The sequence below is a fragment of the Rutidosis leptorrhynchoides genome, chromosome 1 (genome assembly GCF_046630445.1).
Source record: "Rutidosis leptorrhynchoides isolate AG116_Rl617_1_P2 chromosome 1, CSIRO_AGI_Rlap_v1, whole genome shotgun sequence".
In the NCBI taxonomy this organism is placed as follows: domain Eukaryota; kingdom Viridiplantae; phylum Streptophyta; class Magnoliopsida; order Asterales; family Asteraceae; genus Rutidosis; species Rutidosis leptorrhynchoides.
Genome location: NC_092333.1, coordinates 416314784 through 416386872, shown reverse-complemented (window position 1 = coordinate 416386872; position 72089 = coordinate 416314784). Strand labels below are relative to the sequence as shown.

General features: G+C 30.5%; 1 non-coding gene across 1 annotated transcript; it reads left to right on the top strand.

Moving 5' to 3' along the window:
- The first annotated feature begins 42190 nt into the window (after positions 1-42190).
- Positions 42191-42297, top strand: LOC139886929 (small nucleolar RNA R71). The gene has a single exon (XR_011772787.1). It is a non-coding gene; the product is annotated as a small nucleolar RNA R71 (small nucleolar RNA).
- The last annotated feature ends 29792 nt before the right edge of the window (positions 42298-72089 follow it).

Here is a 72089-nt window from a genome sequence, read left to right as displayed (position 1 = left end):
AGTTTAAATTCGGTTAGTACCAACCCGTTAAGTTCATACTTAGTAGCTAATATACAATTCAACTACTACAATTCTATATGAAAAACTGATTGTAATAATATTTCACGTTCAAACTTTTATACAATATTTTACAAACTTACAATACCGCTTATTTTACATAAAGCATGAAATATAGCACACAATAACTTTGATACAAGATAGTTGTGAAGATAATTCTAGCTAGTACACAAGTCGTTCAGCAAAGGCAATAAAGACACGTAATTCATACGTCCAGAAACAAGTCATGCATTCTGGTTTTACTAGGACTACTTCCCATCCTTGGTCTTGTGGAACATAACCGTTATGGCCGTTGATAAGACAGCGTGTTGTAACGTCGTCAAAGGGACGAGGGTTACGTAATGACCAACAGTCTCGTAATAACCTAAAAACCTCATTTCTTACCCCAATTACCGACTCCGTCACTTGTGGGAACGTTTTGTTTAATAGTTGTAGCCCGATGTTCTTGTTCTCACTTTGGTGAGAAGCGAACATTACTAACCCGTAAGCATAACATGCTTCTTTATGTTGCATGTTAGCCGCTTTTTCTAAATCACGAAGTCCTATATTCGGATATACTGAGTCAAAATAATTTCTTAACCCGTTGCGTAAAATAGCATTTGGGTTCCCCGCAATATATGCGTCAAAGTAAACACATCGTAACTTATGGATTTCCCAATGTGATATCCCCCATCTTTCGAACGAAAGCCTTTTATAAACCAAGGCATTCTTGGAACGTTCTTCGAATGTCTTACAAACTGATCTCGCCTTAAATAGTTGTGCCGAGGAATTTTGACCGACTCTAGACAAGATTTCATCAATCATGTCTCCGGGTAGGTCTCTTAAAATATTGGGTTGTCTATCCATTTTATGTTTTTATACTGTAAAATAGACAAGAATTAGATTCATAAAAAAAATACTTATTAATACAAGCAATTTTTACATATATCATAAAGCATAAGCACACTATATTACATATATTACACCACACGAATACAACTATCTTATTCCGACTCGCTCGTTTCTTCTTGTTCGGTTTTGGTTCGTTTTGCCAAGTTTCTAGGGATATATGATGTTCCCCTAATACGAGCCGTCGTTGTCCACATTGGTTTAGAAAAACCTGGTGGTTTAGAGGTTCCCGGGTCATTGTTACAACTTAAGGACTTCGGGGGTTGACGATACATATAAAGTTCATCTGGGTTGGAATTAGATTTCTCTATTTTTATGCCCTTTCCCTTATTATTTTCTTTTGCCTTTTTAAATTCAGTTGGGGTAATTTCTATAACATCATCGGAATTCTCGTCGGAATCCGATTCATCGGAGAATTGGTAATCCTCCCAATATTTTGCTTCCTTGGCGAAAACACCATTGACCATAATTAACCTTGGTCGGTTGGTTGAGGATTCTCTTTTACTTAACCGTTTTATTATTTCCCCCACCGGTTCTATTTCTTCTTCCGGTTCCGATTCTTCTTCCGGTTCCGATTCTTCTTCCGGTTCCGACTCTTCTTCCGGTTCCTCTTCGGGAACTTGTGAATCAGTCCACGAATCATTCCAATTTACATTTGACTCTTCATTATTATTAGGTGAGTCAATGGGACTTGTTCTAGAGGTAGACATCTATCACATAATATCAAACACGTTAAGAGATTAATATATCACATAATATTCATATGTTGAAAATATATAGTTTCCAACAAAAATGTTAAGCAATCATTTTTAAAGAAAACACGGTCGAAGTCCAGACTCACTAATGCATCCTAACAAACTCGATAAGACACACTAATGCAAATTTTCTGGTTCTCTAAGACCAACGCTCTGATACCAACTGAAATGTCCCGTTCTTATTGATTAAAAACGTTCCATATTAATTGATTTCGTTGCGAGGTTTTGACCTCTATATGAGACGTTTTTCAAATACTGCATTCATTTTTAAAACAAACCATAACCTTTATTTCATAAATAAAGGTTTAAAAAGCTTTACGTAGATTATTAAATAATGATAATCTAAAATATCCTGTTTACACACGACCATTACATAATGGTTTACAATACAAATATGTTACATCGAAATCAGTTTCTTGAATGCAGTTTTTACACAATATCATACAAAAATGGACTCCAACTCTTGTCCTTATTTTAGTATGCAACAGCGGAAGCTCTTAGTATTCACCTGAGAATAAACATGCTTTAAACGTCAACAAAAATGTTGGTGAGTTATAGGTTTAACCTATATATATCAAATCGTAACATAGAGATAAAAATCATTCATATGGTGAACACCTGGTAACCGACATTAACAAGATGCATATATATAAGAATATCCCCATCATTCCGGGACACCCTTCGGATATGATATAAATTTCGAAGTACTAAAGCATCCGGTACTTTGGATGGGGTTTGTTAGGCCCAATAGATCTATCTTTAGGATTCGCGTCAATTAGGGTGTCTGTTCCCTAATTCTTAGATTACCAGACTTAATAAAAAGGGGCATATTCGATTTCGATAATTCAACCATAGAATGTAGTTTCACGTACTTGTGTCTATTTTGTAAATCATTTATAAAACCTGCATGTATTCTCATCCCAAAAATATTAGATTTTAAAAGTGGGACTATAACTCACTTTCACAGATTTTTACTTCGTCGGGAAGTAAGACTTTGCCACTGGTTGATTCACGAACCTATAACAATATATTCATATATATCAAAGTATGTTTAAAATATATTTACAACACTTTTAATATATTTTGATGTTTTAAGTTTATTAAGTCAGCTGTCCTCGTTATTAACCAACAACTAGTTGTCCACAGTTAGATGTACAGAAATAAATTAATAAATATTATCTTGAATAAATCCACGACCCAGTGTATACGTATCTCAGTATTGATCACAACTCAAACTATATATATTTTGGAATCAACCTCAACCCTGTATAGCTAACTCCAACATTCACATATAGAGTGTCTATGGTTGTTCCGAAATATATATAGATGTGTCGACATGATAGGTCGAAACATTGTATACGTGTCTATGGTATCTCAAGATTACATAATATACAATACAAGTTGATTAAGTTATGGTTGGAATAGATTTGTTACCAATTTTCACGTAGCTAAAATGAGAAAAATTATCCAATCTTGTTTTACCCATAACTTCTTCATTTTAAATCCGTTTTGAGTGAATCAAATTGCTATGGTTTCATATTGAACTCTATTTTATGAATCTAAACAGAAAAACTATAGGTTTATAGTTGGAAAAATAAGTTACAAGTCGTTTTTGTAAAGGTAGTCATTTCAGTCGAAAGAACGACGTCTAGATGACCATTTTAGAAAACATACTTCCACTTTGAGTTTAACCATAATTTTTGGATATAATTTCATGTTCATAATAAAAATCATTTTCTCAGAATAACAACTTTTAAATCAAAGTTTATCATAGTTTTTAATTAACTAACCCAAAACAGCCCGCGGTGTTACTACGACGGCGTAAATCCGGTTTTACGGTGTTTTTCGTGTTTCCAGGTTTTAAATCATTAAGTTAGCATATCATATAGATATAGAACATGTGTGTAGTTAATTTTAAAATTCAAGTTAGAAGGATTAACTTTTGTTTGCGAACAAGTTTAGAATTAACTAAACTATGTTCTAGTGATTACGAGTTTAAACCTTCGAATAAGATAGTTTTATATATATGAATCGAATGATGTTATGAACATCATTACTACCTCAAGTTTAGTAGGTAAACCTACTGGAAGTGACAAGAAATGATCTAGCTTCAAAGGATCTTGGATGGCTTGAAAGTTCTTGAAGTAGGATCATGACACAAAAATAAGTTCAACTAAGATTTTTACTCGAATTAAGATAGTTTATAGTTATAGAAATTGAATCAAAGTTTGAATATGAATATTACCTTGAATAAGAAAGATAACCTACTATATATAACAAAGGTTTCTTGATCTTAGATGATTACTTGGAATGGATTAAAAAGCTTGGAAGTAAATTAGTAAACTTGAAGGGATTTTTGAAGTGTTCTTGAAGTGTTCTTCCTATGATGATTATAGTTTGATTCTTGAAGTGATTTTTGATGAAGATGATGATTAACTACTGGGAAAATACATTCATAATAGTGTGTGTGTGTTGAGAGAGAATTAGAAAGAGAATTGAAAGTGAAATGGAGTGAATGATGAGTGGTAATTGGTGAGTGGTGAGTGGGGTTAAAAGGAGTTCTAGTTAGTTGACTAGCTCATGGTAGAAGTTAAAATTGATTAGTCATACATGACATAATCAAGAGTGGAATCCCATGCTAGTTCCTATTGGTATATACTCATAGTAAGTACGTTTTGAAGCTGTGTATAATACGGGTAAGAATACGACTAGAATTCTTGATGAAAGAAAAGAATGGAAAAGTAACTGTAACCATTTTCATTAAGTATGAGTGTTTTGATATATGTCTTGAAGTCTTCCAAAAGTATTTTAATACATCTAAATACACTACATGTATATACATTTTAACTGAGTCGTTAAGTCATCGTTAGTCGTTACATGTAAGTGTTGTTTTGAAACCTTTAAGTTAACGATCTCAATTAATGTTGTTAACCCATTGTTTATTATATCTAATGAGATGTTAAATTATTATATTATCATGATATTATGATATATTAATATATCTTAATATGATATATATACATTTAAATGTCGTTACAACGATAATCGTTACATATATGTCTCGTTTCGAAATCCTTAAGTTAGTAGTCTTGTTTATATGTATATAACTCATTGTTAATATACTTATGGAGATACTTACTTATCATAATCTCATGTTAACCATATGTATATCCATATATATATCGTCATGTCATTTTTACAAGTTTTAACGTTCGTGAATCGCCGGTCAACTTGGGTGGTCAATTGTCTATATGAAACATATTTCAATTAATCAAGTCTTAACAAGTTTGATTGCTTAACATGTTGGAAACATTTAATCATGTAAATATCAATCTCAATTAATATATATAAACATAGAAAAGTTCGGGTCACTACAACCTTAAAGCAGATGCAGCGCACCGATGCTGAATCTACATTTTTGTGTTTTGACCCACTATAAAAGTTAGGGGATAAGAGGACCTAAAGGACCTGCTATAGGGGTCCAAAATGGAACCCTAAAAGGGTCCATTTCATGATTCCATCAAAATAAAAGCCTAATTCCATGTCCCAAGTCAAAGATTAGTGAAGCTAGAAGCTAGATCTCCATCATCCATTCTCCATTTTAGTATTTCTTCTCCATTTTGGTAGTTGTTTTTCTCCATTTTAGTTGTATGATGAATGATTGTTATTTCTTTGATTTATTTCTTATTTATGCAATGATTATAGCTTAGATTACTTGTATTCACTTGATTTGTATACCTGATGCTTGGATTTTTCCCTAATCTATGAATTGGGTGTTTGAATGAGTTGATGATTATTGTGCTTGATTGATGATCCATTTCTATGCATTTGTTTTAGACTTTACTTTGATTACATAGATTGTCTAGCTTTTCTAAGTGATTTGATTAGTGAAACAATTTGTGCTTCAACACCTTGTGTGATCTAGACAACCAAATTGGGGATTTCAAGTGATTGTGTTCTTGGTTTGGGTTAGTTTTTAATTGGTCTTTAGTCAACATAGTGGTGTTTGATTATCTTAAGTGATTTTGATAATTAAAGGATTTTAAGTGATTTTAATCCAAAATCGAGTCTCAATGATTTCACTCAAAACATAGTTTGATCTTTGAAATGAGTCTACGTGAGTTAACGAATTTCATTTGATTCAGGTTTTATGGAAGTTGACGAATAGAAATGAAACTATATGTTTAAACATTGTTGTGTAATGAATGAATTGGGTAAACCATGGCAAAAGGTGGTATAGTCAAGTGGACACGTTTTTATCTTATTTGTTAAACTCTCTTAGGTTAATATCAGCTTAATCAACACTTTACCAAAACCTCCCCAATCAACTTAGGATAATTACTAGTGTTTTGAGATTCATGTAAATTGCTCCCTGTGGAACGAACCTTAACTGAATACTTGCTAGTTGCTATAATCATCGGATTATTGTTGAAAGGACCCGTTCATATACATTATAAACGATTCTCAATAGTTGATTACATCGTGAGGTATTTGACCTCTATATGATACATTTTTCAGACATTGCATTCGTTTTTAAAAGATAAACTCTCTTTACATCGAAAATTGACAGGCATGCATACCATTTCATAATATCCTACTATAAATGACCTAATCTGTCATTTACTTAATAATAATCTCTATTGAACTCAATGACTTGAATGCAACGTCTTTTGAAATATGTCATGGATGACTCCAAGTAATATCTTTTAAATGAGCAAATGCACAGCAGAAGATTTCTTTCATACCTGAGAATAAACATACTTTAAGGTGTCAACCAAAAGGTTTGTGAGTTCATTAGTTTATCATAATCATTCATTTCCATCATTTTAATAGACCACAAGAATTTCATTTCCATTTCTCATAAATATACGTCCCATGCATAGAGACAAAAATCATTCATATGGTGAACACCTGGTAACCGACATTAACAAGATGCATATGAGAATATCCCCTATCATTCCGGGACATCCATCGGACATGATAAAACAACATCGAAGCACTAAAGCATCTGTAACCATGGATGGGGTTCGTTAGGCCCAATAGATCTATCTTTAGGATTCGCGTCAATTAGTAGATCGGTTTACTAATTCTTAGGTTACCAAGCAAAAAGGGGAATATTCGGCTTCGATCATTAAACCATATAATGTAGTTTCGATTACTTGTGTCTATTTCGTAAAACATTTATAAAAATTCGCATGTATTCTCAGCCCAAAAATATATAGGGTAAAAAGGCAAATGAAACTCATCATACTGTATTTCGTAGTAAAAATACATATAACGTCATTGAACAAGTGTAAGGTTGGCCTCGGATTCACGAACCTATATTAATTATATATATTTATATGTTGGTCAATATTTGTCTAACAATTTAGATTAAACCGTAGTGTATCACAATCCTAATGCTCGAGACTAATATGCAGAAGTTAACAAAAGTCAACTTAATCTTAAATGATTTCAAAAATCTATACATGATTATTATATAACATAAATATAGTCGTTTAATATATTTAAATATTTTTTAACAGGTTTTAATAGAGTAAATAATATAATTCATTTATTAATAAATAAAATTTTATATTAAAATTTATGTAATAAAAATATACTTTTATACATCTTAAATAATAAAATTTATAAAATTCAATTAATATCATAAAAATAATATGATAGGTATTATTAATGTAGTTATATTACACGTAGCAAAATATCTTTGTATCACATATTTATTTGATAAAATAATATCGATAATAACAATAGTAAGTAAAAGTTGTATTATTTTGTAATAATAATTATTATTATTCTATTAATAAAAATTTCAATATTTATATTTACTAAAAGTGATATTATGATAAAATGATAAATCTAATTATGATAACTTTAATATTTACGATACTTTTTATTATTAACCTTAAAATAATAATTTTATTTAAAATGATAATAATAATGATATTTTATATTAACAATGATATTCCTATTAAAAAAAATTGATAATTTTAATATTAATAACACTTTTGATAATAATAATGATAAAAATTATGAAAACGATATTTTTATCTAAATTAATACCTTTCAATATTTTAATTTCATCATGATACTTATACTCATTATTTCCTAATCAATTTATTAATAGCTTTTAATCGTCTTTTATATCGCGTTCATATTAATGATAATAATAGTAATCATAATAATTAGGTGTTACTAGTATTAGTTTTAATTATAATAATACTAATGATAATAAATATTATGATAATATTCATGATAATACTAATTATAACTTTAACGATAATAATAAAAATAACATTTTTAATGATAATACCTTTTATTGATAATGATAATAATAATAACAATAACAATAACAATAATAATAATAATAATAATAATAATAATAATAATAATAATAATAATAATAATAATAATAATAATAATAATAATAATAATAATAATAATAATAATAATAAAAATTAGATAAAAACTATAACGACGATAATAACGACGATAATAATAATCATGTTTAATAATAATACAATAATTTCGGTTGACTATAACTTCTAATCCATTCATCGAAATCATTCGATATCTAAATGAAAAGTTCTTAATTTTTCGCTAGTACAAGCATGCATAATCCTATATTCTCGAGCACTAGTCAGGGATACACTATTAGTATGTAAAAATTAAATTATGAGTACTCACGTATCAATATTGAGATTCAATATTGCAAGAAAGGTACGTAGACGTAACGGAGATGATAAACACTAAATTGACCTTACGAGCATACCCATGAACCATACCCATCACCTCCATAGCTATAACCCATTATTTCCTTAGCCCTATCCTACTCGAAAAAACTTGTTTGAAATAACGCGAGCAGAACCTCGTCGTAGTATTTTATGTATAACTAATAATGTTAATACTAACACTAATACTACTAATAATAATATTTAAGATTAATAATAATAATCTTAATAATAATTATTATTATAATTTATGTGTGTAGACAGAAAGAGATGCGAGGGAGTGAAATGAATTCAGAAACCAGAACGTATCGAGCTTTAAGGGACTAGGCCTCACTTTACAAGCCATGCGATCGCATGGTTTTAGTGTGGAGAGCCCATGCAATAGCATGGAGCTCGATTCCAGCTGGTCTCCAATCATTCTCCTTGCCGACACTCTTAATATATATAATTTATATTTATTTAATTAATTTATATAATTAATTATATATTATATTATATTTACGTGCGAGGTAGAACTGTAATTTTTACTCGAATGACTCGTACGTTGTCACTCGACTCATGTACCACTTTCAGTTTTTCAGACGACGTTTCATACGCTGCGAAAACTAGTACTTTACGTTTTGTGACGAGTATCTTTATAAATAATAATACTTAATTTAATGAAAAACTAACCCACTCAAAGTGTAATCTAATCATTCGAGTGTTGTGGTCATTTGCTTCTATAAATCAAAGTCTCGTTGTTTATTAAAGGGTTAAAGCCATAAATAGGCCATATACTTTCAGTTTTGTCCCAATGTAGGTTATATACCCCAAAAAATACCAATGTAGGTTATATACTCTTAAATGTTGTATCGATGTACACAAATTTAACAAGTTACCTGCTGAACCGGTAAACTTAATTATTTAACATTTTTTTGCATTTTATATGGCTGCAAATAGGTCATATACTTTTAGTTTTGTTCCGATGTGGGTTATATACTTTCAGTTTTGTTCCAATGTAGGCTATATACTTTCAGTTTTGTTCCGATGTATCACCAACGTCATTCTTCATGTAGCATGCCACGTCATCATTTAGTTGTTTATTCGGTAATAAGTTTTGTTCGTTCATATTAGTACACTTTATGAAAGTATATAGCCTACATTGGTATTTTTCAGAGTATATAGCCTACATTGGGACAAAAATGAAAGTATATGACCTATTTATGGCTTAAACCCTTTATTAAAATACATTTAATAATATCGAAACATTTTATATCTAATTTATACATTAACGCGTTTGTAAAACATATATATATTCTTACTTAAAATATAATTTTGTATATCTTATATATAATTGAAATATCTATCTACTTATATTTCAAAGTTCAAAATGTTTAAGTAATAGAAAATATTATGTCGTAACACGTTTACGTTATTAAAATATATATATATATATATATATATATATATATATATATATATATATATATATATATATATATGTATATGTGTGTGTGTGTGTGTGTGTGTGTGTGTGTGTGTGTGTGTGTGTAATTTATAATACAAAGCCTTAATTAAGTTCTTTAAAACTTATGAACAAATTATCTTATAAAACGTTTTAATGATAAAGCACTTTTTAAACCAAACTATTTTTGTACATTGAAACAATATTAAATAAATATGAAAACTTTGTTTTTCCAATATTAAATATATTTAAGAATCATTTTACTAAAGAGGTTATAATTGTTATATCGTAAAACATTTTAGAAAAGTAAGATTAAATATACTCTTAATAAGTTTCAATCTTTTGAATTAACGTTTGTTGGTGATACGTGCTATAAAGTCCAAAGGTTAGATGAACGTATGAAATCATCTTAATGTAAAATGTCGATATCCAATTGTCTAAGTTATTTATATTCCACTTTCCAACTTTAAGATGAAAGTTAAAATAGTTATCCTATTCAAATAGGAATCTCCACTAATTCTTGTCTAATTCCCGTTAATTGACACTTTTGTTCTTATCTGTAAATGACTTTACCATTTATTCCGAATATCGTTAAAATGGGCGATTTCTCAAATCAATGTAGACCTCTCAACAAAGACTCGTAATCATAATTCAATGTATCTAATAATTCAATCATTTGATATTATCTTTTACTTCCGTCGATAAACATATTGAAACAAATACATTCATGTAAAGTATTATACGTTTAATACTTTGTTAATATTCTCAAGTTATAATATATATATATATATATATATATATATATATATATATATATATATATATATATATATATATATAATCATATCCATTTATGTATTGGTTCGTGAATCGTCGAAACTTGGTCGAGGTTAATTGAATGTATGAACACAGTTTAAAGTTCTTAACAAACTTTGCTTATCGTGTCAGAATAATGTAAAGATTAAAGTTTAAATTTGGTCAAAAATTTCCGGGTCGTCACAGTACCTACCCGTTAAAAAAATTTCATCCAGAAATTTGATCGTGGTCAACATGACTAACCATAAAAATGTTTTCATGACGAATATAGGTCGATAAATAGAGTTTTATCTTTATTGAGTAATATGGATAAAATAATTTGATTACGCGAAGAGTATTAGTGAAACTATCGCAAAAGAGTGAAATGAGAAAGGTAAAGTTTCGTCATATCTTTTGACATAGACAGGTTGATTTCCGAAGTTCAAGAGATTTGGAGAAAATCTTAGTAACAAGATTTGATTAAGTAAATTAGGATCCGCTTTAAATGCGATCATCCATTTTGATTGCTCTGTCGGAGATTTTCCTATAAATCCACCTCCTTCGTTTCCTTACAACTCACATCTTCTATTCTTTCTCCCTCAACTCATATTTTAAAGCATTTGTCAATATGCTTCATCCAGTTCTGCTTCTTGATATATTCCCAACCTTCATATCGGTCATTCTTCTTTTTCACCTACCACTGGAAGAATCTATTTACTTCTATTATACACTTGGTTTTATAGTGTTTTTAGTTCTCCCGTGCCTTTATATTGCTATATGTATTGATATATATGGTTTATAATTTCTGGTTGGTTGTTGGGTTTTATATTTTCTCTTATATTTCAATGTCCCTGCTTCTGTCTCCCATAATCATTGTCATCTTCAGTTAATGCTTTCTTTTATTTGCTGCGATTTATACCCCAATTTCTGTTTCGGAGCTTTGTCCTTTCGTTTCTTCTTCTTGCGATTAAGCACCGCTTGTAATGGTTTATAATTCGCAGATATGAATTTCGGGATGAACATTGTTAATGTTCTAGGAAGGAAATTGTAATGGCACGATCTTGGCTTATCAAATTACCAGAATACCTCGGAAAAGGCCGAATCATCAAGAAATATTTTCTTGATATTTTAGAGGTTAAATAGAATACAAGAGTCGTATAACATGGCATATGATGATATTATGATCTGTGAATCATCACGTTCCATTTAGAAACTCAGTATGAATTACTGTAATATAATCACGTTGATCAAGTGTCATTATATTATACTAACTCATGTTTCAGCTCCCAACACTACTTCAAAAGTATTCCTATTTTAAACTCGAATGTTTCAGAATTTAGAAACAAAAATGGTTTCTTTTATGATGTAATACAAATGGCGCGAAGAGGTAAATGATTTCAGATAAGAATAATTATGAAAATATCTTCAGAAATATGGAGGATATTTATAACGAAAGATACGATGATATCTTAGAATTTCTAATATCAGAGGATGATGAAGAATATTGTCCGCAGGGGTTTAGAGTCAGGAGCAAGGTATTCGTTAATGACTTCAGCAGGACTGAATCATTTGGATTCTTTGAAGTCAGGTTCAGTCTTTGTGATTTGCCCATAGCCTCCTTCATACTTTGCTCAATCCGGTTTCCAGATCCAAGACTTCTCTTTTTCTGAGCTTTGCTAGCACACTTATTTATTATCACCAAACTTTTACTGTTAAAGTCGTTTATAGTTTTTGCTGCTTCATCAACATTTTTTTTCTTTTTTCGGAGAACCAATTCGTAGTTCGGAGTGTTTTTCAGAAACTTCACATTCAAATTAAGTCCAGAAGATAGACGTTATATATACACATATAACTGTTGGTGTAGACATACTGCGGGATTTCAAAATACGGATTGCTAATTCCCGATGATTCGTATGAGAATCCTCGTTACAAGATGCGAATGATTAAATGATGGGGGTTCGGTAAATATAATGATTCTTTGGAAGGTCAAAGATCAGTGAAGTTGTGAATAAGTTTATTGCTAATGTGGTGGAACATGAAAGGTTCTCTGGTAACAAAAGGGTAATCATATATATCAAGATTATGATAAGGCTATTCCGAATGAAAAACCGAAGTTGTTTTGCTGGAGCTGTGATAGAATTTGCTACTTTGAAAAGGAATTGTAAAGTTATTTTTGCTAATAAATGCCAAAGGATCTGACACAGATATGTGTTGAATTATGACTTTGGTTTCGAGAGCTTTTTAAGTACATAACTGTGGGTAATATGTGGTTGGATCATCATCTCGATTGCTCATTATTTGAAATGTCTTCAGAAATTTTTCGAAGGGTTTGAACCCAGATTATAATCGTTAATATACATTTGATGTTCTAACACAGTTTTGAAGTCCAAGTATAGCTCTGAAAAATGTAGGAATCTAAAAGTGATGGTACCGGTTATATCTCGAATTGAATTCTGAGGTTTCAAAATCAGAATATGTAATTGAGTTTGAATGAGTATGGTTGTTTTGATTTCTATAATAGAATGTATATTATTGTGAAAGTAGGAAGTATAGTTGATAATTTGCTAAATCAGATTCGAAGAATGTAACATATTAATTGTGAATATATATATCTCTCGGGTATTACCTACCCGTTAAAAAAATTTCACAATTAATATTTTGTACAAAAGAATTTTATTACAGTCTTTATGAAAATATACATATGTATATTTTCTTCAGGTGTAACATAGATTTAATGAGCTTATATTATATTAAACTCATTTGATTTACGGTTGAAACAAGGATTTAATAATCCCTAAAACTTTAGGATTTACATAACTTTTACGGAGTAATTGAAATTATGAATCAACACTTCTTAATTTGTTGATACATGATGTTGGTGTTCGTGAAATTCTCGTGAACTTCCTAAGGTATTAATGATGTTTCTAGAAAGTTTCGAGTACATTGAAGATAAAAGTGTAAAATCAAACATATATTTGAATAATACACTTGATTTATTATGGAATAGAATTCATTGAATTGAAACAGAGATTGTAATTAATGATGGTTAAGTAGCGGACGAAAGATGTACATTATAGCATATTAGTAATATGAATTAACCGAGTAGTTAAGATCCATACATAATAGCTTAGTACAGAAAGATTTATTTTGATCTCAAAATTTATATATATATATATATAAAATATACATATAATTTCTTCAGAGGGAATGAGTTAATACTTCATAACTCGTTGATATGACATACTTTGTTGTTGATTTGTAACGGTGTTCACGGTGATTCTTGAACTGACGGAGTTTGTGATGTTATAGGTACTGCTGATTCTGATGCTGCTGATGGCACTGATAGTGCTGGTGATGCTAACGTTACTGTTGATGCTGTTGGTAAAACAAGTCTAGCTTGTAAATCACTCACCATTCTTGTCAGGATTTCTATTCTTCCTCCTATCATTTTGGTTCATTCATCTGATTTATGGTTAGAGCTAGAATAAATAATCTCTAAGACTTTAGAGATTACATAATCGTCGCAAAATATTTCTCCAATGAAGTTATGAATCAACACTTCATCGTTTGTTGTTGTCGGTATTTCTTGGTATCTACAAAGCGTATGACATTGGTGCTTGTGGGACAAATTGTAATGTTGAGGTTTACGACGCGGTTTTGGTTGGGAGTGTAATGGTAGTGTTGGTGTTAATGATGGTGATACTGGTTATACTGCTGGTGCTGCTGCTGGTGTTTGTATCCTTTGTACCATATTCTCCAAGGCCACTACCCGAGCGCGAAGCTCGTTGACTTCTTCAATTACACCGGGGTGATTGTCGGTTCGGACGAGCGGATAAATAAAATCTAAAATTTGATGTAATATATAATCGTGACGAGATACTCTGGAAATGAGAGAGAAAATGGTGTTTCAGACAGGTTCACCGGTAAGTGCTTCAGGTTCTTCGTCAAGAGGGCAATGTGGTGGATGGAAAGGATCACCTTCTTCTTGTCTCTAATGATTGAGGAGGCTATGAACCCATCCCCAATTCATCCAGAATAGATGATGGCTGATTGGTTATTCCATTCCGATCACACTGCTTTCGGAGCTTGAGTGGGATTCCATTTCAGAATCCGAGTGACTTGAACTAATGACGAATTCCATTTCGTACGATTGAATAAAGGATTTTTAGATATGAAATGATTTTCCGGCTATCGTGTAGTATTCTAATTACATAGAATATCTATATATATATATATATATATATATATATATATATATATATATATATATATATATATATATATATATATATATATATATATATATATATATATATATATATATAGAGCAAAGATTTTGTAGATTATGGAGGAATTTACGAGATATGTCAGGCAAAGTTCACAGTAATAGATACGATAAGATATGATTTAGCAGATACGCCAAGATATGAATTTTTGTCTATACACTATTCATGCAATCAATGCAGCAAGACGTGTCTTAGATTAAAAATGATAAGCAGGTAATTTCCTGAGGATGATAAGTAGTTAATTTTCGACACAAAATGATAAGCAAAACTTTTGACATGCACACACGGTCGAATTCCAGACTCACTAATGCATCCTAACGACTTATCAGTTAGAGACACTAATGCAGACCTGGTTCGCTAAGACCACCGCTCTGATACCAACTGAAAGGACCCGTTCATATACATTATAAATGATTCTCAATAGTTGATTACATCGCGAAGTATTTGACCTCTATATGATACATTTTTCAGACATTGCATTCGTTTTTAAAAGATAAACTCTCTTTACATCGAAAATTGACAGACATGCATACCATTTCATAATATCCAACTATAAATGACCTAATCTGTCATTTACTTAATAATAATCTCTATTGAACTCAACGACTTGAATGCAACGTCTTTTGAAATATGCCATGAATGACTCCAAGTAATATCTTTAAAATGAGCAAATGCACAACGGAAGATTTCTTTCATACCTGAGAATAAACATGCTTTAAAGTGTCAACAAAAAGGTTGTTGAATTCATTAGTTTATCATAATCATTCATTTCCATCATTTTAATAGACCACGAGAATTTAATTTCCATTTCTCATAAATATACGTCCCATGCATATAGACAAAAATTATTCATATGGTGAACACCTGGTAACCGACATTAACAAGATGCATATAAGAATATCCCCTATCATTCCGGGACATCCATTGGACATGATAAAACAACATCGAAGTACTAAAGCATCCGTAACCATGGATGGGGTTCGTTAGGCCCAATAGATCTATCTTTAGGATTTGCGTCAATTAGTAGATCGGTTTACTAATTCTTAGGTTACCAAGCAAAAAGGGGCATATTCGGCTTCGATCATTCAACCATATAATGTAGTTTCGATTACTTGTGTCTATTTCGTAAAACATTTATAAAAATTCGCATGTATTCTCAGCCCAAAAATATATAGGGTAAAAAGGCAAATGAAACTCACCATACTGTATTTCGTAGTAAAAATACATATAACGTCATTGAACAAGTGTAAGGTTGGCCTCGGATTCACGAAGCTATATTAATTATATATATTTATATGTTGGTCAATATTTGTCTAACAATTTAGGTTAAACCGTAGTGTATCACAATCCTAATGCTCGAGACTAATATGCAGAAGTTAACAAAAGTCAACTTAATCTTAAATGATTTCAAAAATCTATACATGATTATTATATAACATAAATATAGTCGTTTAATATATTTAAATATTTTTAACAGATATTAAAAGAGTAAATAATATAACTCATTTATTAATAAATAAAATTTTATATTAAAATTTATGTAATAAAAATATACCTTTATACATCTTAAATAATAAAATTTATAAAATTTAATTAATATCATAAAAATAATATGATAGGTATTATTAATGTAGTTATACTACACGTAGTAAAATATCTTTGTATCACATATTTATTTGATAAAATAACATCGATAATAACAATAGTAAGTAAAAGTTGTATTATTTTGTAATAATAATTATTATTATTCTATTAATAAAAATTTCAATATTTATATTTACTAAAAGTGACATTATGATAAAATGATAAATCTAATTATGATAACTTTAATATTTACGATACTTTTTATTATTAACATTAAAATAATAATTTTATTTAAAATGATAATAATAATGATATTTTATATTAACAATGATATTCCTATTAAAAAAATTGATAATTTTAATATTAATAACACTTTTGATAATAATAATGATAAAAATTATGAAAACGGTATTTTTATCTAAATCAATACCTTTCAATATTTTAATTTCATCATGATACTTATACTCATTATTTCCTAATCAATTTATTAACAGCTTTTAATCGTCTTTTATATCGCGTTCATATTAATGATAATAATAGTAATCATAATAATTAGGTGTTACTAGTATTAGTTTTAATTACAATAATACTAATGATAATAAATATTATGATAATATTAATGATAATACTAATTATAACTTTAATGATAATAACGATAGTAATAAAAATAACATTTTTAATGATAATACCTTTTATTGATAATGATAATAATAATAATAATAATAATAATAATAATAATAATAATAATAATAATAATAATAATAATAATAATAATAATAATAATAATAATTAGATAAAAACTATAACGGCGATAATAACGACGATAATAATAATCATGTTTAATAATAATACAAAAAATTCGGTTGACTATAACTTCTAATCCGTTCATCGAAACCATTCGATATCTGAATGAAAAGTTCTTAATTTTTCGCTAGCTTTCCAACGACATGCATATCTTATACCCTATCTCAACCGCATACGTAACTAATTCAGGATTCAACATATCCTATCTAATGGCAATATCAAAAGTACAAGCATGCATAATCCTATATTCTCGAGCACTAGTCAGGGATACACTATTAGTATGTAAAAATTAAATTATGAGTACTCACGTATCAATATTGAGATTCAATATTGCAGGAAAGGTACGTAGACGTAACGGAGATGATAAACACTAAATTGACCTCACGAGCATACCCATGAACCATACCCATCACCTTCATAGCTATAACCCATAATTTTCTTAGCCCTATCCTACTCGAAAAAACTTGTATAACTAATAATATTAACACTAACACTAATACTATTAATAATAATATTTATGATTAATAATAATAATCTTAATAATAATTATTATTATAATTTATGTGTGTAGAGAGAAAGAGATGCGAGGGAGTGAAATGAATTCATAAACCAGAACATATCGAGCTTTAAGGGACTTGGCTTCACTTTACAAGCCATGCGATTGCATGGTTTTAGTGTGGAGAGCCCATTCGATCGCATGGAGCTCGATTCCAGCCCAATCATTCTCCTTGCCGACACTCTTAATATATATAATTTATATTTATTTAATTAATTTATATAATTAATTATATATTATATTATATTTACGTGCGAGGTAGAACTGTAATTTTTACTCGAATGACTCGTACGTTGTCACTCGACTCATGTACCACTTTCGGTTTTTCAGACGACGTTTCATACGCTGCAAAAACTAGTACTTTACGTTTTGTGACGAGTATCTTTATAAATAATAATACTTAATTTAATGAAAAACTAACCCACTCAAAGTGTAATCTAATCATTCGAGTGTTGTGGTCATTTGCTTCTATAAATCAAAGTCTCGTTGTTTATTAAAATACATTTAATAATATCGAAACGTTTTATATTTAATTTATACATTAACGCGTTTGTAAAACATATATATTCTTACTTAAAATATAATTTTGTATATCTTATATATAATTAAAATATCTATCTACTTATATTTCAAAGTTCAAAATGTTTAAGTAATAGAAAATATTATGTCGTAACACGTTTACGTTATCAATATATATATATATATATATATATATATATATATATATATATATATATATATATGTGTGTGTGTGTGTGTGTGTGTGTGTGTGTGTGTGTGTGTGTGTGTAATTTATAATACAAAGCCTTAATTAAGTTCTTTAAAACTTATGAACAAATTATCTTATAAAACGTTTTAATGATAAAGCTCTTTTTAAATCAAACTGTTTTTGTACATTGAAACAATATTAAATAAATATGAAAACTTTGTTTTTCCAATATTAAATATATTTAAGAATCATTTTACTAAAGAGGTTATAATTGTTATATCGTAAAAAGTTTTAGAAAAGTAAGATTAAATATACTCTTAATAGGTTTCAAGCTTTTGAATTAACGTTTGTTGGTGATACGTGCTATAAAGTCCAAAGGTTAGATAAACGTATGAAATCATCTTAATGTAAAATGTCGATATCCAATTGTCTAAGTTATTTATATTCCACTTTCCAACTTTAAGATGAAAGTTAAAATAGTTATCCTATTAAAATCACGAGGAAAATGTTGTAAAGCAGGAATTGAAATTCAAATAGGGATCTCCACTAATTCTTGTCTAATTCCCGTTAATTGACACTTTTGTTCTTACCTGTAAATGACTTTACCATTTATTCCGAATATCGTTAAAATGGGTGATTTCTCAAATCAATGTGGACCTCTTAACAAAGACTCGTAATCATAATTCAATGTATCTAATAATTCAATCATTTGATATTATCTTTTACTTCCGTCGATAAACATATTGAAACAAATACATTCATGTAAAGTATTATACGTTTAATATTTTGTTAATATTCTCAAGTTATAATATATATATGTATATATATATATAATCATATCTATTTATGTATTGGTTCGTGAATTGTCGAAACTTGGTCGAGGTTAATTGAATGTATGAACACAGTTTAAAATTCTTAACAAACTTTGCTTATCGTGTCGGAATAATGTAAAGATTAAAGTTTAAATTTGGTCGGAAATTTCCGGGTCGTCACAATTGTTGCCCGGGCGTTTGAGTTAATTGGTTAAGTGTTTTATCATTATTTTTATATTATTATAAGTTGAACACGAAACGTAGCAATCAACTTTTTGGTGTCGCTGCCGGGGAGCGATTTTTAATTGGATTTTGAAATATTTGCTAGTAGTTGTTCGATCCTTTTGTAAGAATTTCATTCTTACAAAAGTTACTTTTTGTTTATATTTGCTTGTATTCGGAAAACGTTTGTTTTTTTGTAGTGTGATTAAGCTAGATGGCGGAATATGATTCTTTGTGTGACTACTTGATGTCAAGAATCGAGAATTATGATCAACAATTGATGGGATACTCAAGTCACATAGGTTTGGATAATGGTTATTTGGGAATGAATGATAATAACGGGTACATGTGCATGAACAATGAAGATTATATGTGTGACAACCCGGAAATTTCTGACCAAATTTAAACTTAACCTTTATATGTTTCCGACACGATAAGCAAAGTTTGTAAAGTTGAATTTCAAAAATTTTATAACTACATTCATGTAATCAATTACCCTTTGACCGTGCTCGACGATTCACGAATATTTACGTGTATAGATATGTATATATAATATATAGTTATATTAATTGGAAATGTTAACAAAGTATTAGACGTATAATACTTTACATGAACATATTGGTTTCAATATATGATTAACATATTTATCGAAAGAATTAGAAGATAATATCAATGATTGAATTATCAGATACATTGTAATGGGATTACGAGTCTCTATTGTGAGGTCTACGTTGATTTAAGAAATCTATTCTTTTTAACGATATTCTGAATAATTAGTAAAGTGATTTACATGTAAGAACAAAAGTGTCAATTAACAGGAACTAGACAAGGGTTAGTGAAGATTCCTGTTTGATTTCCAATTCATACTTTACAATATTTTTCCTCGTGACTTTTGATAAGATAATTATTAGCTTTCATAATAATTAATGTGAAAGTAAAGTTATGGAATATAGAAATTAAATATCAACGTTTTAACTTAAAATGATTTCATACGTTCATTTAATCTTTGGACTTTATTCCACATTTCACCAACAAACAATCATTTAAAAACTTGGAACCTATTATGAATATATATAATTTTACCCTTCTAAAATGTTTTATGATATAACGACTTCCATTATGATTCTTAAATATATTTAGTTTTGAAAAACAGAATTATCATATTTATTTGAATGAATTTCAAACGTACAAAAACATTCTCAGTTTAAAAAGAACTTTATTATTAAAACATTTTATAAGATAATTTGTTTATGAAATTTGAAGGATTTAATTAAAGCTTATATTATAAATTACAAGTATATATATATATAGTGTTTCAAAAACGTAAACGTGATACGACATAATATTTTTTTATATTATTTAAATGGTTATAAATGAACTTTGAAATATAATTGTTTTTGAAAAACTAAAATATAATATTATTAAAACATTTCAATTCTATATAATATGTACAAATTTATATGGAGAATAGATATATATATATATATATATATATATATATATATATATATATATATATATATATATATATATATATATATATATATATATATATATATATATAATTAAAGCTTATATTATAAATTACAAGTATATATATAGTGTTTCAAAAACGTAAACGTGATACGACATAATATTTTTTTATATTATTTAAATGGTTATAAATGAACTTTGAAATATAATTGTTTTTGAAAAACTAAAATATAATATTATTAAAACATTTCAATTCTATATAATATGTACAAATTTATATGGAGAATAGATATATATATATATATATATATATATATATATATATATATATATATATATATATATATATATATATATATATATATATATATTTTACAAAGTGATTTAATATAATATTAACTAGATACAAAACGTTTTGGATTTAAATTAATATTATCATATGTATATACAACGAGACGTTGATTCATAGAAGCAAATGACCATAATACTCAAAAGTATAGGTTACATTTCTTATAATATAAATTATTGGTATATAAGTCTAATTATTGATAAGGGTAGGTGCAGCGAAACGTAAAATACTAGTTTTCGTAGCGTACGAGTTAACGTTCGAGAAACCGGAACCGGAACATAAGTCGTGTGTCAATGTACGAGTCATCGGAGCGAAAGTTACAAGTCATCTATGCTCATGAATATAATATAATATATATATATATATATATATATATATATATATATATATATATATATATATATATATATATATAATTATATAAATTAAATAAATATATATATATATATATTAAATATTATTAAAACTGTCGGCAGCCATCAATAATTCGTATGTGAGCTGGCAACAGGGGCCATGTGATCGCATGGCTATGTGCCTGTGTGCCCATGCGATCGCATGGGGTAGGATTCAGCAAAACTTTATAAAGCTCGATCAACTCTAGCATTCGACATACACACTTACATCTATATTACTCTCTTTGTTATTTATATTATTATTATTATTATTATTATTATTATTATTATTATTATTATTATTATTATTATTTTTATTATTATTATTATTATTATTATTATTATTATTATTATTATTAAGAATAATATTATTATTAATCTTATTATTATTAGTAGTGTTATTATTATTATTAGTATTATACATAAAATACTACGACGAGGTCATAAGCGAGTTATTTTCAAAACGGGTTTTACGAGCGGGATAGAGCTAAGGAAATTATGGGATATAGCTATGGATGTTATGGGTATTGTTCAGGGGTATGCTCGTGAGTCAAATCTAGTGTTTATCATCTCCGTTGCGTCTACGTACTTTCCTACAATATTGAATCTCAATATTGATACGTGAGCATTCATATCTTATCTTTTATATATTAATAGTGTATCCCTGACTAGTGCTCGAGTATATATGATTATGCATGCTTGAATGTTTATTTTTGTCGTTATATAGTTTATGATAAATCATGAATTTAATACATATGCTGCTGAGATAAGATATATGATAAGCATGTCGTTGAAAAGCTGTCGAAAAATTAATAACTTTTCATTTAGAAGCCGTGTAGTTTCGATGAACGGATTAAAAGATATGACCAACTGAATTATCATTAATTTTTGTATTATTATTAAAAATGATTATTATTATTACTACTATCGTCGTTATTATTATTATCTAATTATTATTATTATTATTATTATTATTATTATTATCATTATCGTTATAAGTATTATCATTAAAAATTGTTATTGCTATTAATATTACTATCGTTATTATTATTAAAGTTATTATTAATATTATCGTTATTATTATTATTATTATTATTATTATTATTATTAGTATTATCATTAATATTATTATAATATTTATTATTATTATTATTATCATTATCATTAAAATTAATATTAGTATCATCTAATTATTATAATTACTATTATTATTATCATTATTATGAATGCGATTTAAAAAAGGACTAAAAGCTATTAAACAAATCAATTAGGAAATAATGAGTATAAGTATCATGATGAAATTAAAATATTGTATGATATTGATTTATATAAAAATATTGTTTTCATTATTATTATTATTATTATTATTATTAAAAGTATCATTAATATTAAAACTATCATTTTCATTAAAATTATCATTTTTATTATAAAATATCATTATTATTATCATTTTAGTATTATTATTAAAAATTATCATTTTGAATAGAATTATTATTTTTATATAAAATATTATTATTATTACAGTTAATATTAAAAAGTATCGTTATTATTAAAATTATCATGATTAGAATTATCATTTTATTAAAATTGATATCATTATTAGTAGAATAATAATAATTATTATTATTATTACAAAATCAGATAACTTTTACTCATTATTATTATTATCAATATTATTTTAATAAATATGTGATACAAAGATATTTTTACCACACGTAAAATAATTACATTAATAATACATGCCACCATATTTTTATGATATTGAATAAACTGTATAGATTTTTATTACTTGAGATATATAAAAAGTATATTTTTGTCATATATAAATTTTAATATAAATTTTATTTATTAATAAATGAATTGTATTATTTACTTTAATAAAATATGATAAATATATTTAAATATATAACGACTATATTTAGGTTATATAATAAACATGTATAGATTTTGGAAATTATTTTGGGTCAAGTTGACTTTTGTTGACTTTTGCATATCGATCTCGAGCATTAGGATTGTGATACACTATGATCTGACCTAGCTTGTTAGACATTTATTTGACCAACATATACTAATATAGGTTCGTGAATCCGAAGCCAACCCTACACTTGTTCAATGTCGTCATATGTATTTTTACTACAAAATACAGTATCGTGACTTTCATTACTCCCTTTTTATATATTTTTGGGCTGAGAATACATGCGCTGCTTTTATAAATATTTTACAAAATAGACACAAGTACTTGAAACTACATTCTATGGTTAGATTATTATACCGGATATCACCTATATTAAATTGGTAACATAAGAATTAGTGTTTATTATAATTGCCACTAATTGACGCGAATTTTAAAGATAGATAAATTCTCTAACAGACGAGTGGTTCTGTTCTCTACAGACGAGTGGTTCTGTAGATCTATTATCTACAGACGAGTGGTTCTGTCTCTACAGACGAGTGGTTCTGTTTATCCTTGGGGATATTTTCATGCATTTTGTTAATATGGGTTATCAGGTGTTCAATTCATATGAATGATTTTTATACACAGGTAATGTTTATTGATTAAACGAAAATCTTGTGGTCTATTAAAATAATAAATTTATTATTGGTAATAAACTAATGAACTCACCAACCTTTTGGTTGACATTTTTAAGCATGTTTATTCTCAGGTATTAAAGAAATCTTCCGCCGTGCATTTGCTCAATTTAAAGATATTACTTGGAGTCATTCATGGCATATTTCAAAAGACATTGCATTCGAGTCATACGAGTTCATAAAGATTGTTATTAAATAAATAATAGATTAAGTCATTTATAGTTGGGAGATATTGTGAAATAGCATACATAATTGTCAATTATCATTGTAATGAAAATTGTATTTTAAAAACGAATGCAATGTTTGTAAAATGTATCATATAAAGGTCAATACCTCACAATGGGACCAAATCTTATTGTATTCATCCATATGGATTTGAACGGGTCGTTTCATGTGGTATCAGAGCAGTGGTCTTAGCGAACTAGGTCTTGCATTAGTGTGTCTAACTGATAGTTGATAAGATGCATTAGTAAGTCTGGACTTCGACCTTAGCTGCATGTCAAAAAGTTTTGCTTATCAATTCTTGTCAGAAAATTACCTGCTTATCATTCTTAAGTCTAGACACATCTTACTGCATTAATTGCATGAATAGTGTATAGACAAAATTCGTATCTTAGCATATCTGCTAATTCATATCTAAGCGTATCTGTTACTGTAAACTTTGCCTGACATATTCCGTAAATTCCTCCGTAATCTACGAAATCTTTTGTTCTATATATAGATATTCTATGCAATTAGAATATCATCCGATAGCCGAAAATCATTTCATATCGAAAAATCCTTTAATCAATCATACGAAATGGAACTCGCCACTAGTTCAAGTCCCTCGGATTCTGATATGGAGTTTCACTCGAGCTTCGAAAGCAGTGTGACCGGAATGGATCAACCAATTAGACATAATCTATTCTGGATGAATTGGGGATGGGTTCGTAGCCTACTTAATCACTGGAGACAATAAGAAGGTGATCCCTTCCATCCACCACATTTCCCTCTTAGCGAAGAACCTGAAGCACTTACCGGCAAACCTGTCCGAAACACCATTTTCTCTCTCATTTCCAGAGTATCTCGTCACGATTATATACTATCTCAAATTCTAGATCTTATTCATTCGCTCGTCTGAACCGACAATCATCCCGGTGTAATAGAAGAAGTCAACGAGCTTCGCGCTCGGGTAGTGACTTTGGAGAATATGGTGCAAAGGTTACAAGCAGCAGCATCACCGGCATCAACAGTACCACCATCATCAACACCAACAGTACCATTACCACCACCAACAACATCCACATCTCATACTTCAACATCACAAAATGTCCCACAAACATCAACGTAATACGCACCATAGATACCAAGGAATACCAACAACAGCAAACAATGAAGTATTGATTCATAACTTCAACGAGGAAATATTCTACAAAGAATATGTAGTTTCTAAAAGTTTTAGAGATTATATATTCAAGTTCTAATTGTAAACCAGATGAGTGAGCGAATAGAAATGATGAAATGAAACACTGACCGGAATGGTGCACGATTTACAAGCTAGAATTCTTTTACCAGCAGCATCAACAATACCGTCAGCATCACCAGCACCGTCAGTGCCATCAGCATCAGCAGCACCTACAACATCACAAACTTCACCAGATCCATAATCATCGCAAACATCATCACTAATCAACAATGCGTATATTGTATCAAAGAGTTATGAAGTAATAACTCATTTTCCCTGAAGAAATTATATGTATATTTTATATATATATATGAATTTTGAGATAAAAATAAATCTTCTCGTACTAAGCTATTATGTATGAATTGAAAAAGGGTAGATACTACTCGGTTAATTCATATTAATAATATGCTATGATGTACATAACGATTCGACAATCGCTAACTATAATCTCTGCTTCAACTCAATAAATTCCCTTTCATAATAAATCAAGTGTATTATTCAAATATATGTTTGGTTTTACACTTTCATTTGCGAGGTACTCGAAACTTTCTAGAAAACATCATTCATATCTTGCGAAGTTCACGAGAATTTCACGAGCACCAACATCATTCACTGAGGAAATATCAATAAAAATGAATAATGAATATTGATTCATAATTTCATTTAAGTTGAAGAAATAACCCTCGAAGATTACGAAATTTCTAAAGTTTTAGAGATTATTCATTTCTAGATCCAGCCGAAAATCAAATGAGTTTAATTTAATATTAACTCATTAAATCTGTATTACATTTGAAGAAAATATACATATATTTTCATAAAGACTGTAATAAAAATTCTCTGGTACAAAATATCACTTGTGAAACTTTTAACGGGTAGGTAATACCCGAGAGATATATAAATTCACAATTAATATGTTACATTCTTCGATCCTGATTCAGCAATCATCAACTATACTCACTATTTTCATTCTTTCATAAGAAATCAAAACAACCATACCCATTCAAATCCAATTACATATTCTGATTTTAACATATCAGAATTCAATTCGAGATATAACCGATATCATCACTCTTAGATCTCTACAGCTTTCAAAGCTATACTTTGACTTCAAAATTGTGTTAGAACATTACTACTATTCATTAAACCCATAAAACAATTTTTGTATCATTCAAAATTCATTACAATCTACATTCAAACCCTTCATGATTCATGAAAACACCTTAATTAAGAAACAATCGAGATAATGATCCAACCACATGTTATCCACAATCATGCATCTGGAAAACTCCCGAAACCTAAGTAGAAGTTTAACACAAATCCATGAGCCATTAGCGTTGTTATTACCGCAAATAACTTTGTAATTCCTCTTCAAAGTAGCCAGTTTTGTCACAGCTCCAGCAAATCAACTTCGACTTTTCAGTCGGACTAGCCTTATTATAACCTTGATATATACGTTGTCTTTTCGCCATCGTTACCGGGGAACCTTTTATATTTCACCACATTATCAGCAGATGTACCAGCAACTTCGTTACTCTTTGGCGTAAGCCTCTTCGAAAAATCATTATATGTACTCATTGAAACCCCATCATCTACTCATCTGCATCTTGTAACGATAATTGCCATACCAATTACCGAGAATCAGCAATCAGTATTTTGAATCTCGCTGCATTTTTACATCAACAGTTATATGTGTACATATAACATTTATCTCCTAGAATTATGATCTTCAATTCTGAAATTCTGAAAAATCACCCAGTCTACGAATCAATACCCTGAATTTTGAAAAATGCTGATGAAGCAGCAAAAACTGTAAACGACCTTAACAACAAAAAGTTTAATGATAAAGAATAATGTGTTAGCAAAACTCAAAAAAGAGAAGGTTTGCTACTGGAAAACGGATTGAGCAAACTATGAAGGAGGATGTGGACAAATCACAAAGACTAAACCTGCCTTTAAAGAATCTAAATGATTTAGTGTCTACTGAAGTCATTAACGAATACCTTGCTCCTGACTCTAAACCCTTGCGTACAATATTCTTCATCATCCTCCGATCTTAGATATTCTAAGATATCAATATATCTTTCATTATAAATATCCTCGATATTTCTGAAGATAATTTCATAACTATTCTTATCTGAAAACATTTATCTCCTTGCATTATCTGTATTACATCATAAAGGAAACTGTTTAGTTATTATACTCTGTAAACCTTCGAGCTTAAAATATGAATGTTTTTGAAGAAATGTTAGGAACTGGAGCATGAGTTAGTATGATATAATGACACTTGATCAACGTGATTATATTACAGTAAGTCATGCTGAGATTCTAATGGAACATGATGATTCACAGACCATACCGTCATCATGTGCCATGTTACATAACTCTTTCATTCTATTTAACCTCCAAAAATATTAAGAAAATATTTTTCTTGATGATTCGGTCTTTTCTGAATATTCTGGTAATTTGACAAATCAAATCGTGCTATTACCTTTCCTTTCTACTTTGTATATTATGATCATTCGAAACTTCATACCTATAAATTCTGGACCATTATTCGCTTGACTTGAAGCCGGGAAGAGGAGACAAAAGCATGGAACTCTTAAATATAAAAGAAAATATAAAGCCCGACAACAACACATAAATTACAAACTGTGTATATCAATACGTATTACAACGTAAAGACACGAGAGAATTAAAAACACTGTAACCCCAAGGTAATAGTAAAAGTAAATAAAATTCTCCGGTGGTAGATGAAAAAGAAAAATAACAGATTTGAAAGTTAGGAGTATATCAAGAATCAGAACTGGATGGAGCATATTAACGAATGCTTTAAAGTATGAATTGAGAAGAAAGAATAGAAGGTGTGAGTTGCGGAAATAAGAAAACTAAGGGAGTGGATTTATAGTAAAACATCCGACAGAGCAATCAAAATAGATCATTGCATTTAATCAATGAAGATTCTAATTTCCTTAATTATCGAAGAATCAAATCTTATGAAGAAGATTTTCTCCAAATCCCTTGAACTCTGGAAATCAACCCTATCTACGTCAAAAGATATAACGAAACTTTACCTTTTTCATTTCACTCTTTTGTGATAGCTTCATTTATACTCTTCGCGTAATCAAATTGTTTTATCCATATTACTCAATGATGATAAAAATTTATTTATCGACTCATATTCATCATGAAAACATTTTTATGGTTAGCAATGACGACCCCTATCAAATTTCGGGACGAAATTTCTTTAACGAGTAGGTGCTGTGACAACCCGAAAATTTTTGACCAAATTTAAACTTAACCTTTATATGTTTTTGACACGATAAGCAAAGTTTGTACAGTTAAATTACAAAAATTTTATAACTACATTCATGTAATCAATTACCCTTTGACCGTGCTCGACGATTCACAAACATTTACGTGTATAGATATGTATATATAATATATAGTTATATTAATTGAAAACGTTAACAAAGTATTAGACGTATAATACTGATGTGTGCGAGGTGGTGTATAAAATAGTTATAATTTTTATAAGGAAATACTATTAAATACGATACAATTTTACACAAGTGATTATTTATTTATAGAGTGGATATACCTAAACCTTGCTACAACACTTATAGGCAGTGTACCTAATCATACCGTAGTGTAGTTTTTAGTAAGTCCGGTTCGTTCCACAGGGATCTTTAACCAAGCTTAACGCTATATTTTTAAAAACTATATTTGTAAAAATACAAAAATATATAAGTAATATTATTATTATAAAAAAGGGGGGTTTTTATCATTTAATGACCGGTTTGTCGATTTTTAAAACTTTAGTCGCAGTTAAAACCTAATGTAAAATATTAAAAATAATTATAACTTAATTTAAAGCGTAAAGTAAATAACGATAATGAAATTGCGATAAATAAAAGTGCAATAAAATAAAATTACGATAATTAAAGAGTACGATAATTAAAAATGCAATTAAATAAAATGACAATAAATAAAAGTGCGATAATTAAAAGTGCAATTAAATATGAAATATATAAATTATGCTTATTTAAACTTCCGTAATCATGATATTTGACGTGTTGATTTTAGTTTTATTACCATGGGTTAATTGTCCTTTGTCCTGGATTATTCGATATGTCCATACGGATTTGTCCATAATAGTCCATCAGTCATAATCATAAAGTGTGAAAGTCTTCGTCAAATTATTCTTATTCCCAAAGTCAAATATTCCAACTAATTGGGGATTCGAATTGTAACAAGGTCTTAATACTTTGTTTAATGAATACACCAGGTTATCGACTGCGTGTAGACCAAGGTTTTACTACTTTGTTAACCATTACGCCAAGTGTCCTTGTACATAATTTCACCCTTGTTTTAATAAGTCTATTAACTATTAATCCATTCCCGTGTCCGGTTAAATGAACGATTATTCGTACATATAAATATCCCGCCCATCGTGTCTGATCGAGTGTATATAGTTATTTATAGGTACGTCCAATTGTAAATCTTTATATTAAATTAACAAACTATCATTTAATTAAACAAATATAAAGCCCATTAATAGTCCATAGTCTAATTTCCACAAGTGTCGTTCTTTTGTCAAAACCCCAATTATGGTATAAAGCCTAATTACCCCGTCTTAATATTTTAGCCCAACATCATGATTACTTCATCTTAAATAAGCATAATAATAACTTAGCTACGAGACATTAAATTAAAAAGGTTGAACTTAACTTACAATGATTAAAAATAGCGTAGCGTTACACGGACAGAATTTCGACTTACACCCTTACAGCATTCGCTAACATACCCTTATTATTAAAATTAAAATTAAAATTAAAATTATAATATATATTTATTTATTTATACGTTGAGAGAAGAGAAGAAAAAGATGTATATATTCGACCGAATTCGTTGCTTTTTATAGGATGTGGCCTGGTACTATTCACCATGCGATCGCATGGGTTTTTCACCTTCAGGCCATGCGATCGCATGGCCTCTATTTCCAGCTCAGGTGAGTTTGGCTCCTAGCTTGCCGACACTTTTAATAAATAATATAATATATAAATAATTTATAAGAATTATTTATATATTATATTTTATTTATATGCATAGTTGACTTGTAATTTTTAGTCCATTGCGTCGAGCGTTGAGAGTTGACTTTGGTCCTGGTTCCGGATTTTCGAACGTCCTTGCGTACAATTTAATATCTTGTATTTTGCGTTTTGCGTCTTGTACTCTTGTAATTTCGAGACGTTTCTCATCAATAATTTGAACCACTTTGATTGTACTTTGTACTTTTGAGCTTTTTGGTCGTTTGCGTCTTAAATTCGTCGAATCTGTCTTTTGTCTTCACCTTTTATTATTTAAACGAATATCATTTGTAAATAGAACAATTGCAACTAAAAGCTTTTCTTTATTGAGGGATAATGCTATGAAATATATGTTCGTTTTTAGCATTATCAAATATTCCCACACTTGAGCATTGCTTGTCCTCAAGCAATATAGTCTTGAAATAAAAATACTAGAATCACTTCTTTATTCTTCACACTTTGTACATCAGTGATTTCTATACGGCGGTATAAACAATGGTAGTAACGATGTGGTTTACAGTCCCACATGACTATAAAATTTAGATCCCTTAAGGAAATTGGATCTTTATGAAAACATTTGATCTTTTGAAAATTAAATCTAGCTTTTACCCTAGATAAGTTTTCCGGAATAACCCTTCACCGGTGTTGCAAAATATTTTTGTGGGTTTGGTGGGTTTCAGATTTGAAAATTTTAGCTCAAAACTTGCAGTTTTGTGTCACCCACTTGCTAACCTTGTATTAGGAAAGCAACACATCCAGTATACTTGCTTCGTATATTACCTTTCGGTAAACTACCGTCAGGTTGTAAAGGAAAGCGTTGAACAAGAAACTGTTAAGGTAATGTTCCCTGACATGCTTTTAATTATGGTCTATAACGTGTCGGATGCAATTACTATCCTTGGTAGGAGCAATAGTAAAGCTCACCCTTATAATTTTTCGGTTTGGCACATGGTCCTGTCTTCGACCATACTATGCAACCACCGTTCTTACGGTTGACACCCGATTTGGTTCAGGTGACCTAATGAATTCTAGGTGAATCCCTAGGATTTTACGTTCAATGGTAATGAACGTATTAAAAATAGGGTTTTCAGAAAACAAATCGGTTTGTAATTTTGATCAAAATATTTTCTCGTTCAAGCTCGAGTTTAGATATCATCGAATTCCATGAGTTTGTAATTCTCAATCTTTAAAGTCAATCTCAAGGATTCAGTAATATCAGGCTTAAAAGCTGATTTTTGATCTTTTAAGGAGATTATCCTTTTCTGGGGGTCTGATTCATTAGTCTTATCAAGCTAATTTGCACGGCGTCCTCCCCATTTTACGAGACAGATCCTCTCATGCTTAGGATAAGTCTGACCACTTGGCGACCCTGTTTGATGCTGAGGTTCGTGGATTTCCTGCTGATTTTAGAGATGACTTTTCTAGATTTTTCATTAACCTACAGCTGGTCTGGACGACAACTTCATGACCTAAATCAAGAAGCGCGTGTCTTTTTCGGAAGACTTTACTTCCTTTTAATGATGGAATTGATTCATCATGTAGATCCATCTTTCTTTCAAATATATTACAGTAAATAGGATAAAACTAATTAGTTTAGTCTAAAGCAAAAGCATCTTCAGTTATTTGTACAAAAATATGTGATATATGTTCAAAATAACTTGGTAAATTTTTTCCACACTTGGCTTTTATTTTCCTTTCTTTGCCTTTTTATTGTCCTCTATTCCATTTTAAATAAATTCTAATATTTTGGTTTGTTTCTCAATTTATGTCCTTTCCGAGGTAACAATAATTTCGGCGTTAACACCTAGTTTTATCGTATATAAATATGTATAAACATGATTTTGAATTCATTTAGTTGAAGATTTTGAAAATTTTTACTAGAATTGGGTAGTCAGTATATAAGACTAGGGCTGTTCTTTATTATCAGAGAGCACTAGATTCTAATACAACTACTGCTTTACTAGTATTTTTAATGGTAACCAAGTGTTTAAATTTAAAATTAAAAATCCGAAAGAATTTAACCCCTTCCCACACTTAAGATCTTGCAATGCCCTCATTTGCAAGAAATTAGTAACAATTTAAATTATTGAGGGTGATTAGCGTAGAAAAATGATTAAATTTTACCAAAGTTTACAAACATATTGGCGTTTGTTTGTTGAATGATAAATGGTGCACATCATTTGTTCATTCCGTCTTGTTGTTACATCACATTTGTTTTTCGTTTTGTCGTCAAAATTAGTAGCTTTTGCTGAACTTAATGCCAGTCTTTGAAAATGCGATGTTTTACCCTGTTGTGTACAATTGACAATATACATACATACAATACAAATATAAACATGCATGGTAATTTGAAATGGGACTTAAAATCCCACTTTCAAATCAAATATGAAATATTAGTACAAAATAATAAAAATATTAAACAATACATAAAAGTATCAAAATATAATGTGTTTAATCATAAATAAATAGAAATAATAAAAAGATAAAAATCATAGAAATCACCAGCGGGAACTATATCAATCTGGATAGGGGTTCCAGTTCATGTCGTTGTCTGGGTTCCATGGTTGGTGATAGGTGTACTGGTAGGCCTGGTTAGGGTTGTAGAGAGTATATGGTGGTCTCATCTCGGGCTGATGTGGAGGATAGTAAGCGGGTCGGGTCGATACGTAGTGATCCTGAGGTGATAGCCGGCTCATAATCTGACGCTGATGATAGTCCCATCTATCATGCTGTTGTTGCCTGGAATGCTCGTAATCATTCCGGGCTTGCCACTGCTCCATTCGACTAAATCTCTCCCCGTTTGTCATATCTACCTCATCTACACGCTGGTAGACGTCAGTCATAGCCTCCCTAATGACATCCCTAATGTCATCCGCTTCCTCCATTTCCTCATCTAAAACTCTCTCTACCTGAGGATGACTACCTTCATAGGGTACTGGCTGGTTACGTCTGCTCTTTAATACCTTAGCACCCTGATAGACCTTCAATCCTAAAGGCTCAACCTGTTCCCTACATTCCAAAAGTGGACCCCCTTGGTCCCTATCTACACCCAAATACTCTCCAATGAGAGTAACAAAAATACCTCCTCCTATAATCCCCTCTTCCTGTATTCCTTCCATCATTTTTGATAAATAAAAACCAACACAGTAAGGGATATTAACAAAGCTTCTTGGGTCTCGAATACACTTTAGGTAAAATAAATCATGTAAGGTCATTTTCTCTTTATTGTGACCTCTCTGTGTAATCGAGTTAGCCAGAAATCTAAGAATTATACGAAGTTCGGCTTTGTTAATATGTAAGTAGGAGTGTTTTCCTCCCAGTGTAAAAACATTATAGTTTGACATACGCCTCCAGACGGCGTTCGCGTCAAAATTCCTATCTACCCATTCACCACGATAAATCAAATTCATACAATCGGGTAGTAGTAATTCACCAGGAGTATATATCTGTAAAGCCCTGGCCATGTCCAGCATGGACATCCTGTACATCCTACGGCCAAGTATAAATCTAAGAAAACTTCTATCATCTAATCTATCTACATCTACATTTAATGATATCGTACTCATCAGCTCAACACACCATTCCTTATATACAGGTCTACGAATGGTGAATAGACGTTCCCAGTCGGTAAAAGAAGAACTGCCATACCTTTGGATCAGATGCTCCCTAACTGAGTTAGCTAGTTGGACCCTTTCCAAAGGATCCCAATCGATTACCCTTGGCATTTCTACATTTTTCGGTAGCAGTTTAAATTTGTTACTTTGATATGCCGGGTAATCCGTCCAGCTTCTATCGAATCTCAGATTAGGATGCAACGTGTATTCAGGAATTATTGGGTATTCTACTGGTGGATGCATCGGAAATACTGTGAAGGCATCCACAAATTGTAGCAGATCATAATAAGGTACGTGTTGATTAGGCTGTTGTTGTGGTTCCTGTTGTGGTTCTTGTGCAGGTTCATATTGCATTTCTGGCTCAGGTTCCGGTTGTGGTTGTCTAGATGATGATGAAGCACCAGCAGTATCGGTTTTCTGCAAAAAAACACATTAAACACAAAATTTGTGCATCCAAATATGCATTAGTGTTAGCAAAATAACAACTTGAAACAATTACAATAACATGTTAAATCAAAATTAAACTTATACACATTTTCACAATTTTATCAATTCTACACTTTTTCAAATAAGCCTATATGAAAATATATACAAAGTTCATAAGCATTTAACTCAAATAACATGTCAAAATAGTCATTACTAACAATTAAACAAGTCTCAAATGGCAATTATATCAAATTAATCAAGTTCATGAATTTTATACCTAAAAAGTCTACTTTAATCTCAAAAATCATGTTTAGGATCAATGTTTGAATCATTTAGCTACCTAAACATGTTACACTACATAATTTAGCAATAATTCATGACAAAAATCGGACATAACCTGTTTATATCAAAAAGCCCCAAATTGCTCAAGAACACAAACCCTAGATTCCTAAAAATTTTGAAGTTTTTGGCTTCAAATCATGTTAAATAGCATCAATCTAGGTTATACATGCATAAAATACTAACAATTTAACTCTAATTACACTAGAAATTAACAAAATCAAATTATGTATAATATTGGTAAATATCACAAAAATTAGGAATTTTAAGAGTTTAGGGGAGTAATTTTTACCTTTTTGTTGAAAAATCTGAACCTAGGCATGATTATAGCGGATTGTAGGACGAAATTTGGTGAATTTTGGTGAAAAAATGGCGATTTTAGGAGTGTATATATGTGTATGTTCGTGTGTGTGTTGGTGTTTGAAGTGACGCAGAGAGCAGAACTCGCTGGCCTTTTCTTTCTGTCCAGAATTCCAGCCTCATGCGACTTCATGAGGTTTGTGAAGGAACCCCATGCGATCGCATGGGGCCTGTATTTTTTTTTTTAAAAAAACCCTTACTTAATAAAACATATATTTAATTAAAAATTAAAATTTTGTTTCTTTTTAGGATGAGGGCGTTTCAGATCGTTGTCCTAGTCCGTCCCTCGACAAAATTTTAAAATTTGTCATTTTTAAGCGTGGTTTTAAAAGTAAAGATTTTTGGGTTTTTTAAATGTTTTTGGCATACTTTAATTCAATAAGCTTAAAAATAATGATAATAAAAGTTCTCGTCCCTCCCTTGGGTAGAGCAATTTCGGTTCAACGACCTAGTTTTCAACTCACGACGAATTTTAAAAATCAAATTTTTAACTTAATGAAACAAAGTAAATTTTGTTTTTAAATTCACACCAAACTTAAATTTAAAATGCATAAAATTAAAAATTCATATTATGAAAATTGAAAATTCACACCAAACTTTTATTATATTTTTGTTTTTATACATACAAACTTATATTAAAAATATTAATTTTTCAAATATTTACAAACTTAAATATATTGATTTTAAAAAGTTACATTAATAATTTAATATTAATTTTAAAAACAAAGTAAAAATAAAATTTAAAATCTTTTTGGTCTTTTATCCCACTTTAATCAATCAAATATTATCAAAAATATACGCCCCACTTTTCGGTAAAGTAATTTCGGCTATATTACCTAGTTTTTCTCCTGACAAATTTTTGAAATATTTTGGGTTGATCGATTAAAGATATTTATACCTTAAGAATAAACGGTAAATTTCGCAGTGATGTAATAAATTTTTGTATGATATCAATAATTTCGGTCGCAAAACCTAATTTTATTGAATACCAATTTAATACTTTATAGCGAACGATTTAGCGTTTATTATCAAAAGGTTAAAAATAAAAAAAAATAAAAATAAAAACTGTACATACTTACCTGTGAGATAGAATTCTCAGTGACCTGTTTTAGCCCACTCATAAGATAGTCGGACTAATTGGTTTTCCATAGCTACATAGGCGTAACCTCGAGCATTCAACGTTTTTTCTTCGAAACATATGAACGGTCCTTCTCTGCATAAAGTAACAAATTCGGTATTTGAATATGTTTGATTATTTGAACATTTACCTTCGTGTGACCACTTTCCGCATTTGTGACATCTTTCAAGGTGTCGTGCTCTTCTTTTCGCTGCGAATTTTGATTTTCCTTTACCAAAATGTAACTTATTATTTTCGTTCCTGGATTCTTTTCTTACTCCGTCCAATTTGCCTCTGATTAATGATACCTATTCACTTGGAAGGGTTTCATTATTCCGTTTAGTGATTAAAGCGTGTAGCATTAGACCATGGTTTAGTTCACAGGAAGTCTTCATCTCGTAAAACCTGAAAAAAATAAAAATTCAGAATGGGGGGAGAAGACTAGTTCTTTAGGGTCTGCTAGGGAAAGACCATTCGGATTCCATTCTCGAGAACTACACGAAAACAGAATATCTAACTCTAACAGAAATACATATTATCCTTTAAAGACTTGATTCTCCCCACACTTAGTTAGATTTGGTGTTGAAATTGTGATTAACTTCGTTGTCAACTTCCATCGGATCATGTACGTAATGTTTAAATCTGTGACCATTAACTTTAAATTCAATCCCATTTGAATTTATTAACTCTATTGTTCCATATGGGAAAACTCTTTTGACTATGAATGGTCCAGACCATCTTGATTTCAATTTTCCAGGAAATAGCTTGAATCGTGAATTGAAAAGAAAAACTCGGTCTCCTTCCTTAAATTCTTTTAAACTTCTGATTCTTTTATCATGCCATTTCTTCGTTCTTTCCTTATAGATTAGCGAATTTTCGTATGCTTCATGTCTCAATTCTTCTAATTCGTTTAATTGACTTAATCGTAGACGTCCGGCTTCATGTAATTCAAGATTACATGTCTTCAAAGCCCAAAATGCTTTGTGTTCAATTTCTACTGGAAGATAACATGCTTTTCCGTAAACGAGTCTAAAAGGTGTGGTTCCAATTGGAGTTTTGTAGGCTGTTCTAAAAGCCCAGAGTGCATCCTCCAATTTAATGGACCATTCCTTTGGATTTGGTCCTACGGTTTTCTCTAGAATACGTTTTAAAGCTAAGTTGGTATTTTCAACTTGTCCACTTATTTGTGGATGATAAGCAGTGGAGATTTTATGAGTTACTCCATATCTTTTAAGAACTTTCTCAAGTTGATTATTACAAAAATAAGTACCCCGACCACTTATTAAAGCTTTCGGTGTTCCATACCTTGCAAAAAGACGTTTTAAAAAGTTGGCTACAACTCGTGCATTGTTAGTTGGGAGAGCTTGTGCTTCCGCCCATTTAGATACATAATCAATGGCAACGAGAATGTATGGATTATTATGAGATTTTGGAAATGGACCCATAAAGTCAATACCCCAAATGTCAAATACTTCACATACTTGAATGACATTTTGTGGCATTTCATCACGTTGACTTATTTTTCTGGCCCTTTGACAAGCATCACAGGATTTGCAAAGAAGGTGTGCATCTTTGAAAATTATAGGCCAATAGAATCCAGCATCGTAAACTTTTCTTGCTGTGAGCTGAGGCCCATAATGCCCTCCTGTTGGTCCTGTGTGACAATGGTTTAAAATTTGACTAGCTTCATCTCCGAATACACATCGGCGTATTATTCCATCGGACAACTTTTAAACAAATGTGGATCTTCCCAGAAATAGTGTTTTATATCACTAAAGAATTTCTTTCGTTTTTGGTACGACAACCCTTTTTCAAGGAATCCACATACTAAGTAGTTTGCATAGTCTGCAAACCATGAAATTTCATTATAATCTATCTTCAATAGATATTCATCAGGAAAGTTGTCTTGTATGGTCGATTCATTTAGAACTTCTAATTCAGGATTTTCAAGACGAGAAAGATGATCATCGGCGAGATTTTCTGCTCCCTTTTTGTCTTGGATTTCAATATCGAACTCTTGTAAGAGTGAGATCCAACGGATTAATCGTGGTTTAGCATCTTGTTTCAAAAATAGGTATCTAAGAGCAGAATGGTCGGTATAGACCACCGTTTTAGCTAGAACGAGATATGAACAAAATTTGTCAAAAGCAAAGACAATAGCAAGGAGTTCTTTTTCAGTAGTTGTGTAATTTTTTTGTGCTTCTTGTAATGTCTTACTAGCATAATAAATAGGTTGAAATCGTTTTTCAATCCTTTGTCCTAAAACGGCTCCCATTGCAAAATCACTTGCATCGCACATTAGTTCAAATGGTAGATTCCAATTTGGAGTTATCATGATTGACGCATTAGTGAGTTTTTCTTTAAGAATATTAAAAGATTTGATGCATTCATCTAAAAAGATGAATGGAGCATCCTTTTCTAGGAGTTTATTCATAGGAGTGGCAATTTTAGAAAAATCTTTTATAAAACGTCGGTAAAAACCGGCATGCCCTAGAAAACTCCTAACTCCTCTAACATTGGTGGGATGTGGAAGTTTAGCAATTACATCTACTTTAGCTCTATCCACTTCAATTCCTTCCTTTGAAATTTTATGACCAAGAACGATGCCTTCTTTAACCATGAAATGACATTTCTCCCAATTAAGTACTAGATTTGATTGTTCGCATCTAATAAGCATTCGTTCAAGATTAACTAGACATGATTCAAATATATCACCGAAGACTGAAAAGTCATCCATGAAAACTTCCATGCATTCTTCTATCATGTCGTGAAAAATCACCATCATGCACCTTTGAAAGGTTGCAGGGGCGTTGCAAAGTCCAAATGGCATGCGTTTGTAAGCAAAAGTACCATAAGGGCACGTGAACGTGGTTTTCTCTTGGTCCTCGGGTGCTATTGGAATTTGAAAGTATCCGGAAAAACCATCAAGAAAACAATAGTAACTATTTCCGGCTAATCTTTCCAACATTTGATCAATGAAAGGTAAGGGAAAGTGATCTTTTCTGGTGGCGTCATTTAATTTTCTATAATCAATACAAACACGCCATCCTGTTACAGTCCTATGAGGAATAAGCTCATTTTTCTCATTTGTAATGACAGTCATGCCACCCTTCTTAGGTACGCATTGAACTGGGCTTACCCATGGACTATCAGAGATTGGATAAATTAAACCTGCATCTAGCAGTTTAATGATTTCTTTTTTAACAACATCTTGCATATTAGGATTTAGTCTTCGTTGGCGTTGCACATACGTTTTATGACCTTCTTCCATAAGGATTTTATGCGTGCAATACGAAGGACTTATTCCTTTAATATCATGAATCTTCCATGCAATAGCTGGTTTATGAGGTTTTAGCACAGAAATGAGTTGTGATTTTTCATTTTTGGTAAGAGAAGACGATATTATTACAGATAATTCAGATTCACCATGCAAATAAGCGTATTCCAAATGGTTTGGAAGTGGCTTTAACTCTAATGTCGGCGGTTCTTCTATCGATGATTTATAACGATATCTGTCTTCCTCTTTTAGCATTTGAATTTCTTCTGTTATTGGTTCATATCCATTAGCCATAAGTGTAGCTAACATTTCAACTTCATCAATTTGTTCAGTTCCTTCTCCTAAAGAACATTCTCCTATTCCTTGTAATTCTGGAAATTCTTCTAACAATTCTGCATGTGAATCTATAATTTGAATATAATAACATGTATCACCTGCAGATTGCGGTTGTTGCATGGCTCTATCAACAGAAAAGGTAACACTCTCGTCCTCTATACTTAGGGTCAGTTTCTTACCAAACACGTCTATTATCGCTTTAGCCGTGTTTAAGAATGGTCTTCCTAATATGAGAGGAACTCGAGAATCTTCTTCCATGTCCATAATAACAAAATCTACTGGAAATACTAAAGTACCAACTTTAACTAGCATATTTTCCATTATCCCTCTAGGATATTTTACTGATCGATCGGCTAGTTATATGCTTATTCGTGTTAGTTTCAATTCTACAAGGTCTACTTTAGCGTATAGTGAATACGGCATTAAATTTATACTAGCACCTAAATCTGCCAATGCTTCTATTGAACTAAGACTACCCAGAAAATATGGAATTGTGAAACTTCCTGGATCTGATAATTTTTCTGGTATCTTATTCAACAGCACTGCAGAACAATTAGCATTCATAGTAACAGCCGAGAGTTCTTCCATTTTCTTTCTATTTGTGATTAAATCTTTCAGAAATTTAGCATATCTAGGCATTCCTGAAATTACATCAACGAAAGGAAGATTTACATTTATTTGATTAAACATATCCAAGAATTTGGATTACTCGGCTTCAAGTCTTTCTTTTCTCATTTTACTTGGGTAAGGAAGTGGTGGTTGGTATGGTTTAACATAAGGTTTAACCTTAAATGTGTTATCTTCATTAACCTTTTCAACTACCGGTTCTTTTTCCTTATCTTGTTCAGGTTGTGGTTCTTGTGGAGTAGAGATAGCTTTATCAGAAATTACAGGTATTTCAGGTGGTTTAAGTGTAATACCACTTCTTGTGGTAATGGCTTTAGCTGTTTCATTCCGGAGGTTAGCATTTGTATCACTATGTAGACTTCCCGATTTTCTTTCACCTATTAACCTTGCTAGGTTGCTCATTTCTTGTTCCAGATTTTGAATAGAAGCTTGTTGATTTCTAAATGCTTGAGCATTTTGTTCATTGGTTTGTTTCTGAGATGTAAAAAACTGAGTTTGAGATTCAACTAGCTTTGACATCATGTCTTCTAAATTTGACTTTTTATCATCGGTTTGTGGTGGTTTATTTTGAAAAATAGGTCTTTGCTGATTGTAAGTATTATTGGATACTTGTTGATTGCTTGGACCTTGTTGGTTGTTGTATGGAACATTTCGGTTATAATTCTGGTTTTGATTGTAAATTGGTCTTGGCGGTTGATAATTATTCTGATAATTATTTCCAGGCCTTTGGTTTATGTATGAAACATTCTCTCTTTGTTCCATTGTTAGTTCAATACTGAGACAATCTTCTGTCAAATGTGGTCCTCCACACTGCTCACAACTAATTCGTATTGAGTGAATATCTTTAGTCATCTTTTCCATTCGTCTCTCGACAGCATCTATCTTTGCAGAAATGGAATCGAAGTCATGGCTAGAATCGGCTCTAGCTGCTTTAGATGATCTAACTATATCTTTTTCTTGGTGCCACTCATGTGAGTGGGAAGCAGTGTTATCAATAATTTTGTAAGCATCAGTTGCGGTTTTCTTCATAATGGAACCACCAGCTGCTATATCGATATCTTTTCTTGTAGTGATGTCGCATCCTTGGTAGAATATTTGTACTATTTGACAGGTGTCTAAACCATGTTGCGGACATCCTCTTAATAACTTTCCAAATCTTGTCCATGCCTCATAAAGAGTTTCATTTGGCTTTTGTGTGAACGTAACAATTTCTCTTTGAAGTCTTACGGCTTTAGATGCCGGAAAGAATTGTTTAAGAAAATTTTCAACTAAAATGTCCCATGTATCAATCGCCCCTTCAGGTAACGATTCTAACCAATCTTTGGCTTCTCCCTTTAAAGTCCTGGGAAATAACATGAGATGTATCTGTTCATCCTCAACTTCTCAGATTTTAAATAGTGTACAGATCCTATTAAAGGTACGAAGATGTTCGTTTGGATCTTCCTTCGGCGCACCACTAAATTGGCATTGATTAGTTACCATGTGTAGGATTTGTCCTTTGATTTCATAATCTGGCGCATTTATGTCAGGTTGAGTAATTGCGTGACCTTGGCCAGTGTGTTTAGCTCACATTCGGTCTTCCATACTTAGAGGTTCCAGATTTTTCATAATTGAATTTGTTGAATCTGAATCACTAGAGGATTCTGATTTAATAGTTGGTTCTTCGACAATCTCTGTTTGAATGATTGGTGGTTCCGGCGGAAAGATTAGTGGTTCAGGATCTATGAATTATCCCTGAATATTCTCCAGATTCTCAATTGTGAGGTCGGGTTCAAAAAATGGATTATCGAAAATTTGAATTGGAGTACTTGGTTGACTGGATGACGATTCTAAAGAAAAATCAACGGCGACAATTTTTGCTAGATGTCTTGATCGAGTTACAGGTGGTGAACGTACAAAAGTTGGTGAACGTTTTGCTCGGTGCATTCACTGAATATCCTATTAGTTATAAAAGATAAAAATTATTAAAGTTATCAAATTAACAGACTTTTCTGCTTTTGCCCACGTTTCGAATAGCCAAAAGATGTAGCAGGGAGCCAGAACCCTTTAAATCGGAAGCTCACAACTCAGCTACTAATAAATCCAACTATTACTACGAAACAGAAAATTTGGATGTCTATCAATTTAACCGCTTAAAATAATTTTTCGTTGAAATTTAAAGAAATTTTAGAGAATAAATAGAAAATTCTAAGTCCTAAAAACTAGATAGTCGCGAAATAAGAAAGAAAAAGAGCGCGTCGAAAAAAACGTCGAAAAATAAAAGGTCGAAAAATAATAGGCGTCGAAAAATAAAAATAAGAAAGTAGCGCGTCGAAACTTAAAAAGGAACTAAAAACTAAGAATTAAAAGTTACATCTAAAAATATTAAAGCTTAAAAGAAATACTATATCCCAAAATGGCAATAACTTAAAAAGGTACTAAAATATTAAAAACGGCGTCGCAAAATTATAAAGCACCTAAATTTTAGTCTGAAGAAAAAACACTTATGGAATTTTACGGCAAAGCCTAAAAATCTAGAAATAAAAATAACTATGGCAAAAAACTATGTCTTAAAACTAAATACGAGCGAAAAATACAAATATTACGCTAAAACAAATAAAAAGATACAAAAATAAAAATAAAAATAATCTTAAAGTTGTAAAAAGTACAATTTTTATAAAAATATATTATTTTTATATTATTTATTTTATAAAAGTATTAATTTTATAATTTATTAAAACTAATTAAACTAAATAAAACAAATTAATTAAAACTTAAAATTAAATATTTAAATACATAACCCTAATTAGGGTTTTAATTAAATAATAATTATAATTATTACACCGTAATTATTACAGGAATCAGTCAACTGTGGCGTGTCAGGTACGTTCATGCGATCACATGAATTTTTGCCTTCGGGCTCATGCGGTCGCATAAGCTAGGGTTTCGGGCCAGTATATGGGCTGCTACAGTACCAGGCCCGAGTGGTTTTATATTTTTTTTTCTGTTTTAATTTTTTGTTTTAATATTTATAAAATATAAATAACTTAAATAAAAATTTAAAACTAAAATAAAAATACTTTTATAAATTTTATCAACTCTTAACAACAAATATATAGATTTTTTTTTATATTTTTGTATTTTATTTTATTTTTTTTATATTTTTTAAAAACGTATATTTTTAATAAAAACTTAATAAAACTCTAATAAAATCTTTTATATATATATATATATATATATATATATATATATATATATATATATATATATATATATATATATATATATATAGCGTTTCGCTTCCGGCGTTTTAGTCTCCCCGGCAGCGGCGCCAAAAATACTTGATGTGTGCGAGGTGGTGTATAAAATAGTTATAATTTTTACAAGGAAATACTATTAAATATGATATAATTTTACATAAGTGATTTATTTATTTATAGAGTGGATATACCTAAACCTTGCTACAACACTTATAGGCAGTGTACCTAATCATACAGTAGTATAGTTTTTAGTAAGTCTGGTTCGTTCCACAGGGATCTTTAACCAAGCTTAACGCTATATTTTTAAAAACTATATTTGTAAAAATACAAAAATATATAAGTAATATTATTATTATAAAAGGGGGGGTTTTTACCGTTTAATGACCGGTTTGTCGATTTTTAAAACTTTAGTCGCAGTTAAAACCTAATGTAAAATATTAAAAATAAATATAACTTAATTTAAAGCGTAAAGTAAATAACGATAATGAAATTGCGATAAATAAAAGTGCAATAAAATAAAATTGCGATAATTAAAGAGTACGATAATTAAAAATGTAATTAAATAAAATGACAATAAATAAAAGTGCGATAATTAAAAGTGCAATTAAATATGAAATATATAAATTGTGCTTATTTAAACTTCCGTAATCATGGTGTTTGACGTGTTGATTTTAGTTTTATTACCATGGGTTAATTGTCCTTTGTCCTGGATTATTCGATATGTCCATACGGATTTGTCCATAATAGTCCATCAGTCATAATCATAAAGTGCGAAAGTCTTCGTCAAATTATTCTTATTCCCGAAGTCAAATATTCCAACTAATTGGGGATTCGAATTGTAACAAGGTCTTAATACTTTGTTTAATGAATACACCAGGTTATCGACTGCGTGTAGACCAAGGTTTTACTACTTTGTTAACCATTACGCCAAGTGTCCTTGTACATAATTTCACCCTTGTTTTAATAAGTCTATTAACTATTAATCCATTTCCGTGTCCGGTTAAATGAACAATTATTCGTACATATAAATATCCCGCCCATCGTGTCCGATCGAGTGTATATAGTTATTTATAGGTACGTCCAATTGTAAATCTTTATATTAAATTAACAAACTATCATTTAATTAAACAAATATAAATCCCATTAATAGCTCATAGTCTAATTTCCACAAGTGTCGTTCTTTTATCAAAACCCCAATTATGGTATAAATCCCAATTACCCCATCTTAATATTTTAGCCCAACATCATGATTACTTCGTCTTAAATAAGCATAATAATAACTTAGCTACGAGACATTAAATTAAAAAGGTTGAACATAACTTACAATGATTAAAAATAGCGTAGCGTTACACGGACAGAATTTCGACTTACACCCTTACAGCATTCGCTAACATACCCTTATTATTAAAGTTAAAATTAAAATTAAAATTATAATATATATTTATTTATTTATACGTTGAGAGAAGAGAAGAAAAAGATGTATATATTCAACTGAATTCGTTGCTTTTTATAGGATGTGGCCTGGTACTATTCACCATGCGATCGCATGGGTTTTTCACCTTCAGGCCATGCGATCGCATGGCCTCTATTTCCAGCTCAGGTGAGTTTGGCTCCTAGCTTGCCGACACTTTCAATAAATAATATAATATATAAATAATTTATAAGAATTATTTATATATTATATTATATTTATATGCATAGTTGACTTGTAATTTTTAGTCCGTTGCGTCGAGCGTTGAGAGTTGACTTTGGTCCCGGTTCTGGATTTTCGAACGTCCTTGCGTACAATTTAATATCTTGTATTTTGCGTTTTGCGTCTTGTACTCTTGTAATTTCGAGACGTTTCTCATCAATAATTTGAACCACTTTGATTGTACTTTGTACTTTTGAGCTTTTTGGTCGTTTGCGTGTTAAATTCGTCGAATCTGTCTTTTGTCTTCACCTTTTATTATTTAAACAAATATCACTTGTAAATAGAACAATTGCAACTAAAAGCTTGTCTTTCTTGAGGGATAATGCTATGAAATATATGTTCGTTTTTAGCATTATCAAATACTTTACATGAACATATTGGTTTCAATATATGATTAACATATTTATCGAAAGAATTAGAAGATAATATCAATGATTGAATTATCTGATACATTGTAATGGGATTACGAGTCTCTGTTGTGAGGTCCACGTTGATTTAAGAAATCTATTATTTTTAACGGTATTCTGAATAATTGGTAAAGTGATTTACATGTAAGAACAAAAGTGTCAATTAACGGGAACTAGACAAGGGTTAGTGGAGATATCTGTTTGATTTCCAATTCATACTTTACAAAAATTTTCCTCGTGACTTTTGATAAGGTAATTATTAGCTTTCATAATAATTAATGTGAAAGTAAAGTTATGGAATATAGAAATTAAATATCAACGTTTTAACTTAAAATGATTTCATACGTTCATTTAACCTTTGGACTTTATTCCACGTTTCACCAACAAACTATCATTTAAAAACTTGGAACCTATTATGAATATATATAATTTTATCCTTCTAAAACGTTTTATGATATAACGACTTCCATTATGATTCTTAAATATATTTAGTTTTGAAAAACAGAATTATCATATTTATTTGAATGAATTTCAAACGTACAAAAACATTCTCAGTTTAAAAAGAACTTTATTATTAAAACATTTTATAAGATAATTTGTTTATGAAATTTGAAGGATTTAATTAAAGCTTATATTATAAATTACAAGTGTATATATATATATATATATATATATATATATATATATATATATATATATATATATATATATATATATATATATATATATATATAGTGTTTCAAAAACGTAAACGTGATACGACATAATATTTTTTCTATTATTTTAAGGGTTATAAATGAACTTTGAAATATAATTGTTTTTGAAAAACTAAAATATAATATTATTAAAACATTTCAATTCTATATAATATGTATAAATTTATATGGAGAATATATATATATATATATATATATATATATATATATATATATATATATATATATATATATATATATATATATTACAAAGAGATTTAATATAATATTAACTAGATACAAAACGTTTTGGATTTAAATTAATATTATCATATATATATACAACGAGACGTTGATTCATAGAAGCAAATGACCATAATACTCAAAAGTATAGGTTACATTTCTTTTAATATAAATTATTGGGATATAAGTCTAATTATTGATAAGGGTAGGTGCAGCGAAATGTAAAGTACTAGTTTTCTCAGCGTACGAGTTAACATTCGGGAAACCGAAACCGGAACATAAGTCGTGTGTCAACGTACGAGTCATTGGAACAAAAGTTACAAGTCATCTATGCTCATGAATATAATATAATATATATATAACTATATAAATTAAATAAATATATATATTAAATATTATTAAAACTGTCGGCAGCCATCAATAATTCGTATGTGAGCTGGCAACAGGGGCCATGTGATCGCATGGCTATGTGCCTGTGTGCCCATGTGATTGCATGGCTATGTGCCTGTGTGCCCATGCGATCGCATGGGGCAGAATTCAGCAAAACATTATAAAGCTCGATCAACTCTGGCATTCGACACACACTTACATCTATATTACTCTCTCTGTTATTTATATTATTATTATTATTAAGATTAATATTATTATTAATCTTATTATTATTAGTAGTGTTAGTACTATTATTAGTATTATACATAAAATACTACGACGAGGTCATAAGCGAGTTATTTTCAAAACGGGTTTTACGAGCGGGATAGAGCTAAGGAAATTATGGGATATAGCTATGGAGGTTATGGGTATTTTTTGGGGGTATGCTCGTGAGTCAAATCTAGTGTTTATCATCTCCGTTGCTTCTACGTACTTTCTTGCAATATTGAATCTTAATATTGATACGTGAGCATTCATATCTTATCTTTTATATATTAATAGTGTATCCCTGACTAGTGCCCGGGTGTATATGATTATGCATGCTTGAATGTTTATTTTCATCGTTATATAGTTTATGATAAATCATGAATTTAATACATATGCTGCTGAGATAAGGTATATGATAAGCATGTCGTTGAAAAGCTGTCAAAAAATTAATAACTTTTCATTTAGAAGTCGTGTAGTTTCGATGAACGGATTAAAAGATATGACAAACTGAATTATCATTAATTTTCGTATTATTATTAAAAATGATTATTATTATTATTACTATCGTCGTTATTATCGTCGTTATTATTATTATCTAATTATTATTATTATTATTATTATTATTATTATTATTATTATTATTATTATTATTATTATTATTATTATTATTATTATTATTATTATTATTATTATTATTATTATTATTATCATTATCGTTATAAGTATTATCATTAAAAATTGTTATTACTATCGTTATTATTATTAAAGTTATTATTAATATTATCGTTATTATTATTATTATTATTATTATTATTATTATTAGTAGTAGTAGTAGTAGTATTATCATTAATATTATTATAATATTTATTATTATTATTATCATTATCATTATCATTAAAATTAATATTAGTATCATCTAATTATCATAATTACTATTATTATTATCATTATTATGAATGCGATTTAAAAGAGGACTATAAGCTATTAAACAAATCGATTAGGAAATAATGAGTATAAGTATCATGATGAAATTAAAATATTGTATGATATTGATGTAGATAAAAATATCGTTTTCATCATTGTTATTATTATTAAAAGTATCATTAATATTAAAAGTATCATTTTCATTAAAATTATCATTTTTATTATAAAATATCATTATTATTATCATTTTAGTATTATTATTATAAATTATCATTTTGAATAGAATTATTATTTTTATATAAAATATTATTATTATTACAGTTAATATTAAAAACTATCGTTATTATTAAAATTATCATGATTAGAATTATCATTTTATTAAAATTGATATCATTATTAGTAGAATAATAATAATTATAATTATTATTATTATTATTAAAAAATAAGATAACTTTTACTCATTATTATTATTATCAATATTATTTTAATAAATATGTGATACAAAGATATTTTTACCACACGCAAAATAATTACATTAATAATACATACCACTATATTTTTATGATATTTAATAAACTGTATAGATTTTTATTACTTGAGATATATAAAAAGTATATTTTCATCATATATAAATTTTAATATAAATTTTAATTATTAATAAATGAATTGTATTATTTACTTTAATAAAATCTGATAAATATATTTAAATATATAACGACTATATTTAGGTTATATAATAAACATGTATAGATTTTGGAAGTCATTTTGGGTCAAGTTGACTTTTGTTGACTTTTGCATATTGATCTCGAGCATTAGGATTGTGATACACTATGATCTGACCTAGCTTGTTAGACATTTATTTGACCAACATATACTAATATAGATTCGTGAATCCAAAGCCAACCCTACACTTGTTCAATGCCATCATATGTATATTTACTACAAAATACAGTATCGTGAGTTTCATTACTCCCTTTTTATATATTTTTGGGCTGAGAATACATGCGCTGCTTTTATAAATGTTTTACAAAATAGACACAAGTACTTGAAACTACATTCTATGGTTGGATTATTATACCAGATATCACCTCTATTAGCTTGGTAACATAAGAATTAGTGTTTATTATAATTGCCACTAATTGACGTGAATTCTAAAGATAGATAAATTCTCTAACAGACGAGTGGTTCTGTTCTCTACAGACGAGTGGTTCTGTCGATATATTCTCTACAGACGAGTGGTTCTGTCTCTACAGACGAGTGGTTCGGTTTATCCTTGGGGATATTTTGATGCATTTTGTTAATATAGGTTATCAGGCGTTCAATTCATATGACTGATTTTTATACACAGGTTATGTGTATTGATTAAACGAAAATCTTATGGTCTATTAAAATAATGAATTGATTATTGGTAATAAACTAATGAACTCGCCAATTTTTAGTTGACATTTTTAAGCATGTTTATTCTCAGGTATTAAAGAAATCTTCCGCTGTACGTTTGCTCAATTTAAAGATATTACTTGGAGTCATTCATGGCATATTTCAAAAGACATTGCATTCGACTCATACGAGTTCATAAAGATTGTTATTAAATAAATGATAGATTAAGTCATTTATAGTTGGAAGATATTGTGAAATGGCATACATAATTGTCAATTATCATTGTAATGAAAATTGTCTTTTAAAAATGAATGCAATGTTTGTAAATTGTATCAAATATAGGTCAATACCTCGCAATAGGACTAAATGTTATTGTATTCGTCTATATGGATTTGAACGGGTCGTTTTAATATGGGTATGAATGATGATTATGGGTATGTGAATGATGGTTACATGGGTAATCATGATAATGGAATGACAACAGTTACATGAATCAATGGCAAGCTAACTTTGGGCCGCATGGTTATTGTGATACTTATGATGGGAGTTATCAAAACAGGGTTTATGATTACAATTCTATGAATGATTTTTCCCCTATGGATCAACCTTGTGATAATGCTCCCATTTCTAATTTTGACTCTTTTGGTCAACCAATGAACTATTTTTATTAGGGAGATAACTCGACATGGGATTCTCCTCAATTTCAATTTCAAAATTAACAACATGAGGAGATCGATCCGAATTTACTAGAGTTATTCTCAAATGTTGTGAGAACCCACCTTAACCGTATGGAGGCTTTAATTCAAGAGAGAATAGATTTGAGGGAAATGTTAGAAATTCAACAAGCTTCAATTCAAAGCTTAGAGAAAACCGTGAGTTCCATGCTCCCTTTAGTTTAAGATTTTGTATCCACTACCATTTCACCACCTACCTCACCCGTAGTCTACTTCTTGGTTAAAAAATTGGGTCTTTTATGATGATGATGATGTAAGCTTTTATGCCGAGACTGAAGTAGTGGAGATTGCACAAGTACCCGAATCTTTGATAACCAATGATGAAGATGAGGATGAAGATGATGAGAAGGATAACGATGAATGTAAGGATAGTGAAGATGATGAAGATTGTGAGGATGATGAATTTGATGAAGATGATGAAAGTGATGAGGAAGATGACGAATTGATTGAAGCTTTACCAACGCCTAATGTTTTTAAAGTCTATGATAATCCACTCGGGGTTGGTGAAGATGTTATTGATGATGATAGTGATGAGGATAATGATGATGATGGTGAAGACCCGAGGTCCTTAAAGTATACAACAATCCTCTCGGGTACGATATTAAGAGCTATGGTTTCATGCTAGTGTTGCTTAGATAACAAACGCCATAGCCAAAAGCTATGGCACCCATGTTCTATGAATTAACGGAAAGGTAGTTCTTACTTCCTACATTTTCTAAACATAAGCATAAAAGCTTGTTATGTGGGAAGTAGCCAAGTGTTTAAACACTTCCGGGAGAATTGAGTCCTCTCATATCTCTTTGGAAGTCAAGTCTTCTAAACTTGGAAGTAAAGTCTTCCAAGTTAAGTTATGAATCAAAAAGACCTAACCTTAAAAGTAAAGTCTTTCAAGTATCGTGCCATAGACCCACCGAACAACTCACACCCAAGGTAGTTGCTTTCCCATCGCTATTGACATCGAATAGTATGTTTACGGGGGAAGTAGCTACCAGTGCAGTCATCCTACCACCGGGGTGGCTTGTATGCACACAACCTTTAAGAGCCCAAGATAGCTTTTGTCTCATCGCCTTCAATACAAGGAGGTAGTTCACTTTTGTGATATACAGGGGCAATAGCTATCCGTGCGGTTGTCCCAAAACCGGGATGGCTTGGGAATGTACAAAGCTTTGAAACCAAAATTTTCGAAAAACTTGTCTTGTTTTACAACTTGACTCGTTTTTCTGTTTAAAAACAAAAAATGGTTTTCTTAAAAGCCTTGTCTTCCTTAAGGCTACAACATTTTCTTGGATGACTCATGTAACTTGGCACTCCATTACACCAAAGTGAAGCTTATGAGTGATTCTTGATTAATTGTGATGTGGAGAGTTAGATGGTGGATGTGAAGCTTGATGATTTATGGTTTGAAGAATGCTCCTTAAATGGTTTGCACTAAAAAGCTCGATTCTTGATTTGATTATTCTTAAATGCGAATTCTTGTGGATATTTGAGCCTTTGTAGGGAGCATGTTTGTTTGTTTGATTGATTGTTTTGAAGAAATGAAGACTTTAGTAGTTTAGGCATGAATTTGATTGATTGTTTTGAATGGAGTTTGTTGAAGATGTGAAGAAGATTGTGGTAGGGGAAAGTTTGAATTTGAAAATTGTTGAAATGACTTGAAGACAATTCCTTGAAGGTCAACATTGGTCAAAGTCTTGAAAGTCATGGTTCAAAGATGTGGAATTTGATGATTGATGGAAGTTTGTGAAGAAATTTTAAGGTTGGATCGGTTTAAAGATTATGAAGCTTTGAAGATTGACAAAAGTCATTGAGGTAATTCATTGAAATTTGTCAAGTAATTTAAGATTGTGTTTAAAAGTTTGAAAAGTTAAAATGACCATACTTGAAGTTGTAAGATCTCACTAGTCAAAGTAGGTCAACAATTGTGAAGACGTGGTTAAGTTTAAGCTTGCTTGAGGACAAGCAAGGTTCAAGTGTGGAGGATTTGATATTGCTCGAATTACACATATTTATCTTCGCAATATATTTCTCGTTTTGTTGGGTTTTGAAGAGTTTAATGATCGAAAGTGATGAGTTGTTGATGAGTTTGTGGTTCAAGGCAAAAATAGTCCAAAAGTCCAAATGTATGCAAAAGAATCAAGACTTGAGCCTAAAAAATGAATCAAGTGAAGTTTGAAGTGAAAATGAAGAAAAGCAGTGTTAAGGTACGGCTCACCAGAGGCTAGGTGCGGCTCACCTTAACACTAAAAATGAAAAAATCCAAGTCAGAAGCATTTCATGCTTTAAGGTGAGGCTCACCTTAAAGCAGGTGAGGCTCACCGACGCTGAATCTACATTTTTGTGTTTTGACCCACTATAAAAGGAAGGGGATAAGAGGACCCAAAGGAGCTACGATTGGGGTCCAAAATGGAACCCTAAAAGGGTCCATTTCATGATTCCATCAAGATCAAAGCCTAATTTCATGTCCCAAGTCAAAGATTAGGGAAGCTAGAAGCTAGATCTCCATCATCCATTCTCCATTTTAGTGTTTCTTCTCCATTTTGGTAGTTGCTTTTCTCCATTTTAGTTGTAATGATGAATGATTGTTATTTCTTTGATTTATTTCTTGTTTATGCAATGATTATAGCTTAGATTACTTGTGTTCACTTGATTTGTATACCTGATACTTGGATTTTTCCTTAATCTATGAATTGGGTGTTTGATTGAGTTGATGATTAGTGTGCTTGATTGATGATCCATTTCTATGCATTTATTTTAGACTTTACTTTGATTACATAGATTTTCTAGCTTTTCTAAGTGATTTGATTAGTGAAACAATTTGTTCTTCAACACCTTGTGTGATTAAGATAACCAAATTGGGGATTTCAAGTGTTTGTGTTCTTGGTTTGGGTTGGTTTTTAATTGGTCTTTTCTCAACTTAGTGGTGTTTCATTATCTTAAGTAATTTTGATAATTAAAGGATTTTAAGTGATTTTAATCCAAAATCGAGTCTCAATGATTTCACTCAAAACATAGTTTGATCTTTGAAATGAGTCTACGTGAGTTAACGAATTTCATTTGATTGAGGTTTTATGGAAGTTGACGAACGAAAATGAAACTATATGTTTAAACATTATTGTGTAATGAATGAATTGGGTAAACCATGGCAAAAGGTGGTATAGTCAAGTGGACACGTTTTTGTCTTATTTGTTAATCTCTGTTAGGTTAATATTAGCTTAATCAACACTTTATCAAAACCCCCAAATCAACTTAGGATAATTACTAGTATTTTGAGATTCATGTAAATTGCTCCATGTGGAATGAACCTTGACTGAATACTTGCTAGCTGCTATAATGGACGGGTTATTGTTGCCCGGGCGTTTGTGTTAATTGGTTAAGTGTTTTATCATTGTTTTTATATTATTATAAGTTGAACACGAAACGTCGCAATTAGTCATGCAGACTCCCACCACAACCTACTGAGATTTAGAAACTCGATCTTTAGGTTCCATACACCCGATGTTGTGACGACCCGGAAATTCTGACCAAATTTAAACCTTATCTTTTATGATTTCGACATGATAAGGAAAGTCTGTATTGTTGAGTCTCAAAATTTTGAACTATTTCATATATGCAATTACCTTTCGACTGCTTCCAACAAATTCACGAACAATTAATTGTAAATGAATGTGTATATATGTATATATAATAACTGAAAATATTAATATACGATTTAATCGTTAAAACTAAAAATGTAAAATAAAATATGATATAATTAAATTCTTATGAAAATAAATCTATATGTCTATTAAATATAGTTATTAAATGATTTAGTTGTTAGAATTAACTACGTAAAATAAAATTTAAAATATGATATTATTATATATGCATACATATATATAATGTATAATAAAAATAAATATTAAATGATGTAATACTCGTGTGATGTTCTGATTGATATTAATCAAATTAAATTCGAAATTATGTGATTCTAATATAAACGGTGATCCGAAAATGTGTTATATAGGTTTATAAAAAAATTCATTTTTATTATTATTATCATTATTTTTACTTTTATCTTTATTATTATTATTATTATTATTAATATCATTACTATTAATTTTTTTTTACATTATCAATATTATTATTATTAATGTAATTATAATTAATATTATTATTATTATATTATAATTATATATTATATATAATAGAACGGATCAGATATCATTATCTCCTTTACTTATTTTCTTCTTTTCTATTCAACTCGTGAGATTCAATCGATCTTCAATAATCGCTAGAAAACAACTTCAATCAAATCTTATTACTACATCAATCATTCAATTACCCTTATAAACCATCTGATTGCTGCTATTCGGAATAGAAGAAACGGAATTTAAAGAAATACAATTGACTATCTGTTGTTCATATACTCAAACCCATTTAACCTCTGAATTGATTCAAGGCGAATTGAAGAGAAGTAGAAATGCAGAAGGGTTCTAAATCATGTCGTGGTTGTTTCTTCAAATCCTCAGGTTTTAACTCGTCAAATCAAACTCAAATTCGAAGGGTCAAACTTCGGATCAAAAAGTCAACTGAATCGTAATTGTTCAAATTCGAAATTTATAAGTTGTTTCGAGTCCAATTGATAATTCACGAGTATATTAATGGTGATTTGTAGCAGGTCTCATGAAGAAACCTTGATCTAAAACTCTTTAAATTCTGATTTTCGATTTTGAGTTCAAATATGTGTAATGGTTCTGTTCTTCGGTTAATTCCACTTTTGTTGCTGTTATAATCTAAATGCTTCACATATGACGTTTATCACTACCCAAGAGGTATGTTTCAATGTATTTTATATATCAATTGCTCGAATCACACTTTTGGGTTCATCCCTGTTCAGGCGAGTATATTTTTCTTCCTTTTCTTTTTCTGTGTGACTAAACCTGACTGGAACCATCAAATATTTGAAGCTGTTAATCGTTATGAAACAAGGTGATTGATTACCCTCGTGTCTCCTGTTCGAATTATCCCAAAACAGAACACTTTTGTGCTCTGCTGCACCTATGAACGGATTAAAACTTAAACTAGTAGAGTTTGGTTAATGGACTCTTGGACTCATTCTCAATATTGGACTAAATGTTATTGGGCCGTGTTTTCTGTTTATGTTATTGAGCCGTAACCCAGCTCCAGTTTTTCTGTTGAGCTACTATCATGATTGTTAAGACTCGATGATGATGAGATGACGAAACTTTGATGATGATGATTACTATCATGTTATGATTATGTTATGATTATGATTATAATCGTGATATGATTATGATTATGTTATGATTATGATCGTGATATGATTATGATTATGTTATGATTATGATTATAGTGTGATTATGAATAAGTTGATGATGATGAATATAATGGTAAGATGATGATGAGTAATAAATCACGATGATGATAATAGAAAAATAGTGATAATGATGGAATTGTGATATTGATAATGATAAGGAAAGATGATGATGATGTTAGTTCATGGTGATGATGATAGATGAATAATGATAATGAAGAAGTTATGATTATGATTATGATCATGATGATAACCCTGTTTGTTTTCTGTTCGATTTCACCACGATCACACTCGATCGTTCGATCTCTCATTCTCTCGAAGGGTATAAACTATAATTCAATCTTTTTATTCTTGATAATGGTAATTGTGATTTATATATATTATATAGTTATGATTATGATAAACATATAACTATTATTATGTAATTATTATTATTATTACGATTATGATTAATATTATTAAAATTGACGTTTATTATTAAAATTATCATTATTGTTATCATTAGTATTGTTAATAGTATTCTATAAAAATTATTATTATTATTATTATTATTATTGTTATTTTTATTATTATTATTATTATTATTATTATTATTATTATTATTATTATCATTATTTTAAAAATGATTATTATTATAATTACTGATATTATTATTATTATAAAAATATTACAACTTTTCATTTATTATTATCAATATTATTTTATCAAATAAATATTGGTTACATAAAAATATTTAATACATAAAACATAACTATATTAATATATTTATTATAAATATTAATTATTTATTTAAAGTATATATAAAATAAATATACTTAATTAATTAATAAAACCTATAAATTACTAAATATAACAAATATAACACTAATAATGATATATGAATTTATTCGATTACCATTACATGTGTTAATATACATAATTGAATATAGGTTCGTGAATCCAAGGCCAACCCTGCATTGTTAAATGTCGACATATGTATTTTTACTACAAAATACAGTATAGTGAGTTTCATTATTCCCTTTTTATATATATTTTTGGGACTGAGAATACATGCGCTATTTTTATAAATGTTTTACGAAATAGACACAAGTAATCAAAACTACATTCTATGGTTGGATTATCGAATCGAATATCACCCTTTTTAGTCTGGTAATCTAAGAATTAGGGAACAGAAACCCTAATTGACGTGAATCCTAAAGATAGATCTATTGGGCCTAACAAACCCCATCCGGGTTACGGATGCTTTAGTACTTCGATTTTATCATGTCCGATGAGAGTCCCGGAATGATGGGGATATTCTAGACGCGTTTTGTTAATGTCGATTACCAGGTGTTCACCATATGAATGATTTTTATATTATGCAGTTTGTGCGAAATGCCTGATATGAGATGATGTTTATGAAAAATGAAAATAGAAATCTTGTGGTCTATTAAAATGATGAAAATGAATGATTATGATAAACTAATGAACTCACCAACCTTTTGGTTGACACTTGAAAGCATGTTTATTCTCAGGTATTAAAGAAATCTTCCGTTGTGCATTTGTTCATTTTAAAGATATTACTTGGAGTCATTCATGGCATATTTCAAAAGACATTGCATTCAAGTCGTTGAGTTCAACAAGATTACTATTAAGTCATTTGTAGTTTGGATATATTATGAAAGGGTATGCATGCCTGTCAACTTTCGACGTAATGAAAGTTTGTCTTTTAAAACGAATGCAATGTTTGTAAAATATATCATATAGAGGTCAAATACCTCACAATATAATCATATGTTATTGTATTAGTCCTTATAGATTAGGACGGGTCGCTTCAGATGTCACCTATCTCTCCACAATAATGACCCGAAGTCATACCTACCCGACTAACTTTACGGTTCATTGTCTTATCAAAAGTTTCTAGCGATCACACGCTACCCGCAATTTCCACAAGTCCAAATGATATAGCCTAACAAAGCCCTTCATCTAACACTAAGGAGATGCTCAGGAACACCAAGTCTTACACCCTTCCACATCACAACTACATGGGATATTCCGTTAGGAATGCTACCCTATAATCCACAACATACTAACACACTAACAGAAAACCATTGTCATATGGGTCCCACTTCCATGAGTTCACCGACCCGAAGACTCCTTGATTCGCTAATTCCAAGATAACTCACAACTAGAATCTTTACACGATCCTCTAATCACACACTCTACCGAGTGTAACCCCAAACTAAAATAATTAGACTTGTCGCATTCCATTATAGAATCCAAGTCCTTGTCGCACACACACGAACACCTAAATCGTTCATTCTAGTTACGATGTTTAAATACAACCAATGACAATCTCAATAATGCACCCACTACTTAGGGTGGCTAAGCGGGCACCAAACTCTTGAGTTTCACTTACTCACCTTAACTAACCGAATCCATCGTAACACTTCCCGACTAACAATGAACCCGATGTGACCACAAGCACTTCACCCGAGATAACTATATCATAGGAACCTTTAAAAGATTCCTAACTCATCCTGATTCTACCCCAATCATGCCACGTTTCCTCTGTTCAGTACTCATCATGTCATTCTTGGTATCAAGATACACTTTCGTAATAATAGTGATCAGTCACTATTAAAATTGAGTACCTTACCATTTTCACATGGTCACGCAAAGTACTTTACACGAACTGACGCAACATTCACACAATACAAAACACAATACTACTAGTACCTTCGAACAAGCAAAGTCCCGTTGTTAGACTGGACTATCCAAGACCCCCAAGTACCTGAGCCCCACCATTGGACTCATCACCAACACACCATATACTATATATAGTATAATAATATACACACACATGTACACCGCAACAACAAGTCAACCTACAACATAGGTGACTATTATTCCATCCGATAACCGAGTCAGCCTACTTACACTAGGCACTATCTATCTAAGGCACAAGCGCAAACACCAATTATGGAACCACCTATCCACATGTCCTAATTAGTGTGCCTACGTTAAGGCACTAACTATTATCATCCCGACCCATATTTCTACAAGTTCGCTTATAATTCTACACCGTCAAGTCTAAGTCTAGGCACCTATCACAAAGTTACCTAGATCCCCTAGACCATGCTCTGATACCACTTGTAATTACCCCAAAATATAACATGAGAAAACACACGTTTCTTTTTTAAAAAAACAGTTTAGAACCAGACACATATGCGCGGCGCGCATATGTCCGCGCGACGCGCCTTATAACACAAAACAGGATCAACAACTTTTTAAGGTAAACGCCAATTTTTTCAACAAAGTAAATTCTATTACACCAATACCTATTTAACGATGTACAAATTCAACGTACAATAATAGAGTAACTATAACATCAATATTTTAACATACTTAATATTAACTAATATTGCTCTAAAAGAACATATATTTAGTCGCAATATCATTCCAAAATGTAATATTTTTAGTTGTAATTGTTTAAAATAAATAAATGTGAAGATGAAAGATGAAGATCGCTCGAAAACGAAGATTTAAAGTCGAAAACGAAGATTTAAAAGGCGAAAACGTCCAAAATGCTCAAACATACAAGTTACACTCCAAGTGGTTTAATTTATCGAAGAAAAACGTCTAAAGATTAACAAGAACGCAAGTTACGGATAGCAAATTTCACGATATTAAATTGTACGAAAAGACGTTCGATAAATCGGAACCAAAACATAAACCGGGCGTAAATGTACGAAACATCGGAGCCAAAATTACGAGTAAACTATGCACAAGAATATAATATAATATATATAAAATTATACAAAATTATATATATATTATATATATTTATTAAATATGTCGACAAGCTAGTGTACAAAAAATATGTGAGCTGGATCTGGCGGCCATGCGATCGCATGGGAAATAGGCATAAAACCCATGCGATCGCATGGGTTACTGTAGCAGGCCAAAATGCTATAAATACCAGGCCTGTGCTCGAGCTTCAAACACACTCTTTTATATTTTCAAATTCAGTTTTTAATTTTTATTTTATGTAATTTAGTTTTAGGAGTAGGAGTAGGTTAATTTAGTGGTTACATTTCTACAAGTTTGGGTAGCGTAACGTTTATTTTACGGGTTTTCAAGTCGAAGTTCTGTCTGTGTAAAGCTACGCGATAAATACTCAATGTAAGTTATGTTCTCCTTTTTAAATTAATGTCTTGTAACTAAGTTATTATTATGCTTATTTAAATCGAAGTAATCATGATGTTGGGCTAAAATATTAAAGATTGGGTAATTGGATTTTGTACCATAATTGGGGTTTGGACAAAAGAACGACACTTGTGGAAATTAGACTATGGGCTATTAATGGGCTTTATATTTGTTTAACTAAATGATAGTTTGTTAATTTAATATAAAGATTTACAATTGGACGTACCTATAAATAACCATATACACTCGATCGGACACGATGAGCAGGATATTTATAAGTACTAATAATCGTTCATTTAACCGAACACGGGAATGGATTAATAGTCAATGAAATTATTAAAATAGGGGTGAAATTATGTACAAGGACACTTGGCGTAATTGTTAACAAAGTATTAAAACCTTGGGTTACACGCAGTCGATATCCTGGTGTAATTATTAAACAAAGTATTAAGACCTTGTTACAGTTTAAGTCCCCAATTAGTTGGAATATTTGACTTCGGATATAAGGATAATTTGACGAGGACACTCACACTTTATATTTATGACTGATGGACTGTTATGGACAAAAACCAGATGGACATATTGAATAATCCAGGACAAAGAACAATTAACCCCTGGTAATAAAACTAAAATCAACACATCAAACATCATGATTACGGAAGTTTAAATAAGCATAATTCCTTTATTTCATATTTAATTTCCTTTATTTCATATTTAATTGCATTTTTAATTATCGCAATTTTATTTACCATTATTTTATTTATCGCACTTTTATTTATCGCAATTTCATTATCGTTATTTACTTTACACTTTAAATTAAGTTATATTTATTTTTAATATTTTACATTAGGTTTTAACTGCGACTTAAGTTTTAAAATCGACAAACCGGTCATTAAAAGGTAAAAACCCCCTTTTATAATATTACTACTTATAATTATATTTATTTTATATAAATATAATTGTTAAAAATATAGTATGCAATCACCAGCTCCCTGTGGAACGAACCGGACTTACTAAAAACTACACTACTCTACGATCAGGTACACTGCCTATAAGTGTTGTAGCAAGGTTTAGGTATATCCATCCGTAAATAAATAAATAAAACTTGTGTAATTTCGCTGTATTTCATAATAAACAATAATAGTATTTCGTACACCTCCGCTATCACATCAAGTTTTTGGCGCCGCTGCCGGGGACACAGCGAAACACTATATTTTTAATATATATTTGTATAAATATATTTATTTATAATTTTTAGAAAAACAATATAAAATCTAAAAAAAAAAAACCTGGACTGACAGGCCATGCGGTCTTATGACCCATCAGCCTAAACCCCATGCGATCGCATGGGGTGGTCTGACACGTCTAACCTGGTACTCCATAAATGCAGTTAGGGTTTTTATTTTATAATTATTATTAATTAGGGTTTTAACTAGTTTATAATTTTAGTTTTAATTTATAATTTGTAATTGTAAGTTTATTTGTTATTATTAAATATATAGATTAATATTTTTATATAATAATAATATAAAAATAATATTTTTAGAAAAATTGTAATTTTATCATTTTTAGTTTCTTTTTATAAATTGTATATTTATATCGGTTAATTCGTAATTTTTATATTTATCGTTCGTAATTAGTTTTAAGACTAGTATTTTTCCGTAGTTACTTTATTTTTAGCTTTTAAGACTTTGCCATAAAATCCCTTAAGTGCCTTTTCTTTAGACTAAGATTTAGGTGCTTTAGAATTTTGCGACGTCATTTTAAAATTTCAGTACTTTTTAAGTTATTGCCGTTTTGGATATAGAATTCCTTTTAAGCTTTAATACCTTTAGACATAACTTTTAATATTTAGTTTTTAGAATACTAAGTTTCGACGCTTTATTTTCTTATTTTTATTTTTCGACTATTTATTTTTCGACATTTATTTTTCGACCTTTTATTTTTCGACGTTTTTCGACGCGCTCTTTTTCTTTCTTATTTCTCGACGCTCTAGTTTTTAGGACTTAGAATTTTTTTTCTATTTCTTCTCTAAAATTTCAAAACGAAAAATTATTTTAAGCAGTTAAATTGATAGACATCCAAATTTTCTGGTTCGTAGTAATAGTTGGATTTGTTAGTGGCGAGTTGTGGGCTTCCGATTTAAAGGGTCCTGGCTACCTGCTGCATCTATTGGCTATTCGAAACGTGGGCAAAATCAAAAAAGTCTATTAATTTGATAACTTATATAATTTTTAGTTTTATAACTAATAGGATAATTAGTAAATGCACCACATTGTAGCTAAAATTTGGTAATAAGCGCATTATGGAAAATCTCGAGAATATTTTGGAAACTCTTTATGATATCCAAAATCAATTTAATCAATACTCTCAAATGGGTGTTGATGACAATTCGTTCGGTCAATCTTGGATCACGAATGACGAAACAATAACTGGTTGTGAAATCTGTGGAGATTATCACTCAACATGGGAATGTTATTATTACGTTCCTATGGAAAATTATGCACCCATGGAACCTGAATGGAATGATTATGAGGAATACAATTCTAATTGGAATTATTTCCAAGAATATATCCAAACTCAACAACCAGAAGACGAGGAAAATTATGTGCCTGAAAATCCTTTAGATTATATGAAAATCAAACTCGAAGAACTTGATGCTCAAAATGAACAAATGAGAGAGTTTGTAAATCGGCAAGCTGAAACTCTATCAGATTACACACCTGTTGATCTGAGGAGTCGTGTGCAAGAAAATCTTATATCATCGAATTTTGATGAATTCGAGAGCTCCGAAATCACCAACTATCCCGATGATACTTTTTATTCAGTCTTACCAATTTCACAACATATCGACACATTAGCTTCTACCAACGAAATCATCGATCCATCAATGGATGAAGAATAAGTAAGGGTGACAAATTGGTACTCTTGGGAAAATGATAACGTTGAAAATTTTACCCCCGAGACCAAAATGGTGGGACCGATAAGTACCATTAATGAAGAAGAATTTGCTTCGATCCCGAAATTCACCATTCCACAACCTTCTAACCCAATATTCTCAATAGACGAGTCATCTACCAAAGATGAACTACAAGCTGTAATAGATATTGACACCTCAAATTTCACCCAATTTTGTAATAGAGGTGAAAACCTTGATCTCGAGAATGAACGAAAGAAAATGTTAGGAATTGTCCACCCTATAGAAATATGTATGTCGGTGTATATCGATCCATTTGACCAAGAACCAGAAAAGAGACATATCCATTTACTAAAAGCTACACTTAAAAAAGAATTAAGTAGTGACGATCGGGTGGGTCTAAACTTTAAACCCATTGATATATTTTATACCACCCGAGATGTAAATAACTGGCTCACTATTCTAATTCGTGGAACTTATTCTACCGACTTCACATGTCGTCAGCTAAGTGTGGGGAAGTCTAACCCCGCTTAACGTTAAAATAGGGGTTCGGGTTAGTGCATAACTCGTTAATAAAAATGCATGATGAGTAAGGGTAAAAGATGCATTTTCAAAGATTAGCAAACAGTTTAGAAAAGTAACCGTTTTTGAAGAAAAACATGGGGGATAAAACAAGAAGGAATGAACGATGAGGTGCACCATCTATCATTCGACGAGCTTTGCAATTACAAACTGGGTATTTTTTTATCACCCTCGTGAATTTATAATTATAGTCTGATTTCATGCAAATGAGGTCATTGCATGATCTCAAGTGTGGGGAAGGGTTATAAATTCTCTCGGGTTTGCAATTAGTTTATTTGCCAAATTTTGTGAAAATTTTAAAAATTTTCAAATAAATGAATTCAAAATCATGTTTATACATATTTATGAACGATGAAAACTAGGTGTTAATACCGAAATTATCGTTACCTCGGAAAGGACATAAATTGAGAAACACCCTAAAACACTTGAATTCATTTAAAATAGAATAAAGGAGAATAAAAAGTCAAAGAAAGAAACTAAGTGTGGGGAGAATGTACCAAGTTATTCAATTAAAAAAACTATCTATCACATGTTTCTGTAAAGTTATTGCAGGTGCTTTTGTTTTGGACTAAATTGACTGTTTTACCCGCAATATTATAATAAAGATAAAAGAAAAGATGGATCTACACGATGAATCAATTCCATCATTAAAAGGAAGTAAAGTCTTCCGAAAAAGACACGCGCTTCTTGATTTAGGTCAGGAAGTTGTCATCCAGACCAGCTGTAGGTTGATGAAAAATCTAGAAAAGTCATCTCTAAAATCAGCAGGAAATCCACGGACCTCAGCATCAAACAGGGTCGCCAAGTGGTCAGACTTATCCTAACCATGAGAGGATCTGTCTCGTAAAATGGGGAGGGCGCCGTGCAAATTAGCTTGATAAGACTAATGAATCAGACCCCCAGAAAGGATAATCTCCTTAAAGATTAAAAATCAGCTTTTAAGACTGATATTACTCAATCCTTGAGATTGACTTTAAAGATTGAGAATTACAAACTCATGGAATTCAATGATATCTAAACTCGAGCTTGAACGAGAAAATATTTTGATCAAATTAAAACCGATTTGTTTTCTGAAAACCTATTTTCAATGCGTTCATTACCATTGAACGTAAAATTCTAGGAATTCACCTGAAATTCATTAGGTCACCTGAACCAAATCGGGTGTCAACCGTAAGAACGGTGGTTGCATAGCATGGTCGAAGACAGGACCTTGTGCCAGACCGAAAAAAAATTATAGGGTGATCTTTACTATTGCTCCTACAAAGGATAGTAATTGCATCCGACACGTTGTAGACCATGAACATCTGCATGTCATTAGACATCGCCCTAACAGTTGCTTGTTCAACGCTTTCCTTTACAACTGGACGGTAGTTTACCGAAAGGTAATATACGGAGCAAGTATACTGGACGTGTTGATTTCCTAATACAAGGTTAGCAAGTGGGTGACACAAAACTATAAGTTTTGAGCTAAAATTTTCAAATCTGAAACCCACCAAACCCACAAAAACATTTTGCATACACCGGTGAAGGGTTATTCCGGAAAACTTATCTAGGATAAAAGCTAGAATGAATTTTCAAAAGATCAAATATTTTCATAAAGATCCAATTTCCTTAAGGATCTAAATTTTTATAGTCATGTGGGACTGTAAACCACATCGTTACTATCATTGTTTATACCGCCGTATCAAAATCACTAATGTATAAAGTGTGAAGAATAAAGAAGTGATTCGTGTGATTTAATTTCAAGTTCTGTGTTGCTTGAGGACAAGCAACGCTCAAGTGTAGGGATAATTGATATTGCTCCAAAAGAACATATATTTAGTCGCAATATCATTCCAAAATGTAATGTTTTTAATTGTAATTTCCTTATTTTTAGTTGTAATTGTTTAAAATAAATAAGTGTGAAGACGAAAGACGAAGATCGCTCGAAAACGAAGATTTAAAGTCGAAAACGAAGATTTAAAAGGCGAAAACGTCCAAAATGCTCAAACGTACAAGTTACACTCCAAGAGGTTTAATTTATCAAAGAAAAACGTCTAAAGATTAACAAGAACGCAAGTCGTGAAACGCAAATTGCACGATATTAAATTGTACGAAAAGACGTTCGAGAAACCGGAACCAAGACATAAACCGGGCGTAAATGTAAGAAACATCGGAGCCAAAATTACGAGTCAACTATGCACAAGAATATAATATAATATATATATAATTATATAAAATTATATATATATTATATATATTTATTAAATATGTTGATAAGCTAGTGTACAAAAAATATGTGAGCTGGATCTGGCGGCCATGCGATCTCATGGGAAATAGGCATAAAACCCATGCGATCGCATGGGTTACTGTAGCAGGCCAAAATGCTATAAATACTAGGCCTGTGCTCGAGCTTCAAACACACTCTTTTATATTTTCAAATTCAGTTTTTAATTTTTATTTTATGTAATTTATGTAGTGACCCGAACTTTTCCATGTGTATATATATTAATTGAGATTGATATTTACATGATTAAAGGTTTCCAACATGTTAAGCAATCAAACTTGTTAAGACTTGATTAATTGAAATATGTTTCATATAGACAATTGACCACCCAAGTTGACTGGCGATTCACGAACGTTAAAACTTGTAAAAACGACATGACGATATATATATGGATATACATATGGTTAACATGAGATTATGATAAGTAAGTATCTCCATAAGTATATTAACAATGAGTTATATACATATAAACAAGACTACTAACTTAAGGATTTCGAAACGAGACATATATGTAACGATTATCGTTGTAACGACATTTAAATGTATATATATCATATTAAGATATATTAATATATCATGATATCATGATAATATAATAATTTAACATCTCATTAGATATAATAAACAATGGGTTAACAACATTAATTGAGATCGTTAACTTAAAGGTTTCAAAACAACACTTACATGTAACGACTAACGATGACTTAACGACTCAGTTAAAATGTATATACATGTAGTGTATTTAGATGTATTAAAATACTTTTGGAAGACTTCAAGACATATATCAAAACACTCATACTTAACGAAAATGGTTACAGTTACTTTTCCATTCTTTTCTTTCATCAAGAATTCTAGTCGTATTCTTACCCGTATTATACACAGCTTCAAAACATACTTACTATGAGTATATACCAATAGGAACTAGCATGGGATTCCACTCTTGATTATGTCATGTATGACTAATAAATTTTAACTTCTACCATGAGCTAGTCAACTAACTAGAACTCCTTTTAACCCCACTCACCACTCACCAATTACCACTCATCATTCACTCCATTTCACTTCCAATTCTCTTTCTAATTCTCTCTCAACACACACACACTATTATGAACGTATTTTTCTAGTAGTTAATCATCATCTTCATCAAAAATCACTTCAAGAATCAAGCTATAATCATCATAGGAAGAACACTTCAAGAACACTTCAAAAATCCCTTCAAGTTTACTAATTTACTTCCAAGCTTTCTAATCCATTCCAAGTAATCATCTAAGATCAAGAAACCTTTGTTATATATAGTAGGTTATCTTTCTTATTCAAGGTAATATTCATATTCAAACTTTGATTCAATTTCTATAACTATAAACTATCTTAATTCGAGTAAAAATCTTACTTGAACTTGTTTTTGTGTCATGATCCTACTTCAAGAACTTTCAAGCCATCCAAGATCCTTTGAAGCTAGATCATTTCTTGTCACTTACAGTAGGTTTACCTACTAAACTTGAGGTAGTAATGATGTTCATAACATCATTCGATTCATATATATAAAACTATCTTATTCGAAGGTTTAAACTCGTAATCACTAGAACATAGTTTAGTTAATTCTAAACTTGTTCGCAAACAAAAGTTAATCCTTCTAACTTGACTTTTAAAATTAACTACACACATGTTCTATATCTATATGATATGCTAACTTAATGATTTAAAACCTGGAAACACGAAAAACACCGTAAAACCGGATTTACGCCGTCGTAGTAACACCGCGGGCTGTTTTGGGTTAGTTAATTAAAAACTATGATAAAATTTGATTTAAAAGTTGTTATTCTGATAAAATGATTTTTATTATGAACATGAAACTATATCCAAAAATTATGTTTAAACTCAAAGTGGAAGTATGTTTTCTAAAATGGTCATCTAGACGTCGTTCTTTCGACTGAAATGACTACCTTTACAAAAACAACTTGTAACTTATTTTTCTGACTATAAACCTATACTTTTTCTGTTTAGATTCATAAAATAGAGTTCAATATGAAACCATAGCAATTTGATTCACTCAAAACGGATTTAAAATGAAGAAGTTATGGGTAAAACAAGATTGGATAATTTTTCTCATTTTAGCTACGTGAAAATTGGTAACAAATCTATTCCAACCATAACTTAATCAACTTGTATTATATATTATGTAATCTTGAGATACCATAGACACGTATACAATGTTTCGGCCTATCATGTCGACACATCTATATATATTTCGGAACAACCATAGACACTCTATATGTGAATGTTGGAGTTAGCTATACAGGGTTGAGGTTGATTCCAAAATATATATAGTTTGAGTTGTGATCAATACTGAGATACGTATACACTGGGTCGTGGATTGATTCAAGATAATATTTATCGATTTATTTCTGTACATCTAACTGTGGACAACTAGTTGTAGGTTACTAACGAGGACAGCTGACTTAATAAACTTAAAACATCAAAATATATTAAAAGTGTTGTAAATATATTTTAAACATACTTTGATATATATGTATATATTGTTATAGGTTCGTGAATCAACTAGTGGCCAAGTCTTACTTCCCGACGAAGTAAAAAATCTGTGAAAGTGAGTTATAGTCCCACTTTTAAAATCTAATATTTTTAGGATGAGAATACATGCAGGTTTTATAAATGATTTACAAAATAGACACAAGTACGTGAAACTACATTCTATGGTTGAATTATCGAAATCGAATATGCCCCTTTTTATTAAGTCTGGTAATCTAAGAATTAGGGAACAGACACCCTAATTGACGCGAATCCTAAAGATAGATCTATTGGGCCTAACAAACCTCATCCAAAGTACCGGATGCTTTAGTACTTCGAAATTTATATCATATCCGAAGGGTGTCCCGGAATGATGGGGATATTCTTATATATATGCATCTTGTTAATGTCAGTTACCAGGTGTTCACCATATGAATGATTTTTATCTCTATGTATGGGATGTGTATTGAAATATGAAATCTTGTGGTCTATTGTTACGATTTGATACATATAGGTTAAACCTATAACTCACCAACAATTTTTTTGACGTTTTAAGCATGTTTATTCTCAGGTGATTATTAAGAGCTTCTGCTGTCGCATACTTAAATAAGGACGAGATTTGGAGTCCATGCTTGTATGATATTGTATAAAAACTGCATTCAAGAAACTTATTTTGTTGTAACATATTTGTATTGTAAACCATTATGTAATGGTCGTGTGTAAACAGGATATTTTAGATTATCATTATTTGATAATCTACGTAAAGCTTTTTAAACCTTTATTGATGAAATAATGGTTATGGTTTGTTTTAAAATGAATGCAGTCTTTGAAAAACGTCTCATATAGAGGTCAAAACCTCGCAACGAAATTAATTAATATGGAACGTTTTTAATCAATAAGAACGGGACATTTCAGTTGGTATCAGAGCGTTGGTCTTAGAGAACCAGAAAATTTGCATTAGTGTGTCTTATCGAGTTTGTTAGGATGCATTAGTGAGTCTGGACTTCGACCGTGTTTTCTTTAAAAATGATTGCTTAACATTTTTGTTGGAAACTATATATTTTTAACATATGAATATTATGTGATATATTAATCTCTTAACGTGTTTGATATTATGTGATAGATGTCTACCTCTAGAACAAGTCCCATTGACTCACCTAATAATAATGAAGAGTCAAATGTAAATTGGAATGATTCGTGGACTGATTCACAAGTTCCCGAAGAGGAACCGGAAGAAGAGTCGGAACCGGAAGGAGAATCGGAACCGGAAGAAGAATCGGAACCGGAAGAAGAAATAGAACCGGTGGGGGAAATAATAAAACAGTTAAGTAAAAGAGAATCCTTAACCAACCGACCAAGGTTAATTATGGTCAATGGTGTTTCCGCCAAGGAAGCAAAATATTGGGAGGATTACCAATTCTCCGATGAATCGGATTCCGACGAGAATTCCGATGATGTTATAGAAATTACCCCAACTGAATTTAAAAAGGCAAAAGAAAATAATAAGGGAAAGGGCATAAAAATAGAGAAATCTAATTCCAACCCCGATGAACTTTATATGTATCGTCAACCCCCGAAGTCCTTAAGTTGTAACAATGACCCGGGAACCTCTAAACCACCAGGTTTTTCTAAACCAATGTGGACAACGACGGCTCGTATTAGGGGAACATCATATATCCCTAGAAACTTGGCAAAACGAACCAAAACCGAACAAGAAGAAACGAGCGAGTCGGAATAAGATAGTTGTATTCGTGTGGTGTAATATATGTAATATAGTGTGCTTATGCTTTATGATATATGTAAAAATTGCTTGTATTAATAAGTATTTTTTTTATGAATCTAACTCTTGTCTATTTTACAGTATAAAAACACAAAATGGATAGACAACCCAATATTTTAAGAGACCTACCCGGAGACATGATTGATGAAATCTTGTCTAGAGTCGGTCAGAATTCCTCGGCACAACTATTTAAGGCGAGATCAGTTTGTAAGACATTCGAAGAACGTTCCAAGAATGCCTTGGTTTATAAAAGGCTTTCGTTCAAAAGATGGGGGATATCACATTGGGAAATCCATAAGTTGCGATGTGTTTACTTTGACGCATATATTGCGGGGAACCCAAATGCTATTTTACGCAACGGGTTAAGAAATTATTTTGACTCAGTATATCCGAATATAGGACTTCGTGATTTAGAAAAAGCGGCTAACATGCAACATAAAGAAGCATGTTATGCTTACGGGTTAGTAATGTTCGCTTCTCACCAAAGTGAGAACAAGAACATCGGGCTACAACTATTAAACAAAACGTTCCCATAAGTGACGGAGTCGGTAATTGGGGTAAGAAATGAGGTTTTTAGGTTATTACGAGACTGTTGGTCATTACGTAACCCTCGTCCCTTTGACGACGTTACAACACGCTGTCTTATCAACGGCCATAACGGTTATGTTCCACAAGACCAAGGATGGGAAGTAGTCCTAGTAAAACCAGAATGCATGACTTGTTTCTGGACGTATGAATTACATGTCTTTATTGACTTTGCTGAACGACTTGTGTACTAGCTAGAATTATCTTCACAACTATCTTGTATCATAGTAATTGTGTGCTATATTTCATGCTTTATGTAAAATAAGCGGTATTGTAAGTTTGTAAAATATTGTATAAAAGTTTGAACGCGAAATATTATTACAATCAGTTTTTCATATACAATTGTAGTAGTTGAATTGTATATTAGCTACTAAGTATGAACTTAACGGGTAGGTACTACCCGAATTTAAACTTATAAAACGCTAATATGAAGAAAAAGCTTTTATAAATGAGTTCATATTATGCTACGAAATACTATTAACTACTCTTAATATTCTGTATGATTAACTTGTTCCATTTGACTATTTTGAAGGAAATGGCACCGACTACTCGACACACCGTGAATATGAATGAAGAGGAATTCCGTACTTTTCTAGCTTCAAACATAGCCGCAGTACAGGCTGCGCTACATACCAACAATAACCTTGGATCTGGCAGTATAGGAAATCATGTAGGATGCACCTACAAAGAATTCACTACCTGCAAACCTTTGGAATTTGATGGAACCGAAGGACCGATCAGATTGAAACGGTAGACCGAGAAGGTCGAATCGGTGTTTGCCATAAGTAAGTGTACTGAAGAGGACAAAGTGAAGTACGCTACGCATACCTTCACAGGTTCTGCGTTAACATGGTGGAATACCTATCTAGAGCAAGTGGGACAAGATGATGCGTACGCACTACCGTGGTCA